This window comes from Cololabis saira, chromosome 13 (genome assembly GCF_033807715.1).
Source record: "Cololabis saira isolate AMF1-May2022 chromosome 13, fColSai1.1, whole genome shotgun sequence".
NCBI classification, from domain to species: domain Eukaryota; kingdom Metazoa; phylum Chordata; class Actinopteri; order Beloniformes; family Belonidae; genus Cololabis; species Cololabis saira.
In genome coordinates this window covers 45,281,333-45,353,421 of record NC_084599.1, presented here as the reverse complement: position 1 = coordinate 45,353,421, position 72,089 = coordinate 45,281,333, and the positions used below count along the sequence as shown (strand labels likewise).

At 42.4% G+C, this 72,089-nt stretch overlaps 2 protein-coding genes across 2 annotated transcripts; one reads left to right on the top strand and one right to left on the bottom strand.

The window, feature by feature from the left end:
• Window positions 1-1,737: 1,737 nt before the first annotated feature.
• LOC133458832 (interferon regulatory factor 4-like) lies at window positions 1,738-14,644 on the top strand. Its single transcript, XM_061739032.1, has 10 exons — window positions 1,738-1,930; window positions 4,239-4,425; window positions 4,508-4,593; window positions 7,634-7,781; window positions 7,857-7,958; window positions 9,270-9,632; window positions 10,663-10,775; window positions 12,787-12,947; window positions 13,088-13,110; window positions 14,289-14,644. The coding sequence occupies exons 1-10, from the start codon at window positions 1,748-1,750 to the stop codon at window positions 14,642-14,644; spliced, it is 1,722 nt and encodes a 573-aa protein (XP_061595016.1). The 5' UTR covers window positions 1,738-1,747.
• A 12,511-nt stretch (window positions 14,645-27,155) lies between these two features.
• Window positions 27,156-66,964, bottom strand: exoc2 (exocyst complex component 2). Its single transcript, XM_061739031.1, has 20 exons — window positions 66,942-66,964; window positions 64,234-64,284; window positions 64,063-64,181; window positions 59,643-59,753; window positions 58,095-58,219; window positions 57,238-57,306; window positions 55,824-55,981; window positions 54,756-54,877; window positions 54,020-54,081; window positions 50,749-50,829; window positions 44,709-44,768; window positions 42,373-42,434; window positions 41,916-41,982; window positions 39,559-39,675; window positions 36,587-36,728; window positions 33,400-33,455; window positions 28,344-28,466; window positions 27,980-28,041; window positions 27,658-27,717; window positions 27,156-27,544 (listed from the first exon to the last, which is right to left on the bottom strand). The coding sequence occupies exons 1-20, from the start codon at window positions 66,962-66,964 to the stop codon at window positions 27,451-27,453; spliced, it is 1,764 nt and encodes a 587-aa protein (XP_061595015.1). The 3' UTR covers window positions 27,156-27,450.
• Between the last annotated feature and the right edge of the window lie 5,125 nt (window positions 66,965-72,089).

Sequence of the window (72,089 nt, the reverse complement as noted above, 5' to 3'; positions counted from 1 at the left end):
CTTCTACCAACAAATAATAGCCACACCTATGAAACCAGAATGGCCTTAGCTAATCACTTTTCTCTGCCTATGCCCAGAACCAATGCTTTGAAAAAAACAGTAATGTATAGAGCAGTCACACACTGGAACCATCTCCCCCCATGCATAGTTGCAATAATCAATAATCAATAAACAAGATGTCAGGTTTTAAAGCTGTGGTTCAGAAGGAAGTTATGATCTCTCCGAGGTTTATATTGTGATTATTGTGCAAATTGTATGTATATTATAAATTGAATAGTAAATATATTCTAAATCTCTGTAGGCTATGAGTGTATATATAGTTTAGAAGTATGAGTATATTATAATGTATGAGTATATTATGATATGTAATATATATTTATACTTCTATAAATAGAGGGATGAGTATATTATAAAGTCGTTGTAAAGTATCTTGATACATAAGCGGAACACATCTGGTGATAGTAGCAGATAATGCAACTTAGGATGTGGATGGTTGGTTACTTAAACTTTTATTTTTGGTTAAATTTATTATTTCAGGAATTGTGGTGAAGATTTTTCACCCTTTTTGAGTTGGATTATTGTCATCTTTATTGTCATGTTATTATATTATTATTATATTATAATCTTTTATATTATCTTTTGTATGTCTATGTGTGGACCCCAGGAAGAATAGTCTTCCCATGGTGGAGACTAATGGGGATCCTTTTTAAATAAACAAATAAACAAATACCCAGTCGTGTGGCGACACTTTTTTATACTTTGGTCTTGATGGTATGTTTTATTCTTGTTTTATTCTGCAACGCTTTTTGTCTTGATTGTACAGGACTGTCTCAGAAAATTTGAATATTGTGATAAAGTTCTTTATTTTCTGTAATGCAATTAAAAAAACTAAAATGTCATACATTCTGGATTCATTACAAATCAACTGCAATATTACAAGCCTTTTATTATTTTAATATTGCTGATTATGGTTTACAGTTTAAGATTAAGATTCCCAGAATATTCTAATTTTTTGAAATAGGATATTTGAGTTTTCTTAAATTGTAATCCATGATCAGCAATATTAAAATAATAAAAGGCTTGCAATATTTCAGTTGATTTGTAATGAATCCAGAATGTATGACATTTTTGCATTACAGAAAATAAAGAACTTTATCACAATATTCTAATTTTCTGAGACAGTCCTGTATATTTATTCTGTAAAGCACTTTGGTTCACCTATAGGTTGATGTAAGGTGCTAGAAATAAAGTACATTTACATTTATTTTACATGTGGGAGGGCGCGTCAGGCGCGGCAGACGCGGCAGACGCGGCAGGTGCGTCTTCCTCCTCAGCATCCTCCTCCTCTCCTCCTCCTCTCCTCCTTCTCTCCGCCCTCTCGCGTCTCGCTACGAGCTGAGAGGATTTAAACTGAGCCCGCCGGATGATGAAGGGCTTTCTGACACTTTCTGACTGATTTCAAAACTTGACGGGGTTTCGAGTTTCACAGGTAAGAAAACTCCGCTCCGCTCCCATGCAGGACGCACGTTTTAACCCCGCATGTGTCTGCGTGGGAGAGCATTTAGAGAGTTTTTCACTTTCAAACTTTCACCACCCCAGCCTGAGCATTTAGAGAGTTTTTCACTTTCAAACTTTCAAAACACCAGCGTGAGCTTTTAGAGAGTTTTTCACTTTCAAACTTTCACCACACCAGCCTGATCCACCAGAGAGCCCCGAGCTTGTGCGTCTCTCCGCCTCGAACCCCGGCATGGATTACTGCGGCGGCGGCGGCGGGAACGGGAAGCTGCGCCAGTGGCTCATCGAGCAGGTGGACTGCGGGAAATATCCCGGCCTGGTGTGGGAGAACGACGAGAAAAGCATCTTCAGGATCCCGTGGAAACACGCAGGGAAGCAGGACTACAACCGGGACGAGGACGCTGCGCTTTTCAAGGTAGGAACCATGCGCGCCCCCGCGGGAGAGAAACACCTCGAGAAGTTTAAAACAACTCCAAAAGAACCAGAATAGTCACATCCTTTATGTATTCTTGGGTTTCTCCTCTATTAAACACAACTTTTATATATTGCTTAACTTAAAGCCCACGTTCTGAGTTAAGAACCATGTTGCGTCGCCTGTTTGCGCGTGTTTCCTCATTTAACTGTTAATTGTTTTGGACCAGAAACCCACAAAAGTGTCAGAAAGTAGTCCAGAATTATGAAAATACATTTAAAAGAGTTAAAATCGTTTCTCCACCACGTTGGATGGAGAGATGAGGAGACGCGCCGCGCGTCCCCGCGGGAGAGAAACACCTTCACAAGTTCAAAACAGCCTCAAAAGAACCAGAATATTCACATCCTTCATGTATTTCGTGGGTTTCTCCTCCATAAAGCAATATTTAAAGTTCTGTTTTACTTAAAGCCCACGTTCTGAGTTAAGATGTAAACCAAGTCACGTCGCCTGTTTGCGCGTGTTTCCTCGTTTAAACTGGGATCAATAGTTATTTTCAGCCGATCAGCAGAAAATCTCCTCATTATTGTTTTGGACCAGAAAAATCCAGAAGTTACAAAAGTGTCAGAAAGTAGTCCAGGATTATGAAAATACCTTTAAAAGAGTTAAAATCGTTTCTCCACCACGTTGGATGGAGAGATGAGGAGAACGCGCGCGTCCCCGCGGGAGAGAAACACCTTCGCAAGTTCAAAAACAACTCCAAAAGAACCAGAGTATTCACATCCTTCATGTATTTAGTGGGTTTCTCTTCCATTAAACACAACTTTTATATATTGCTTAACTTAAAGCCCACGTTGTGAGTTAAGAAACATGTTGCGTCGCCTGTTTGCGCGTGTTTCCTCATTTAAACTGGGATCAATAGTTATTTTCAGCTGATCAGCAGAAAATATCCTCATTATTGGTCCAGAAGCTACAAAGGTGTCAGAAAGTAGTCCAAATTTATGAAAAGGCCTTTAAAAGAGCTGAAATCGTTTCTTCACCACGTTGGATGCAGATGCGTCCCCGCCCATGTGCTCTGGATATGCCGCCACCTTTCAGAAATAGAAATAAGGGACGCCCCGATTTCTGCAGAGCAGGAGCCAAAAAAAAGGGACATCCCCAAAACTTCTAAACTATGGAGGATTTTTTGTGCCAAAATTAAATAAATAAAAACATCATTAATGAATTAAAATGGGAATGAAATATATCATTAATTAATTAAATGTGTCATTAATTAATTAAAATTAGAATGAAATATGTCATTAATTAATTAAAATACAATTCATTTTAAGTAAAAATATATATTTATTATTTCAGCATTTAATTAATTAATGACACATTTAATTAATTAATGATATATTTAATTCCCATTTTAATTAATGAATGATGTATTTATTTATTTAATTTTGGCACAAAAAATCCTCCATACTAAACTGCATAAAAATGTGTTTATTTTATTTGAAAAAACAAAATGCTTTGATTTAAAGTTTAAAGTGCTTTAATAGCATTGAACTTGCAACAGAGGCGGTCCTGGCTACTTTTGCACCCTGGGCGAAAAAAAAAACCACCCCCCATAAATGCACAGCCATGTATCTTTCATAAATAAATGAATAAGAAAAATTAATGAAATACAGTGTGTATAAAAAAAAACAGTCTAAATTACACTAATCCTTCACACATTCAAATGTATAAATAATGAATAAAATAAAATGAATAAATAAAAAAATACACTTAGGCTTATTCACATAATCTGAATTGAGAGCTCAGACTAGCAGATTTTTTAACCTGGCTCTTTCACCCTTTCACAACAGGTGTAAAGTGGTAAAGTGCAATCTAGAACTTTACTTTTCTAATCTTTTTGCAGCAAAATCATCAATTACATCATCATAATAAATCTGTTGTGCAACTGTATGACTGATGCTGATGATGACGAGTCCAGAGAGACGCCCCTGGGACATAGTGGACCTAGAGTATGTTTTAATTATAGTAATAATAATAGTTTCAATAAGCTTCAGTTTGTAAAAACTCCTTTCTGCTTCCGCTGCTGTCACTGGAAGATCTGACCAGTTCTGAGTGCAGTCTTGTTTCCCACACAGATGTAGAATTTAGCTACAAGTGAAGGTCTCATCACATGCAAAGCAGGATGTGTTAAACCTTTATTTCTTATGATTTGGATGATTGAATTGTTTATTGATTTCATAATATAGAGATATTTTATTGGCTGCATGGAAACGCAGTCACTGAGGTGTCTGTCCGTCTGTCTGCGTGTCTGCAGGCCTGGGCGCTGTTCAAGGGCAAGTTCCGGGAGGGCATCGACAAGCCGGACCCCCCCACGTGGAAGACGCGGCTGCGCTGCGCGCTCAACAAGAGCAACGACTTCGAGGAGCTGGTGGAGCGAAGCCAGCTGGACATCTCCGACCCCTACAAGGTGTACCGCATCATCCCGGAGGGAGCCAAGAAACGTCAGTCCCAACACGCACCTGCGCAGTAGCTCCATGAGTGTGTGTTGTAGCAGGCTAACCGCTAACGGTGTGTGTCCCGCAGGGCCCCGGCAGGACGACGGGCCCCTGAGTCCCGGAGGGTTCCAGATGCACAACCCCTACAACACCGGACCCACCGGACCCACGCAGGTAACTTCCTGTCCTTTACCTGGGGGAATGACCGGGGGGCGGGGCTTGAGAGAGGAGCACACACACACTACATGAAACACACACACTCTTAGGCCCAATCCCCATTCCCCTTCACTCGCCCTTCTTTTCTCCACTCGCCCTTCTTTTCTTCCCTACCCCCTAAAAAAGAAGGGGGAGATTTTAGGGCACTTGAAATCTAGGACACTTGGCCCAGGTGCTGTCCCAATTCTCCTACTCCCCCTTGTTTTCATCCCTAACCTGAACAGGAAGCTGAGAGCCAAAAGCTGTTTTAATTTCAGCTGTAGCGCTGTTAATATGCCACTTTATTAAGTTTATTAAAAATTAAAAAATTAAAAATATTAAAAATTAATATTTTTTCAGGCTCAAAAGTAACCGTTAAGATCCGCAACCGGGGCTCAGTTTATCCAAATAACGCCTGTTAAGAAATGACCCGATGTTTTCGGAGATGAGAAGAGCCGCCGGCCCCGGGGAGCAGCAGCAGCTGTTACCATGGTAACAGCAGCAGCAGCTGTTACCATGGTAACAGCAGCAGCAGCTGTTACCATGGTAACAGCAGCAGCAGCTGTTACCATGGTAACAGCAGCAGCTCACGGCCCGAGAACAGACGTGATCGCTGGATCAAGCTGCTGCGTCATCCCGGGGGAGAAACCTGCAGCTCTGTTGAGAATTACGCTGGCTGAAATAAATCATTTAAATCATTTACGCCTGTTAAGAAATTTGCTCAGAAATTTCGAGATTTCTGTCTGCCGGCTCCGGAGCTGATTTAATGGTCCGCGTTAAATCGACGCAGACCGTACGGCGTAGGGTACGGCGCGCGTCGCCGCGTAACCTACGCCGTAGGCTCTGCGTTGGTAAAACGTGGAACCATAAATCCCTTTATTCTGGCGTGATCTTCAGCAACTTTATCTGAAAGTGTGTAAATTACCCAGATAACAGCTGGATTACTTGGTGGTTTCTGAAAACTATTATATCAGAAACATCCAAAACAAATCTGACAAGTCACAGGATTATTTCTCTCTATTTCTCACAAAAAATGCTTGCTCCCTCGGTCACAGTCTGAGACGACTCTGCCTGTTTCTCGGTCGGAGAGTCAAATGGACGCAGAGCCTACGGTGTAGTTTACGTAGCATTCTGGGAAATTTTCATAGCCCCTCGCTCGCAAAGTCAGCATGTGAAAACCCTCGATTTGAAGGGGCTATTCTCAGCCCCTCGCCCTCGTAATGCCCCCGACCCCTAGGTGAAAAGAGGATTTGGGACACCACTACCCTCACGGGAACGCGCAAAAGTTAGGGGAAGTGAAGAAAACGAGGGCGAGGGGTTCAATTGGGATGCAGCCTTAGCTGTCCATCGTGTACGATGACGACGCTTGCTCCAGGGGAGGGAAGGGGGCGGGGGGTCAGTGCTGTTGTTGCTGGTGCCACTTGATGTGGCCGTGGAGGCCGATGCGTGAGCCGCACATCCTTCCACAGGTGGGGCAGGACGTTGGGGGAATGCCGGTTGTCCTCCGATGTCGTTGGGCACGTCTCTCAGACCATCTCTGATGTCATCTATTTGTGTGATTGCCCTGACGCAAGTATCTCTCCAAACTGAGCGATCATACGCCAGAGTTTCCAGCTGAGTGGGGCTGATGGCAGTGGCTTCAGAAGGTCCTTGGTGTCGTCCTTGTAGCGTCTCTTTAGTCCTTGTAGCGTCTCTTTAGTCCTTGTAGCGTCTCTTTTGTCCACCAGCAGCAGCTTTGCGTCTTGTAGTTGTCCGTAGAGGACTTGGTGGGGCAGGCGGTGTTCAGGCAGTCGGATTGTATGACCTATCCACCGTAAGTGTCTTTTGGCCACAGCTGCTTCTATACAGCTGGAATTAGTGCTCTTCAGGATCTCCGAGTGAGGAACTTTATCTTCCCAGGACAGACGAGGGTTTTTTGAAGGCAACGGATGTGGAAGGCCTCCAGGTTTGTTATGTGCCTTCTGTATGGCGTCCATGTTTCTGCCCCGTAGAGCAAGGTGGACATGAACACTGCGTTATAAACTGCAACCTTTGTGCCGACCTTGAGGTTACTGTTTTCAAAAACCCTCCTGCGAAGCCGGCCAAAGGCTGATGAAGCTTTATTGATGCAGGTGTGAATGTCTGTGTCGAGGGAGCAGTGGGAGGATATGGTAGAGCCGAGGTAGGTGAAGTGTTCGACTGTTTTGAGTGGGATACCGTTCTTATGGAAGCTGTGGGGTGAGGGAGGTTGGGTAATGAGTTGGGACATGATTTTTGTTTTTTGTGTGTTGACCTGAAGACCGAAGGACTGGTACAGAGAGGAAATTGTGTTGAGGGCATGCTGCATAGACTCTGGGCTGTGGGCTAGGACTGCGCAGTCATCTGCAAACTGTAGCTCACAGATATGGCAGATCTTTGTCTTAGTATGGGCTTGGAGACGGGGGATGTTGAAAAGATTGCCGTCAAGGCGGTAATCAAGATGAACACCGTCTTTGTGATCCAAGGCACGATGGAAGAGACAGGTGATGGCAGAAAGGAGGTTAAAAAGCACTGGTGCCAAGACACAGCCTTGCTTCACCCCGATAATAACTTGGAAGGCTCTGACTGGAGTTCTCCGGTGATTCCTCTGACTGGAATCTCCGGCGATTCCTCTGGCTGGTGTCTCCGGTGATTCCTCTGACTGGAGTTCTCTCTGGTGATTCCTCTGACTGGAGTTCTCCGGTGATTCCTCTGACTGGAGTCTCCGGTGATTCCTCTGACTGGAGTCTCCGGTGATTCCTCTGACTGGAGTTCTCCGGTGATTCCTCTGACTGGAGTCTCCGGTGATTCCTCTGACTGGAGTCTCCGGTGATTCCTCTGACTGGAGTCTCCGGTGATTCCTCTGGCTTGCATCCCAGTATGCAGTTGCTGCATTACGGACAGAAACTTGGGTGGTACCCCAAGTTTGTCCAGTTGTTTCCAGAGCATCTCTCACACACACTACATGAAACACTCACACACCCTCCCCCCCTTCTATCCTAAACCCTCCGTCCCGTTCCAGGTGAGCCCGTACCTGCCGGCCCTGCCGGGCCCGGAGCTCAGCTACTACTGCCAGGACCCCGGGGGCCCGCTGGCCGAGCTGCCCTTCCCCCCCCAGTGCCCCTGCCCCCCCCGCAGCCTGCCCTGGCAGTCTCCGGCCCTGGAGAACGGTTAGCCGCCGCCGCCGCATTAGCAGCTAATCCGGGTGTTAGTGTGCCGGTGCTGAGGTCCGGTTCTGTTTCCAGGGTACCAGCTCCGCGCCTCCATCTACTCGTACGGCCCCGCCGACACCCAGCCCTCGCCCTTCTTGCTGGACACTAGCATCAGGTCCGCCGAGGCGCTAACAGGTACGTCGGACTCGCTCACTGGTCTCAACCAGGGGTCTTCAACCGGGGGTCTGCGACCCCTAGGGGAACTGCAGGGGGTCCTCCAACTTAAAAAGAAATAAAGGCAATTTTAACCAAAATAATTTGTGAGTTAAAAAATAAATAGTGGATGGGAGGAGGTAAAAAAAAAACTAAAATTCACCTTTTTTCTGAGTCACCTACCTTTCTCATACCTGCATGTAGAAATGTGATTCAAACTTCAAAACAGAGGAAAACTTATTTTCTCTCCAAAACACCAAACAGTTTTTTCCTAAGATGTACACTTTTCAAAATATGAGCACACAAGCGAGAACTGGAAATCACTTTTTCGTCAAACCTAGAGTGCGGAATGTCGGTTGGTAGAGTGTGAGAAACAGCAAAAAATAACCCACATTTTTATTTGTAACTTGAGCTCACCGCCAAACCGTAAAAAGGAGACAAATAATTTTTGGTCAGAATGTAGACATAGGTGTTGGGATTCATAAAATGTGACTTTGACAGGCGGGGTATGCACAAAATTTAAACGGGGGCTAGAGCAGCGCCAATACCTGTCTCAGTCCCCATTGACTGTAATGTAATCAAACGTTTTCTCCAAAATAATCTCACTCTGTCTTCGCACTGAGCTTACTCACTAATTTTAAGGAATATCTGAATAAAATTAAGATTTTCAGAATCTGCCGGCTTCTGTGTCTCTCACGATGTTTTTATTTTTTAGCTACGACCTACGGTTTTATCACAAATCGGAGTGATTTGAGACCTTGTCAGAAGCCAAAATCTGGGTTTTTCTCACAGCGAAACCGGAAAGTTCTTAAGTGAGGTTCTTGTTTCCGTGGCAACCAGAAGTCAGCTGCTGACTCATTCCTTCAGTCAGAAATGGTCACCTGACTCAAATCTGACCCCTGACCTTTGACCTTAGCCGACCCCCAGTCCTGCAGCCACACGGCCGGGAAGCTGGAACCGGTTCATGTTGGCGGCCATTAAATACCCCCCACACACACAGGTTTGACACAGAGAGTCTTGTGTGGTCTCATCGGACTTAGTTTTGAGTCCTTCACCTTTATTGCTGAAAAATGCAGCAGTGTACACAAATGGGCAGCAGCCCCCCGTGGCACTCTCGAAATTTCTGCAAGGAAATGTTCTAGTTTTATTTGTTATTTACTGTCTAATTATGTCTTGCCGCTTTTAATGTTGATGTAAAGCACTTTGAATTAGCTTGTGTTGAATTGTGCTCTATAAATAAACTTACCTAGTCCTGAACCTGGCTCTCCGTGTGTCCCCTGTTCCCCCGTCCAGACTTCCGGCTCCACGTCCTGGTGTACGTGGGGGACACACTGGTGCGGGAGGTGACCACGTCCAGCCCCGAGGGCTGCCAGGTGGCGCCCTGCCCCCCCGAGAAGCCGTTCCTGCCCCCCGGCAGCCCCGAGCTGGTGCCGCTGCCGCTGGACGAGTGTCCCCCGAGTCCCCCGAGTCCCTCCAGTCCCCCGGGTCCCCCGTCCCCGCTGGACCGGGGCGTGCTGCTGTGGATGGGCGCCGACGGCCTGTACGCCCGCCGCCTCTGCCAGGGCCGGGTGTACTGGCAGGGGGGGCCGGGGGGGCCCGGCAAGCTGGAGAGGGAGGTGACCTGCAAGCTGCTGCACACGCAGGACTACCTGGCAGGTGAGCGCCCACTATCTATTTATTATAATTATAATATATTAAAATATCTATAATTTATTTATTCAGTTTGGAGCAGGAAATGAAACAAAGTACTCACATAAATCTGTTTAAAAAGAGATACAAAAAATGATTTAGAAACAGGTAAATGGAAGAGGAAATGGGTTAACGAGGAGTGTGAGAATCAAATAAAAGGGAAAAAGGGTATATTATACTTGCTTAAAGGTATTCTCCCTGATTTGGGAGAGCTAGCAAGAATTTTGAAATTTTGAAAGTGGCGCCTCCTCTAAGCCCCGCCCCCTCCGCCCCCTCCCGTCAACGCTCCGTCCAAAGCCACGCCCCCACAAACTTTGGGGAACGCGCATTTGCAGGAGTCGAGGTTTCCAGGACATTTTGGACAAAACTACCCCATGTCTCATTCACCTGTAAGCGAGGCTGGTTTTAGGGGGGGGGCAGGGGTGGGCTGTGCCCACTCAAACGTGCATCCTGCCCACCGGCGTCTGCATCCCGGCGAGAGCGGAGAGTGCCGGTGCGGCTGGCGGAGCGCTGCGGTGCGCTGCAGGCTCTAGAGCCACGGCTACGCCGTACCCTACGTTCTAGAAAAGATACACATACATTTGTTTTTCTTAGCGTTAAGAACCAACTTTAGACCATATAATGAGGCCTCTAGCTGTGCAGAGAAGAGGCAACAGAGTAGATTATTGTATCGTCTGCATAAAGATGAACTTTAGCTGTAAGTCCTTCCCAATGTTATTCATAAAAATAGAAAATAAGACAGGGGCTAGAATAGAACCTTGCGGGACGCCCTTTGAGATCTCCCTGAAGCTTCACTTATGACCTTCTGTTCCCACAATCCTCAGCGGCGGGCTGTTTAAAGTTCAGGGTGAGCTGGCAGTCACATGACTTCCAGCTCAGCCCGCCCACACGCTGTGACATCATCACCAGCTCGTGGGCCAGGACTTTCCCAGATGTCACTTCAGCAGAAATGAATGATGTGATTGAGAGTCTGAACCTTGAACCGTGTTCCCCCCAGAGATCCAGAGCTACGGGATCCACGGACGGCCGCCGCCGCGGTTCCAGGTGCAGCTGAGCTTCGGGGACGAGAGTCTGGACCCGCAGAGGACGAGGAGGACGCTGACCGTCCAGGTGACTATACTACTATACTATATTATACTTTACTATACTATACTATACTATACTACTGTCATTTAGCAAATGCTTTTACCCAAAGCGACTTACATCTGCGAGGACAAACACACAGGGAGACATCAGGGTTAAGACCTTGCTCTCTTCCAAGATGCTCCACAGACACTGAACGCAGTTTCCACAAATATCTGACTGGCCTTGCTTTGTCTTTGTTTAGTAAAGACCTTGATGGAGCTTCTTTTCTTTTTTCTTCAGAGATTTTTTTTTAATTGCCTTTTCTGACACTTAAACTTATGCTGTTTTTTTTTGGCTTTTAAAAAAAAATTAACATAAAGTACAAACAACAACAAAAGACAACATTGAGTTACAATGATATGTATCCAGGTGTGTGTGTGTGTGTAAATAATATAATGAATCAATAAATTAAGAATATTAATTTGACAAAAATAAATAAATAAATAAATAAATAAATAAATAAATAAATAAATAAATAGATAATTATATAAAATCAGAATCAGAATCAGAAAAAGCTCTATTGCCAGGTCAGAAATAAATCAGACAAGAGAACTTGACTCCGGTTTACACAGATGGCTCCATTTATACGGACGCCATTTTTAGAGGAAGGATGACACTGGGATGGAGGAGGAGGGAGAAAAAGAGGATCTTCACACTGTGTATTAATACCTAGTGTCAAGGTGCAAAAAAACACCTCAGCACAGAAAAGCAACATACACACAACAAAACAACATCATAAGCTTATGGGTATACGATATGGGCAGGTGGGGGGGGGGGGGGACCCTGCACAGGTCATCCAGGTGAGGGCCGCGGCCATTGCAGCTGGTGCTCCAACCCGGAGACTGTGAGGGAGGGGCTGCTGATAAGAGGGGGTGCCAGGAAGGCGTTGGATATGGGGAGAGGGGGGGGTGTGTCAGTGTGTGAGAGTCTGTGACGCGATAAGTCCGAGAACCTTCGTCCAGAGTGCAGACAGTTCTGGGAGGGGGATCCTCAGGTGTTTGTGAGAGAGGGGGAGGGTTAGGTCGGGTGCAGAGCGTCATGTTTACATTCCTCCAGGGAGATTGTGACGAAGAGGCCTGCCAAGCCGCTCCATCAAGGCCAAATCAAATCAACAATTTGCAGGCAGCTCAGTAATTTTCCGTCTGCCTTTCAGTCTTCTGGTTCCTCAATAAACTCCGATCAGACGAATTTGTGATCAATCAATTCCGGCAAAAAGCTGAGCTCCCAGCTTCTCCATGTTGTTATCCATCTTGTTAATGAGCTCAAAGACCCCCGCCAGCCTGCAGTTCTGCTCGAGGATCGCATCCAGCTTACGGGCCTGCTCCCCCAGCGTAAAAGTCAGAGCGCTGATCGCTTTGCTTGATCCATCCGCCACGTCCGGCAGCCTGGAAAAGTGGCTGAAGGAGGCCGCCGACGACTTACGCATATGTCGATACATCAGGAAACCCCCACCTCCGATCAAGGAGATAATCAGGAGAAACCCTGCGATCATAAATCCAAATATGTAGGCATCTTCTGCATCCTCGATTGACAATATTGCCATACACAACGGCTTCCACGCAAAAATTTGGTCAATGGTGCTGAGAGACCAGTTAATCAATTCCATGATTGTAGAGTTTGGGAGGAGTGAAAAGGAGAGACTCTGAAGACGAGACAGGACAAAAGCAGCAGCAGGGCAGATAGGGAGGGAGAGGAGTAGAAAAAGCGTCCGCCTTCACTGAGAGCGAATAGAGTGATATAATATAGCACGATATAATATAAAGTAATATATGTAATATTATAATAGCATATGATAATATCCTAATATAATATAATAATTTTTATAATATTATAACATATGTTTGAGGTTCTTTTCTACGTAATTGATTTCCATCTTGTCGCTAGGCTACATCCCGATCCTGCAGTGTTTTTATTTAAGTTCAAACCGCCCGCAGATCTGCGTTGCGTTGCGTCTTCTCTGCAGCCCCGCCGTGTCTAAGTCTGGTCTCTGTTGCAGGTGGAGCCGCTGGTCGCCCGGCAGCTGCTGTTCTACGCCCAGCAGACGGGCGGGCACTTCTACCGCGGCTACGAGCACCCGGGGGTGGCCGAGCACATGGGCTCCTCCGAGGATTACCAGAGGGCCCTCGCACACCACCACGCCACCGGGGGCCTGCCGGAGTGAGGGGGGCCTGGGAGTGGGGGCCTGGGAGTGGTGGCCTCGGGGCGCCCCAACGACGCCAAAGCTTCCAAACACGGACACAGTTACACAGAAAAAAACAATGGACACGGAAACGTGACGGCTGTTTGTCCGGCTGCAGGACGGCGGCCCGCCTGGACGTTAGTTTGTTTGTTAGTTTGTTAGTTTAATGCTTCCTGTACCTCGTTGACTCTGTAACTGGATGAAACTGACAGCTCAGGTGATTGTACTTAAAAAAATCTCATAAACAAGATTTTTGTGCCTTAAATGAAAAAATATTTTATCCCTAAAAAAGTTCAGCGTAGCCGCCGTGGCTAACAGTCCCAAGCTAACTGCCCCGAGCTAACAGTCCTGAGCTAATAGTCCCAAGCTAACGGCCCTGAGCTAACAGTCCTGAGCTAACAGTCCTGCGCTAACAGTCCCAAGCTAACGGCCCTGAGCTAACAGCCCCGAGCTAAGCTGGAGGTAGCTTAGCAACACAATGAGCTGTTAGTTTGTTAGTTATTTTAATGCTTCCTGTACCTCGTTGACTCTGTAACTGGATGAAACTGACAGCTCAGGTGATTGTACTTAAAAAAAACTCTTAAACAAGATTTTTGTTTTTTTTAAATGAAAAAAATATTTAACGTCGACTCCCTCGTGTCGACGCTTGTTGCCTAGCAACTGCAGTTGGGTCAAAACTGTGAAAACCATTTAGCAGGGTTCCTACGGGGCTGGAAATCCTTGAATTTCAATGTTGTGTTTTCAAGGCCTGAAAAGTGCTTGAATTTTAGTTTAAGTGCTTGAAATTATAACTCAGAAATAAAATCAGTCAGATGAAACATGACTAGATGTTTACAGCACGATACAATGTACATAACTGTGATAAAAAGCAGAAAAAATAATTATGAGTTTATATATTCCTGTAGATATTTTACCCCAGCGATTAAAGTGCTGGAAGATTTTGAAAATGACCCTTGAAAGTGCTGGAATTTGACCTTGAAAAATGTGTAGGAACAGTCTTCAGGTTCAAGTCATCACAGCGCAGCTTCGTGTTTACTGTACAGATATGCAAATGTGTGTGTGTGTGTGTGTGTGTGTGTGTGTGTGTGTGTGTGTGTGTGTGTGTGTGAGAGGGGGGGGTTTACCTGTTTTTGTTTGTATTCTTTACTCTTGTGTACATAATTCTCTGTTGCTAGGAGACACTATCACATGTATTTCTTACCAAACCTTCAACTTTTCCTACAAGCTTTGAGAAACAAATGTATTTTTCTGTAATTTCTGTAATAAAAATGAAAATAATGATAAACGATGCAGAAGTGAGTGTGTTCCTGCCGCGCTAGCAGCGGCAGCGGCGGCGGCGCTGCTAGCGCGGCCTCGGCAGGAAGTGGTGGTTGGGAGCAGGAAGTGGCCGGTTAATCAAACACTCGCTGAGCTCAGACGTGATGACATCAGCACAGGCGGAGAGAGGAAGAGAAAACCACGTTTTCCGCGCCGCGCCGGGGAGAGAGTCGTCCTCGTCCTCTCGAGTGTCACGTTCTGTTTCCACTTCCATGGAAAACAGACGCCGAGACGCCACAACAACAACTCTGTTGTTCAGAAACAGGAGAACTCGTCATCGCTGCCGACGTCACTGAAAAACAACTCGGAGTCGACTCTGAAGTCCACGTTTGAAATGGTAGATGATGCTGAGGCCTGAAGACAGAAACCCCTGCAGGTCGTCCAGGTCCAAGGTTGTGCAAGTTCGTACTTCTCATGAACTAGTTCAAAGTTCAGTTCACACAGTTTAAAAATGAACAGTTCACGTTCATAGTTCACTATTTTCACTTTGAACCAGTTCAAATTCAGTTCATTTCAATATTTTTAGGTGAGAAGTACGAATGAAACTCCACCCTATCCTAAAACTGTTGTAGTGGTCTCCAACCATGGTCCTCGGTACAGCCTGTCCTGCATGTTTTAGATATTTCCCCTCAGAACCCTGATAAAAATGTCATTAACAGACTTGTGCAGACCTGGATGACAAGCTGATGACGACCATTAATTAGAATCAGGTGTGATGATGCAGGAAACATCTAGAGCAGGGGTTCTTAACCCTTCTGACCATTTTTTTTCAGTACAGAGTGGCCCAGGGCCCATTAAATATTAAAACTTCATAGCAGGGGTATTCAACTAAAACTTTAAGACGTCAATTTAGAGAAAATGTACTCAAGCGAAGGTCCAGAACATCATAATATATATATATATATATATATATATATATATATATATATATATATATATATATATATATATATATATATATATATAGGGCTGCAACTAACAACTATTTTAATAGTCGACTAGTCACCGACTATTGAAATGATTAGTCGACTAATAGGATAATTAGTAATTTTACTTAAAAATTGGGAAGTTGCTGTAATTATGTGGCAAATGATAATAAACACAATAAAGATGGGTACTTCAATGAAAAATACAGGACTGTCTCAGAAAATTAGAATATTGTGTTAAAGTTCTTTATTTTCTGTAATGCAAAAATGTCATACATTCTGGATTCATTACAAATCAACTGAAATATTGCAAGCCTTTTATTATTTTAATATTGCTGATCATGGTTTACAGCTTAAGAAAACTCAAATATCCTATCTCAAAAAATTTGAATATTCTGGGAATCTTAATCTTAAACTGTAAACCATGATCAGCAATATTAAAATAATAAAAGGCTTGCAATATTTCAGTTGATTTGTAATGAATCCAGAATGTATGACATTTTAGTTTTTTTAATTGCATTACAGAAAATAAAGAACTTTATCACAATATTCTAATTTTCTGAGACAGTCCTGTAGATATTTTATTCAACTTTGCCGCTGTTCATACAAAAAGTTAATAAAATGTCCTATTTAAAACCAAGGACAGGCACAGTGATCAGTCAGACATAAATCCATGAATAAATAAACCTCTGTCCATTATTTTTCATTTTTTAAGGACAAGCAAATGTGTTATATAAAACATAAAATAAAACAGCTCATATTTTTTCTCTATCAAGTGGGTGAAATCGGTTCTGGATGGCAGGACGTGCTCTGGGTTGAACTGTATCATTTGTTGAAACCCGTCACCATCAACCATGGAGAGCCTCATATCACTGATCAGCTACAGTATTGATCAGTGAGGGCAGTCGCCTGGTGCAGGAACACGTCTGCTTCTTTTGCATAAAGGGATCCATGGTGGCTCTTCTCTGGACTGCATGCATTTAATTTAAAATAATTTTGTATGTTGTCAGTATGAATGGGAGGATGTTGGACCGTTTCCCCCTCCGCCTGGGGGCTCCGGCGGCACCGGGGGCGCCCGTGGAGGTACGGTGGGGCCCTGGCCCGGCTCGGAGGACCGGCCCCCGTCTATTGGATGGCCGGTGGGGGAGCGTGGGTGTCTTATCAGGGCCGGCTTTGCTGGTCCTGCTTCCTGGCTTCAGCCTCCGCTCCTCCTCCTTCCCCACCTACACGATTCATACGCACATAGGCGAAGGGCGGGGGGTCCGGGTCATGGGGGGCATTGTCCCGCGTGGCCCGGCACTCCCCGCCTCACGGTTTTAACAGCAAAGTAGACACTGCACATTCAACACTTAATAAATACATTTGACAAGGACGCGTAGTTCGGGAGGGGGGGGTCGGTGTCAAATCGATACTTGGCCCTCCCCCTCCCTGTTTTTATGGCATTAATCACATGCACTCAACACCAGGGTCGGGAGGGGGTCCCACATCACCCGCGTTCCCTCGCCGGCCTGCGATTGGTGGGTCGGGATACCCGTGCCTGGCGAGGCTCGCCGTGCAGCCTGGGGTGCCGGGGGGGGGGGCTCGCTGGCGGTGGGATGCCTCCCTCCTGCTTCGCCCCTCTGTGGGGCTGCCGGTGGCCTGGGTTCCGGGCTCTTCCGTGTCGGCCTCTGGTCTCGCGGGTGGCGGGGTTGCTCCCCCCCTCCCCCACTATACATACACTTCAGGTGGAGCTTTGTTTGGTTTATCACACACACACACACACACACACACACACACACACACACACACACACACACACACACACACACACACACACACACACACACACACACACACACACACACACACACATGATCATATACATACACACACACACACACACACACACATAGACACACACACACACACACACACACACACACACACACACACACACACACACACACACACACACACACACACACACACACACACACACACACACACACACGGACATACACACTGGCTCGTTCACCCGCATGCTGTTTTAACACAGCTGCAGCTGTGTTAAAACATGTGAACACATTCACAAACTCCACTCATAACAGGTCATCACGCAAAATAAAAAAAAAAATATGATGGCTCTCAACAGGTGGGTTCACGCAGCTGTTGGACCACCGTCCATATGGTTATGAATTCATGACATTTGTGATTGGGTGAACATTTATTTTGGACCAGTAAAGGGCCGAAGCCAAGCTAAAGTCTCATGATCCCTGCCTCATGGTGAGTTTACGACACCTCCAGCGTGGTCTGGAGAACGGATAAACCCCATGGACACCAGGATTTGCATATGTGACCCTCTTGGTGATAAGGCACCACACTTTGATTGGACAAGGACCCCAAGCTGCAGGAAGGGGTATCAACTTCCTGTGTGCAGCTATAAAAGAGAAGACCCCCCTCTCTCCGCCCTCTTCTCTCTTTTTCTGCTTCTTCCTTCTCACCCACAGGTCTGCTGTAACACCAGGGAGCCAGCCAAGGGCCGGCTTTCTCCTTCGTGAACGAAGGAGTGTCCGTTTTGCAGCGCTGCACGAGCGACCCACGCAGTTCCGAGCCCAGAAAGCCGAACTAGGGACCCTGCATTGCCTCGACGTGAACGCGACGCCGATCCGAAGTTGAAGGAAGCCAAGTGCTGTGCCCAGCTGCTATCCCCTCATCTGCAGCAAGGACACAGGAGGGAGTGATAGCCGCTTTATCAGGATCCCCTGCTGAGCGTGAACACCCAGCTGTTCCCCGAGGAACGCTGACCGACCACCCTTTTTTCCTTCAACTGCAAAGATTCACGTGAGAGGCTGTTTTTGGTGTCTGGGCAGAGAAAACTTAGTGATACACTTTAAAAGTTAGTTTACGCTGTGAGCTGGACTGCTGATCCCGTCATAGTTGTGTTTATTAACTTAAGTGTTTTTGTTTATCTTCTTATTTGTCTACTGCTGCATCGACATTGCTGGATCGTTATGACATGCTTCTCGACAACCGAAAACAAGGCCCTTCTAAATTTCCCGGTTGAATGACCAGAGCGCACGTGTGAAGTTTAGTTTCACCGTGGGGCATTTCTGTGTGGGAAAGATCAGAAGGTCTTGGGTTTCTGGTAATGAGAAATTATTTAAGAGTGTCTATTATTTTACTTTTCTTCTGCATCTCTCTCTCTCTTCCTCTCGTACTAACCCCCCCCCCCACACACACACACACACACACACCCAGACGCTCCCCTCGGTCATAAATTCCCGAGCCATTCTGAGATCCGACACACACACACACACACACACACACACACACACACACACACACACACACACACACACACACACACACACACACACACACACACGCAGACACGCACACACGCAGACACGCACACACACACACACACACGCACACACTAGTCACACCCCACACAGATGACTGGAACTTTTGCATTGTATAATTTCTGTCCCTGTTTACGTAGTGTGCCATCAGAATTATTTGGGGCGTTGCATTTATCATCTTTTGACACCTGTATGTAAATAAATTCTGATTGATTTTTAATGAGTGGTTTCTGTTGTTTCATGCAGTTTGGTCACAATTGATTTGTTTGACAGAGCCTAGTGCTCGAATCTCACCCTTCAATTACTGTATTAGGCATAAACCTTAATTTCTGAGACTGATATTCTGCTGTAAAAGTTATCATTTCCCTGCTTAAGGAACAGGGTGGTGCCCCGAGGATTTTATTTATCATATTGGTCATTCAATTTGATAAATAGTCGACTTCATTAATTATTAGTAATTCTTGAATAAAATTATTAATAACCCTTCGATAACTGACAGCCAAGCTACCTGAGTTGCACAACACAGCTTACACATAAATCACACTCATAACAGGCCATAACGCAAAGTAATAATAACATTAATTAAAAAAAAAAATAGGTGGGTTCAGGCCATATTAAGCAGGCTGGCCTCTTACCTTGGGCTTGGGGCGGCAGTAGCTCAGGTGGTAGAGCGGGTCGTCCAATGATCCGAAGGTCGGCGGTTCGAATCCCGCTCTGTCGTAGTGTCCTTGGGCAAGACACCTTACCCACCTTGCCTCGTGTGAATGTGTGTGAATGTTGGTGGTGGTCGGAGGGGCCGTTAGGCGCGATATGTCAGCCACGCTTCTGTCAGTCTGCCCCAGGGCAGCTGTGGCTACAAATGTAGCTACCACCACCAGAGAGAATGTGTATGGATGAATAATGATTTCTGTAAAGTGCTCTGGGTGCCTAGAAGGGTTCTATATAAATCCAAGTCATTATTATTATTATTATTATTACTACCTTAAGTTAAAGCAAGTCACTGCTGCAGCGGGGGCGCAGTAGCATCTGCCCCGGAGCACTCGGCCTCGACTTCACTTCCTTCACCAGAGGGGGGAGAGGAACGGGACCCTCTGTTGTGACATCGTCTCTCTCCTCATCTCTGGCTGCCACTCACACCTTTTTTGATATGAACCCAAAGTGTGCAAGTGACACACTCTGAGTTAGCTTCCGCTTAGCCATGTTATTGTGGCATCTCAACTAGCCGGTCATTGCGCTGTGCTGGCGCACATGGCTAATTTGCATACATAAAGGTGCAGGACTTGTGTTAAACCAATAAAAGTTTTGAATTGTGAATACTTGATATGGCGATCTCTTAAACATATTTAATTGACCATTAGTGACAATCAAATTATCATATTATATTATATAGCCTAATTTATTTATTTTTTTGACAACATTGAGACCCTCCCTAAATTTGGCTTTTGAGTCCTTCAGGGGGGGTCAAGGGTTAATCGGGGGGGTCCGACCCCTCCGCACATGGCTATTTCTCTTCTACAATTCTTTTTGCGGCCCTCTAGGTGGCGCTTGCGGCCCAAACTTGGGCTGCGGCCCTATGGTTAAGAATCACTGATCTAGAACATGCAGGACAGGGACCAGGACCAGGGTTGGAGACCCTGCTGTAAACAATCATGTTTTGTCCTAGTGGCTTTTCAACTTTACTCAGAGGCTGTAAATCTCCAACAATGTAGTCCATTATCAGTGTTTCTACCTGTTGCAGGTAAATCCTCCCCCTGAAGGTGCAGCAGTGGGACTGGGGTCGTTTGGGGCTGTTGGGTCTTCTTGGTTTTTCCTGGTGACTTTGTTTGATTATCAAGGATATAGATATTTCCTCCCACTGGACGGATGCTTTAACTCCACATGACGTTTCAGATGTGAAGTTGACGAGGCAGAAGTTCAGACTTGTTTTCTCAGCGCAGGTGGACATCATTTGCACAGAAAGGTTAGATTTTTACCGTCGGACTCTTTGGGAGACGATCTGTAAAATTCCTGCAGATAATGATAAGGATCTTCATCTGCGTCTGCAACGTCTCTCTCTTCACTGGTCATGTAAAGATGCACTGGGCTTGGACCACCGTTGCCATGGAGCTGGTGCCCCGTGGTAGGATAGTGTGCACTGCATTGTGGGTAATATAGTGTGAAGTCGTCTTGTCCAGTATTTAAAATTTGGTGAAATGTGTTCAGTAATAATTGGAACTAAACAGTGCAGCTGAAACTCACATAATCTGAACAGTTCAAGTTCCAGTTCATGATCTGCAGAATGAACAAGTTCAAGTTCTTTATTTGCAAATATGTTCCGTTCAGTTCAACGTTCATGCACAACGCTGGCTAGGTCATCCAGGGTCATCCAAGGTCATCCAAGGTCATCCAAGGTCATCCAGGTCCCAGGAATCCTGGGAATCTGGAGCGACGGCATCAGGACTCCTGCTGCTGGTTTCTGGAGACATTTCACTAGAATTGTCAACAAGTGATTGAAAACACACGAGTGGAAACAGGTTGTGTATTATGAACAAATAAAGAATCTTGAATCTTCTTGAATTCGCCGACGGCCGCTTTATTCACGGCAGATAGACGACTTATTCTTTAAACATTCTTGATAACTTGATAACTATCAAGTTAAATTGATAACACTCACAAAAGAAACTTATGATGAATGACATAGAAATAGAGAGTAAATGGAATACAATTTCTCGGAGTCATAATAGACAACAAACTATCCTGGAAGACACATATACAGAACATTAAAGCTAAAATATCCATATCAACTGCAATATTACACAAAGTCAAACACCTTCTTAATCAATCATCACTTTACACCTTGTACTGCTCCTTCACACTTCCATACATGAGCTGCTGTGTGGAAGTGTGGGGGAACACATAGAAAACAAACACGGATACAATATTCAAACTTACGACTTACGAGTATTAGGGCCAAACTAACACAAAATAAAATGGGAAATTACGAGAATAAAGTCATAATAATATGAGAATAAAGTAGTAAAATTACGAGAATAAAGTCGTAATTTATGAGAATAAAGACGACTTTATTCTCGTAACATTATGACTTTTTTTCTCATGTTATTATGACAATTTTTTTTTTTGGTCTTTGTTTGGCCCTAATACTCCGTTGTACAAACATTAAAAAAGAGCAATAAGAATTGCGGCGGCGGGGTGGCACCATTCCCAGGTGTGTATGTCTTATGTTGTCAGTATGAATGGGGGGATGTTGGGCCGTTTCCCCCTCCGTCTGGGGGCTCCGGCGGCGCCCGTGGAGGTACGGTGGGGCCCTGGCCCGGCTCGGAGGGCCGCCCCCCGTCTACTGGATGGCCGGTGGGGGAGCGTGGGCGTCTTTTCAGGGCCGGCTCTGCTGGTCCAGCCTCCTGGCTTTGGCCTCTGCTCCCCCTCCTTCCCCCCCTACACGATTCATACGCACATAGGTGAAGGGGCGGGGGGTCCGGGTCGTGGGGGGCATTGTCCCGCGTGGCCCGGCACTCCCCGCCTCACGGTTTTAACAGCAAAGTAGACACTGAACATTCAACACTTAATACATTTGACAAGGACACGTAGTTCGGGAGGGGGGGGGGGGTCGGTGTCAAATTGATACCTTGTCCTCCCCCTCCCTGTTTTTATGGCATTAATCACATGCACTCAACACCAGGGGCGGGAGGGTGTGCCACATCACCCGCGCTCCCTCGCCGGCCTGGGATGGGTGGGGCGTGATGCCCGGGCCTGGCGGGGCTCGCCGTGCAGCCTGGGGTGCCTTCTGGCGGTGCTGGACCCCCCCGGGGGAGGGGGAAACGGTGCTGGACCCCCCGGGGAGGAGGAAACGGTGCTGGACCCCCCCGGGGAGGAGGAAACGGTGCGTGAATGTGCGTCTGTGTCGGTGAGAATGCGGTGTGGAAGTGTCCTGCCATGGAGGATTTGAGCCTCCATTGGCAGGACAACAAAATGTAATAATTTATTAATATTATGTCATACAAAGATGGTTATTCATATTATTATTACTATTATTATTATTATTATTATTATTATTATTATTGTGTATAGTATATCATATTATTATTATTAGTATAGGTATCGGATAGGTGAATGGATGAATGAATGGGATGCCTGGGTCTGGGGCCCTCCGTTGTCGGGCCTGCACGGGTATCGCCCTGTTGGGGGGTTCCCTCTCTCCGGGCCCGTCTCCGTTCCCCCCCGCTGCCTCCGCGGCGGAGCGCCCCTCTGGTCTTGGAGGGCCACTTTCGTGGGGGCGGGTCGGGTGCACCTGCCCGCGTTGGCGGCCGGGGCGGCTCTGTCTCTCCGGGCAGGCTGGCCCCCTGCCGGGTGGGGGTCGTTGGCCTGGAGGGTGAGGGCCTCCTGGCCGCGTGTCCGGCCCGGACCGGGTGGCCGGGGATTGCCTGGGTTGCGGTCCGCCGCCGCGGGATCCCTGGCTGCTTCTTCCCGCGCGGTGTGGGCCCCCTCGGCCGCCGCCGGGGGGCCTCGCAGGCGGTGGGTTGCCTCCCTCCTACTTCTCCCCTCTGTGGGGTTGCCGGTGGCCTGGGTTCCGGGCTCTTCCGTGTCGGCCTCTGGTCTCGTGGGTGGCAGGGTTGCTCCCCCCCCTCCCCCACTATAGATACACTTCAGGTGGAGCTTTGTTTGGATTATTACACACACACACACCTAGCATAGCCTAGCTTAGCTCAGACTGTGATTTGGGTCGATTGCTGCTTGTGTTTTGGTCGGCTCCGTGTTGGTTTTGTTTGTGGTTTTTGTTGCAGATTTCCAGTGCTTGACGTGAGGCCTCCATGTGTTCCTGCTTCCTGGATTGGCAGTGGATGTCACCCCCCCCCCAGTATACGTACAAATAGACGTACGAGTATACGTACGAATAGATGTACGAATAGACGTACGAGTATACGTACGAGTATACGTACGAGTACGTACGAATAGATGTACGAATAGACGTACGAGTATACGTACGAGTATACGTACGAGTACGTACGAGTAGACGTACGAATAGACGTATACGGCATATAAATTAGATGTATATTCTGATTATATTTTGTTTTAACCTGTTTGAATAAATAAATTAAAAAAATAAATAAACATAAATTCTCCTGTAATTTGGTTTTATAGGCAAGCTGATCAAAACGATCGCATCACAATCCGACCCTCCCTCAACCAATATTTTTGGTATGATGGGAAATATACGTTATTTTTGTCTTGTCTTAATCTTTGCTCTTTTGTATTTGCTATAACCTGTAAGGTTCCAGTAAAAGGGGTCGGTTTATATAAGCCTTGTTTCTACCTTGTTTCTTCGGTTACAAAAATGTACCGTGATAAATAAAGGTTCATTCATTCAAACTTTGTCACTCAGGTCCTGAATGGAACAGAAACCCCATCTCTTACTGTAAACAGAGCAGGGGAAGGTTCTGGTCCTTGAACCCGTTGTTGTGAATGAAACCGTGGGCGGACGGGGAGCTAAGTTTAGATCACGATCAAAACAAGCAGCCGCCGCGGCGCGGCTTTCCCCTGCTGCAGATACCAGAAACCCAGTCAGAAGAAGAGCGAGTGGTGAACAATAACAGAAAACAGACGTACAGTTGTGGCGAGTAAAGTCATACTAAAGTACCGGGTCACCCCCCTCCCGTCACACCACAACGGCTCGTCAACCCCGTCACACCACAACGGCTCGTCAACCCCGTCACACCACAACGGCTCGTCAACCTCGTCAACCTGCCCTCAGAGAACAACCTGCCCTCAGGTAACCCCTCGCCTGGCTGGGGAGGGCCTGGCCGACTCCCCAGCACACGCACCAGCACCGCCCTGCCCCCCCAACGGTCCTCATCCTGGGTCCGACGGTTAGTGGCCCACATCACCTCCACCCTGCCCCGCCCTGAACCGCCTCTTCCTCCTGACGCTGACGTGCCAGAAAAGCAGAGACTCCCCAGATGAATAAACTGCTGGTCTGAACGGAGCTGGAGAAAAACCAACTGCCAACAGCCCCCACCCCGTCCTCCCCGTCCTCCCCGTCCCCACCCGTCCTCCCCGTCCCCACCCATCTCCTCATTCACCTTAGTTTATCCCTGGTCTTAGAAAGCAGTGCGGTCAATTCAGTCAAAGCTAAGGTTACGAGTCACAGAACTTAAAGGGGACCTCTTATGAAAAACAGGTTTTCTTTTGCTTTACCGTATATAAAGTGGTCTCCCCTCAGTGAGCTTTCACACCTGCGTTTGTTTTGTTCCAATTCAGGGGCTAAATCCATACAGTTGTTTCGTTTCTCGTTTGTGGGGTTTGTGTTCACAACCGTCTGTAGCGGTTCAAAGCTGTTAACAAATGCCATGAACCAACTGTTCTTTGATTGGTCAGAAATGAACGTGGGAGGAGTTTCCTCTTCCGTACCCCGGGAAAAACAACAAGCCTCTTTCACAGAGAGGGTGCAAAGTGCAGGCCGACGCCGGCTTTCCCGTTCATGTTTGTGCTACCGGCGCAGAGCGGACCGCCCTGCGGGCGAGAGGCGCCTGCCGCGGCGTTGCTGCTGCACAAACCCTGCCCGAATTGAACATTTTTTAATTTCACCGTGCCGCGCTGGGACGACATCTCGGGAAGTCCAATAGGAGAGAAGGTGGTGGAGGGTGAGCCGACTCCTCTCCTTTAACCGCGGTCGCACAAACACATGAATGGAGTTGTGTTGGTTGCTGTGTGGATTATGTTCTCACTACAAATAAAAAAAACGCACCGCTCCAGGTCTGGAATGGAGCCGAGCCGAGATCCTAACCCTAACCTCTCCTAGGAGATCCTAACCCTAACCTCTCCTAGGAGATCCTAACCCTAACCTCTCCTAGGAGAACCTAACCCTAACCTCTCCTAGGATCTCAGCTCGCTTGTTTTGTACCATTTCAGAGCGTAATTGCTGTGTTCACATAAACCAAACGATCAGATCTTTAGGGGAAAACGCTCCCTGTTCTGGAACAACTGCTCCAAACGGGACAGAGGGGAAAGCACCCTTAGAGAAGGAGGAAACAACCAGATTCTGCAGTGTCTGTACAGCCGCCCGGATGATCGTCCAGTGTGATGTGGATCTACGAGCCAATAAGATTCTGCTCCCCAAAGTTATGGAACCAAAATGTGATTTACATCAGTTGGCCTCCGATGCGTGAAACCACGCTCACAATTAACTCCGCCGGCCGGAGCTTCCTCCATTTTTCCGTAGTGGTGTATCGTGTCATTCAGGCAGCCAATCAGCACAGAGCCTCATTATCATAGCCCCGCCCACTCAGAATCCTGCATAGATAATGAGGTTAGACAATGGGAAGATAAAGACATGGATCAGAGTCTGAATTTCTAATTTATTTAGCTAAAACAATCAAAAGCTTGTTTTTAAGACATTCAAGGCCCGTTTAAAATAGGGATTAGATCCATGATAGGTCTCCTTTAACTACAGTATCAATAAACAGGCCAAGCAAACACTCATCACAGAAGTCTATGTAGCTTATCTGAGTGGTCAAGAACTTTTTCAAATGCAGTCTCACGTTTTGATTGATTCATTTTGATCATTACTTTTGATAAGTCATCTTAGAAATTCATTATTACTTGCGTATAAAGCCCAAAACGGCTTAGCTCCGCATTATTTACAAGACCTGATAGTGCCTTATGTTCCTGGCAGAGCTCTCCGTTCTCAGAGTGCAGGTTTACTCGTAGTTCCTAGAGTATCTAAATGTAGATTTGGAGGGCGGGCGTTCTGCTATCAGGCACCATTACTATGGAACCAACTTCCAATCTGGGTTAAGGAGGCTGACACCACCTCCACCTTTAAAACTAAACTTAAAACCTTTCTGTTTAGTAAAGCCTATAGTTAGTGTTTAGTAAACCTCTAGCTGGTGTTGGTAAATCTCTAGGTAGTGTAAACTTTAGTGTGTCAGAGTCGCTCCTGTAGTTTCTTGTGCTGGCCCCCCCCTTCTCCTCCCTTTTCTCTCTTTTGTCCATGTTGCAGCATCCTTTGCCGGACACCGGAACCTGCAGGTGGTCGTGGGTGGCTTGTAGCTTGCATTACGGAGCACAAGTCTTTTCCTGACCCTGCACCCCAACCTGGGACTTGATGATTGGGCCGGAGCTTCGGGAGCTGCGTGCTGGCCTGTGGTCCCCACCCCTGGTCATCCCGTTGCTGCTTCCACCTGCCTGCTGTGCTGTTGACGTCCCTGACCCACCAGTCTGGCCCTCGGCAGGAGGGTCCCCCCTTATGAGCCTGGTCCAGGTCCAGGTTTCTTCCTCCTAAAGGGGAGATTTTCTTGCCACTGTTTGGTTTAAGGCTTTTCTCCCACTAGGGGAGTTTTTACCTGCCATTGTTTATGTAATAATTGCTCGGGGTTTATGTTCTGGATCTCTGGAAAGATCCTGGAGACACATCTGTTGTATTAGACGCGATATAAATAAATAAAATAAATACCTATCGTTAGACAATTATAACTCATAACTCTCTAATAACTGATCCCGGACCCCACGTGGCACAACACCAGTGGGGGAAAAGGCTTCATGCTGTCGTACCGGGTTGGTTGTTTTTTAACAAAAGTAATAACAGAGACAAAAGAAGGAAAAAGAGCAATTTCAAAGCAAATGGTTTTATTGTTTTAAACTGCACCAAGTATTTACAGCAACAGTGATTAGCATAACTACCATACGGTACCGTCCTGCACAGTAACAGCGAGACTCGTCTGGCGTCTCATTCAGAGAGCAGATATTCATCTGGAGACGGCAGTAAAGCAGAAATTGAAAGTTACACGGAAAGAAGAAAGATGAGTAAACAATGAAGTGATAAAACGATGAAGTGATGACTGATGAAGTGATGACTGATAGATAGAAGTGTTAACTTCAGAGATAGAGGTGATGAAGTTGCTGGTTCATCTCTTGAGCGGCTGCACGCAGGCCGGCTGGAAGCAGGTGAGCTGCAGCTGCATGCTGCTGCGGAAGCTGTTGAGCAGCTCCTCCAGAGACCTGCAGAACCGGGGAGAACAGGAACACGGGTCAGAAACCGGGTCAGAACAGAAACACGGGTCAGAAACCGGGGCAGAACAGAGACACGGGTCAGAAACCGGGTCAGAACTCACTTCCTGTCGGCGGTGCTCTGCAGGGCCGGCAGGGCGTCCAGGGCGAGCTGGAAGGCGGCGCTGAGACGAGACGTTATTATTAACGTTTATTAACACATGTAGAGTCTATGAAGCATCCTGACACACACACACCCTAGAAACAGATTACTCTCACTTCCTGTCCCCCCACTAACCCCCCCACTAACCCCCCACTAACAGTAGGACTGTGTTAGTGGGCGAGGGCTAGCGGTCGCTAAGATTTATGACTCTGACATGTCATAAATCACAGAAATGTGCACTAGCTGCTGCTACTGTTACCATGGTAACTGCTGCTGCTACTCACTTGCTCTGGGAGTTGAGGAAGGTGGAGACGGCGTCTCTGAGGGAGCAGAGCTCCAGCCGGGCCTGGGGGGGGATGAGGGGTCGGGGGGGGGGTTAGGGTTAGAGTGTGTGTGTGTGTGTGTGTGTGTGTGTGTGGGTGTGTGTGTATATAAGTGTGTGTGTGTGTGTGTGTATATAAGTGTGTGTGGTGTGTGTGTGTGTGTGTATATGTGTGTGTGTGTGTGTGTGTATATAAGTGTGTGTGGTGTGTGTGTGTGTGTGTATATGTGTGTGTGTGTGTGTGTGTATATAAGTGTGTGTGGTGTGTGTGTGTGTGTGTATATGTGTGTGTGTGTGTGTGTGTGTGTGTGTGTGTGTGTGTGTACCTGCAGGGCCCCGTTCTTGCTAAACGACGACACACACTGCATGAGGCGACACATCTCTTCGGCCACCGACTCCACGATCCTGGACACGACTCGGGGAACCAGTTCCCTGGAGACGGTGAACACCTGGAGGAGGTGAAGACAGGGTTCCTACACATTTCTCAAGGTCAAATTCAAGCACTTTCAAGGGTAATTTTCAAAATCTTAAAAATATCTAAAGGAATACCGTATTGGCCTGAATATAAGACGGTGTTTTTTGCATTGAAATAAGACTGAAAAAGTGGGGGTCGTCTTACATTCGGGGTCTAAACGTTATACCCATTCACAACACTAGCTGGCGCCAGATATCTTTAAAGCAACCTGATCTCACAAAAATCTGTGAAATGCCCACGACCTCTCACCACTATTTTCCGTGGTACCAACACGGAAAATGGTATAATTCCGTGTGGGCACCACGGATATTGTACCATGCAAAGTCAATGGGATCCGTGGTCGTGATATATACACAGATTATGACATTATTATTATTTATATATTATTCTTTGTTATAGTAGCTAAATTATGAGTTTTTGTCGCGCAAGGTACTGTTTGTTACTGTCAGTTTGTAAAAGCATGTTTTTAACGCTGTTTTAGCAGTGTTTTATTGAGGTTTTAATGGGAGCACCACAGATATAGTACTATGCAAAGTCAAAGGGATCCGTGGTCGTGATATATACACGGATTATGACATTATTATTATTTACATATTATTCTTTGTTATAGTGGCTAAATTATTATTAATTAAATTACCAAACTAATGTCTGTCTGTTCAGGGGATGCCCCCAAACAACATATAAAAAATTCAGACTCCTAACTAAAAGTGTTAGAGAACTATGCAAAAAAAGACACAAAATAGGCCCTGTTCCATTAGCCAGGAGGCTCTCAGACCTATACGTTTCTACAACCTCCTAACCAGCCAGGACGTTTTGGAGGAAACACTGTTGCAGAAGTCATAGAAGTCTGATTCTAGAAGTCAGTTGTTTGGGGGCATCCCCTGAACAGACAGACGTTAGTTTGGTGCGGATCGGATCTGTACTTTTCAATGGACGGGGCTTTGAAACTTCACCTTTTCCAACATTCGAACGGGCGCCGTTGCCAAAATTTGACCAAACCAAGTAAAACTTGACCTGTGGCCTCCATATGGGGCCTAGATTGGGCTTGCCAAGTCTCAACTCTGCGAACCCTCTCTGCAATGCCAACTAGCTCTGTGGAAGTCGTACAGCCACCGGACCAAAAGATCCTAGCAAAGGGCCTTCTGCATTGCAGCATAGTCAAAAATCAGTCTCCCAGCTCAAAGCGTTAGTGAATTATTCAAAAAACACACAAAAAAGGCCTGAAAAAGTCACCACACACGGTGACCTTTGGCACTTCCGAAGGTCGCACGGGTCTGGACCTCGGCACAGTGGATGAGAGTCGCCTCCTGATACAGAGTCTAGAATTTCAGCCTCCTAGCTCAAAGCGTTAGTGAACTGTGCAAAAATAGACACGAAATAGGCCTCATAGGCAAACCTATAACAATACATAACAAACCTCCTGTGCCTACTGAGCATTAATAACATGTCATAAATGAAGGAGAACTAATTAAAACGGATGTCCTTAACATGAAACTATTGTATTATTGAATTATCAAGGACACTTTCATGTTTAGAAATGTTAAAGATATTAAAAGAAAACCATAACACAATGAGGAAAATACTGTGGCGAACAAGTCGTGCCCAGAGCGTGTCTCGAACCACAGTCTCCCAGACCACAGTCAACTGCACTAACCAGTCTCCCAGACCACAGTCAACTGCACTAACCAGTCTCCCAGACCACAGTCAACTGCACTAACCAGTCTCCCAGACCACAGTCAACTGCACTAACCAGTCTCCCAGACCACAGTCAACTGCACTAACCAGTCTCCCAGACCACAGTCAACTACACTAACCAGTCTCCCAGACCACAGTCAACTGCACTAACCAGTCTCCCAGACCACAGTCAACTGCACTAACCAGTCTCCCAGACCACAGTCAACTGCACTAACCAGTCTCCCCGACCACAGTCAACTGCACTAACCAGTCTCCCAGACCACAGTCAACTGCACTAACCAGTCTCCCAGACCACAGTCAACTGCACTAACCAGTCTCCCAGACCACAGTCAACTGCACTAACCAGTCGGCCAAATGCTGATGTGTTGCCCCAGACGGGCAAGGCCTTATCTTATCTGTGGTCGTTACACTATGTTCCAAAAAGTATTGTTTTTAAATGGACAAGATCCGGCATTTTACGCTGAATTCTATTGTTCAGGTTTTAAAATTCTAGCTAAATAATAAAGGGAGGTGAGGTGTGAGCTTCATAACAAAACTTCTGGGCCTACTGAGCATTAATAACATGGGGTTAGCCATAGAAAGGGGCGATAACAGCCTCCTGCGCCTACTAGTAGGTAGAGTAGGGCCCTACTGGCCCATATCTATGGGATGATTGTTATCGTTTTGTCCTTCATGGTATGACAGCAGTCAAATCGGGTGACGGATCCCATTGACTTCGCATAATACTATATCTCATAATTCGCATAATACTATATATTTATATGTTGTTTGGGGGCATCCCCTGAACAGACAGACATTAGTTTGGTAATTTAATTAATAATTTAGCCACTATAACAAAGAATAATATGTAAATAATAATAATGTCATAATCCGTGTATATATCACGACCACGGATCCCTTTGACTTCCCATAGTACTATATCTGTGGTGCTCCCATTAAAACCTCAATAAAACACTGCTAAAACAGCGTTAAAAACATGCTTTTACAAACTGACAGTAACAAACAGTACCTTGCATGACAAAAACTCATAATTTAGCCACTATAACAAAGAATAATATATAAATAATAATAATAATGTCATAATCCGTGTATATATCACGACAACGGATCCCATTGACTTTGCGTGGTACAATATCCGTGGTGCTCACACGGAATTATACCATTTTCCGTGTATATACCACGGAAAATAGTGGTGAGAGGTCGTGGGCATTTCACGGATTTTTGTGAGATCAGGTTGCTTTAAAGCCAATGCTGAACTTAACTCCCCAGGGGCCTGTACTACGAAGCAAGTTCAACATATCCAGGATATCTTTTCCTTATCCAGATTCACTAAGCGGGACAATTGCAATCACGCTAAGCGGTCACACGACGGCGGTTATCAACTCGGTATATCAACCCAGCTTTCTCCAATCTGGATATGAGCGCGTGCACATAAAAGGGGCGGTGTTTTCAGCGCATGACCAATCGCAAGCATGGAGAAGTCCGCTGTCAGAGCCGCTTATTTCAGTAGCGAAGAGCAAACAATAATTTTACGGAAATATGATGAGTATAGGCATATAATACAGGCAAAAAGCAACACAGTTGCAGCTGCAAAATGCAGGAAAGACAGCTGGCAAAAGATCGCTGACTGTATAAATGCGTAAATTCATAGGGATATAAACATATATTTGAATATTCTGGGAATCTTAATCTTAAACTGTAAACCATGATCAGCAATATTAAAATAATAAAAGGCTTGCAATATTTCAGTTGATTTGTAATGAATCCAGAATGTATGACATTTTTTTTGTTTTTGTGTTTGCATTACAGAAAATCACAATATTCTAATTTTCTGAGACAGTCTGTATATATTGGTTCTATAACTATTGTTGTTGACCGATAACTTGTGCTGATGCTGTACCAAAGAATTGGGTTTTTTTATTTATTTTATTTAATTTTTTATTTTTTCAGGAGGGGGGTATTTAGTATTTTAAAGTGACTTCTCAGAATGTTCGAGGGACGAAATTGAAAATCCCTTTTTTGCTATCCCCTTACAAATGCATCTTCTTTTTCATTTCTTCTTGATTTATTTATTTAATTGGTATTAGTTTTGGATTGACTGTACATCGGATTTTGGGTGATGATTTGTTTTATTTATTCATTGATTGATTTATTTTTTATTTTCTCCTCCACCTCTTTTTTCTTTTTTTCCTTTTTTTTTGGATCGTTCATACAGGTACTCATCAGGGAAAGCAAAGGGGTTTTGGTGGTCCCTGAATACGCGTTCTCTTCGGAGGGATCCTCTCACGATCCGCGCACCAAGCTCCACTGGATTCTTTTCGAAAGGGCATGCCATTTTCCAAGAGAGCTGATTGGTCAGTGGGCGGTGCTTTTATACCCGGCGATCTGTATCTGGAACATAACCTGCTCCGGAGCAGGTTAGCGGTTCAGCATAAGTTACCATGGCGATGTGCCCCGCTAAGAAGTGAACCACCGTCGTAGTCCTGAAAACCCAGGGTTAAACCTGAAGTTACCTCGCTAACCCCAAATCCCGCTTCGTAGTACAGGCCCCAGGCCAAAGAGAACCCCTGTCACGAAGAAGAAAAATAAAAAATAGTATAAGAAAGAAAAGAAAAGAAAATAAGAGGAGAGATAACAGAAAGTGCAGAAACGTAGCGACAATCTGGAGAAAAGAGGGTGGAAGTTCGGCAGGTGAACCGGCAGCTGAGGAGAAGTTATGATGCAAACTTCAAGATAATGATTTCAAATAGTCAAAATAACAGGCTTTTTCTCTCAATATATTGTTATAATCATTTGTTTCAGATGTACTGTAATTATTTTCTGTATGAAAATTGAATTTGGTGTTCAAAAAGCATTTCTTCAAACTTGAGTCTTGAAAAAGAGGTGGTCGTCTTATAATCGGGACATTACGGTATATATACTCATAATTATTTTTTCCACTTTTTATCACAATTATGTACATTGTATCGTGCTGTAAACATCTAGTTATGTTTCATCTTACTGGTTTTATTTCTCCTTGTAATAACTAAAATATACAGCCTGATCCCAATTTTGTGAAAGACACAGAGTTATAATTTCAAGCACTTAAACTAAAATTCAAGCATTTTTCAGGCCTTAAAAACACAACATTGAATTCAAGCACTTTTAAGGATTTCCAGCCCCCGTAAGAACCTGAAGAGGAGGAGGAGAGAGAGACGGTGGTGCGTTCGTACCTCAGCGTGAACCGTGATGATGCTCACCAGCGCCTCCTTCAGGTAGTTCCTCACACCTGGAGGTGGAGACGGAACAGAGGTCAGAGGTCAGACGTGGCCACCGCTACGTCCCCGGTGGGCTCAAAAACAAAAAACACTCCTTAATCCTCCAGTTCAGCAGATCCGGTGGGGGCAGTAACACACATGACTAGGGACAGGAATTGAGAACCGCTTCTTGTTGAGAACCGGTTCCCAGTGTTTCAATTCTTTGGAATCGTTTGCCTTTTTTGCAAACGATTCCCTTATCGATTCCAGCAGGAAAACATGGCGACAAAGCGGCATAAATGCTCGAAAGTTTGGTTACATTTTACCAAAAAGGACGACAACAGGGCGACTTGCAATACTTGCAATGAGGACATTTCATTCCCCCTTGAAATCCGTCACTCCCCCACTCTCCACAGTTTCAAACCTCCTAACACACTGTTCTCCTTGGCCTTGCCTGAATAGGCTAAGTTTGTTAAGCGACCTTGAAATGATGGTAACAGACATGATGGTAACTGTTAGGTTAATCAAGGTTTTTGAATTAGTTTTGTGCTTATGAAACCATTAGAAACAGAATCAAGTCAGAGAGCTGACTGTGTTTGTTCACAATGCTTATCACATGTTGACAGAAGTCACAACAGGCCACTTCCTGATCTACTCAGGGGTTTTGGACTGTCCTGGGACAACTGTCCCATTGTATTTTTAAGGTTAGCCTGCACGCATCTGTTCAAGATCTCAGAGTTCTCGTTTGTCCAGAAGGGGCCCCATTTGACCCCTTTGACGTTTTGTGTATTTTAAAGACTTTACGCTAAAGATGTCTGTTTGTTTCTTCATACCAAGCCTTATACTGTCCTCCTTTTAAGTGTGATGACTAAAAGTAGACAGCAAGCCAAACTCCATTCACAAAAGACATGAGAGTCAGGATATAGCCTTCAGCTCCGGAATTTAATGCAGACTCAAGAAGCATGCAGATGCAAAATTGGAGTGAAACTGTAACATAAGAAAAAAGTAAAATCACTGTTTGCCATACATTGTTCAAATCAGTAAAGAAAAACAAAAGTAAACAGGTATTTTCAGCTTTACATTACAGTAAACAAAAGATAATGAATAAATGGTCATCCAAATTAGCTTACAAACTGGCTGAAAGCTACACTGACCGAATAAAATAACATTTCAGAGTCCCAGACTAAAATGGAAATAAAACACTTTTCTTTCACAAAGTCATAAAAATACTCTTCAATATTCCTGAACAAAATGCATGTCAACTTAGATAACTCACAGACAATGCTTTCAACAGCACCACGCAGCTGGATGGCGACGGAAGAACTTTCCTGATCTGCTTTGCTCAACATGTGCTTTTCTCTGGCTACTTCCTGGTTTTCCTACATCCCATAGACAGGTGGTTGTCAAAATAAAAGCATGCAACAAATAAAAGGCATTAAAGGGTGCTACCTGCCAATATAAACAGCCTCTTTAACTGAAAAGTCACACGTGTGACCATCTGTTTTCTTCCAATTGTCCATTGTCTACCAAATATGGTCATGTTCCTGTCAGTTTTACCAATAAATACCTGATGCAAAGAAGGAGCCAGCAAGCATTTCGTCGAGAGCCACAGAGAGGGCCATGTTGCTCTGCAAGCTCCGACTTTGCTTCCCTTCTGCGCAGAAGGCCTGAAAAATCATTTCTAACAGTCTCTGTGTCTTTCCTAAGTTATTCATTTATGTATGTTGATTTAGGAACCTAACAGTAACACACATGATGGTAACAGACATGATGGTCTGTAAAATGGTCCTGGACAATTGTGACTAAAACTAAACTAAAATGCTCAGACTTTTAGTCGACTGAAACTCGACACGACTAAAAGGAGAATGAACGAGACTAAAACGAATAAAAACTAAAATGATAGTTTGACCCAGAGACTAGACTGAAACTAAAACTGAAACAGGCTGATGAAAACATTACTAGTTCAGACAAGGAGCTCGTAACAACAACCGCCTCCACAGAAACATCAAACTCTATTTAAAAACACTGAAACTCTCAGAAACTTCAGTTTCCATCACAAAGAACAGAGAAAGATCTTTGTTACAAATGACGCCGTTATATTTACTTCATCACATGTTTTACTCCACCAGGCCAACGGTGAGGATTTGACCTTCATTTCTCAGGCCAAGGTCACTGTCCTGCTGGAAGTTTAAAATATCTCAGCGAGTGAACTCTGGAAGCAAAACAAATGAAACTGCAGAGAGAAAGTAGTGAAACCAGGTCTGCTGCAGCAGCTCGTTCTCCCGCCCCACGCTGATGGAGCAGCAGCTCGTTCCCCCCCCCACGCTGCTAAAGCCCCACAAACACCAGCTAGTGAAAGTATGGGATCCTAGAGCTGCGGTCGGGGTCCCAAATGTTCCTGTTTCACATTACAGCCCAGCCCTGAGAGGCTTCAGATCTGCAGCTCCAACGCCCCCCCCCCCCCCCGATCAGCTAAACCACAGATTCACATTTAGGTTTCACCGTATCTGCTGGAGGGAAATGTCAGCTCAGGCACAAACACTCGCCCACAGGAACACACTAAAGGCCACGGAGCTTCAGGAAGCTGGATGATCTCAGCGTTTACAGTAAAACATCACACACACGTTTAAACCACGACTGAGCCGACGCACCAGAGCAGCGAGCGCTGGCTCTGCCGGACTCACGGCTGTTCTCGTCAACAATGGACAAATTATTTAATTGACGCACCTTTTTTTCATGACGATAACGAGACGGGGACGAGCTTGACTTTGCTCTTTGAGGACTAAGGCCACGTTTCTACAGAGCCGGGTATTTACAAAAACGGATATTTCCCCCTCTACGTTTTGAGGGGACGAACCCGTAATACCTGCAGGGGATTCTGGGTAATACCTGCAGGGGATTCTGGGTAATACCTGCAGGGGTTTCTGGGTAATACCTGCAGGGGATTCTGGGTAATACCTGTGGGGTTTCTGGGTAATACCTGCAGGGGTTTCTGGGTAATACCTGCAGGGGTTTCTGGGTAATACCTGCAGGGGATTCTGGGTAATACCTGCAGGGGATTCTGGGTAATACCTGCAGGGGATTCTGGGTAATACCTGTGGGGTTTCTGGGTAATACCTGCAGGGGTTTCTGGGTAATACCTGCAGGGGATTCTGGGTAATACCTGTGGGCGTCTGGCAGTCCCTCCAGTCGAAGTATCCTGCGTAGATTCCCGGCTCCAGCGAGCCGGCGATGGGGTCGGCTCGTCTCTCGATGTACGACTCAAACAACTTCCTGTCCAGCTCCCGCACGGCGTCCACGCTCACCTGGAGGTCAAGGACACACGGCAAGCCCGGTTAACGACTCAGACAGGTGCATGAACACCTGGAGGTCAGGGACACAGGTTAGTAAGTAACAAGTTAGTAAGTAAGTAATAAGCAATAAGCAAGTACCGTATTTTCGCGAGCCGGGGCGACGGGCACGAGCCGGGCACGAGCACGAGCCGGGGCGACGGGCACGAGCCGGGCGACGAGCACGAGCCGGGCACGAGCCGGGCGCCGGGCACGAGCCGGGCGACGGGCACGAGCCGGGGCGACGGGCACGAGCCGGGGGCGACGAGCACGAGCCGGGGCGACGGGCACGAGCCGGGGCGACGAGCACGAGCCGGGGGCGACGAGCACGAGCCGGGGCGACGGGCACGAGCCGGGGCGACGGGCACGAGCCGGGGGCGACGGGCACGAGCCGGGGCGACGAGCACGAGCCGGGGCGACGGGCACGAGCCGGGGCGACGGGTACGAGCCGGGTGACGGGCACGAGCCGGGTGACGAGCACGAGCCGGGGCGACGGGCACGAGCCGGGGCGACGGGCACGAGCCGGGGCGACGAGCACGAGCCGGGGCGACGGGCACGAGCCGGGGCGACGGGCACGAGCCGGGCACGAGCACGAGCCGGGGCGACGGGCACGAGCCGGGCGACGAGCACGAGCCGGGCACGAGCCGGGCGCCGGGCACGAGCCGGGCGACGGGCACGAGCCGGGCACGAGCCGGGCGACGGGCACGAGCCGGGGCGACGGGCACGAGCCGGGGGCGACGAGCACGAGCCGGGGCGACGGGCACGAGCCGGGGCGACGAGCACGAGCCGGGGGCGACGAGCACGAGCCGGGGCGACGGGCACGAGCCGGGGCGACGGGCACGAGCCGGGGGCGACGGGCACGAGCCGGGGCGACGAGCACGAGCCGGGGCGACGGGTACGAGCCGGGTGACGGGCACGAGCCGGGGCGACGAGCACGAGCCGGGGCGACGGGCACGAGCCGGGTGACGGGCACGAGCCGGGTGACGGGCACGAGCCGGGTGACGAGCACGAGCCGGGGCGACGGGCACGAGCCGGGGCGACGAGCACGAGCCGGGGTGACGGGCACGAGCCGGGTGACGGGCACGAGCCGGGTGACGAGCACGAGCCGGGTGACGAGCACGAGCCGGGTGACGGGCATGAGTCGGGGCGACGGGCACGAGCCGGGTGACGGGCACGAGCCGGGTGACGAGCACGAGCCGGGTGACGAGCACGAGCCGGACGACGAGCACGAGCCGGGGGCGACGGGCACGAGCCGGGTGACGGGCACGAGCCGGGTGACGAGCACGAGCCGGGGCGACGGGCACGAGCCGGGGCGACGAGCACGAGCCGGGTGACGAGCACGAGCCGGGTGACGAGCACGAGCCGGGTGACGGGCATGAGTCGGGGCGACGGGCACGAGCCGGGTGACGGGCACGAGCCGGGTGACGAGCACGAGCCGGGTGACGAGCACGAGCCGGGGCGACGGGCACGAGCCGGACGACGAGCACGAGCCGGGGGCGACGGGCACGAGCCGGGGCGACGGGTCCTGTTTATCAGGAAACTGAGTCACCTTGTGAGAAATAGGTGTATCATATATTTTCAACGGTAAACTGCCCCAGATATCAGCGTGTCTACACAGAGTACGAGTCACATCAGCTTTTCTGTCTCTTAAAAGAACTAACTAACGTTTCAAAGAAAACTCTCTTCAGCTGATTTTACTGGAAAACCAACGCGCTGCTTGTTTGTGATTCAGCCGTTAGTCAGCAGGGTGAGAGTGTTAACGTGTGAAGAGCAGAACACGGTGGAGCTGAGCTCCAACACCAACACATTTACTTCTCTAGGGGGTAGAGTACAGAGACCATGACATTTACTTCTTCTGGGGGGAGAACAGAGTCATCTCTGATCAGAGATGATCAGCTCAGCGGTGGGTGATGTTCCCCCTCCTGGTTTCTGAGCAGCACTACGAGCCAGCGTTCTGCACCGTCGGTACTGACCTGTGTGATCTGCACCCGTACTATTATTCATTACTAAATGGGGTTACTGAAATGAGATGAAACTTAATATTTCTAAAACCAAATGTCTTGTTATTGGCTCAAAATGGCACAAGTTGAGTGTTTCTTTGTATGGAGTTAATACTGAGCGAGTTAAGGAGGTCAGATTTCTGGGGGTTAAAATAGATTAAACGCTTCCTTGGGCTACTCATATTAATAATATAGTGACAAAAATGAGCAGGAGTATTTCAATCATAAGGAGTGCTTATTTTCTAACCAGCACAACCAAAAAAGCGAGTTATACAATCCCTCGTCTTGTCACATCTTCAGGGTTCCTACACATTTTTCAAGGTCAAATTCCAGCACTTTCAAGGGTAATTTTCTAAAATCTTAAAGCACCTTATCTCTGGGGTAAAATATCTACAGGAATATATAAACTCATCAGTATTTTTTCCACTTTTTATCACAATTATGTTCATTGCATCGTGCTGTAAACATCTAGTCATGTTTCATCTTACTGGTTTTATTTCTCCTTGTAATAATTAAACTATACAGTCTGATCCCAATTTGGTGAAAGATACAGTTATAATTTCAAGCATTTAAACTAAAATTCAAGGCCTGGCTTGGTGCTAAATTTGGTGACTTTTGGGGCATGTTTAGGGGGAAAAAAGACCCTAATTTCGTCTGAAGAATAAAAACAACGAGAACGAGAACAATTCCTACAGATACAATAGGGCCTTCGCACTGTCAGTGCTCGGGCCCTAATAAATAAATAAATAACTAAATAAATAAATAAATAAATAAATAGATAAATAAATAGATAACTAAGTCCTGACCCGTGTGATCTTCTCGGTCCCGGTGAAGCCGTGCTTCTCCAGGTGGTCGGCCAGGTTCAGGAAGGTCCGGCGCTCCAGGTACTGGCAGGTGCTGAGGATGATCAGCAGACGCTGCTCCTGCAGACGATAATCAAACCTTTATGGTCCAAATCAAACCTTTACTGTCCCCTCTGGGGAAAATCAGTTACCGACCAGCAACAATGAAATAATACATACAAACACACTGCTGGTCCAACAAACTTAACAAACTCAAACTTAGGAACTCTAGTGGGAGAGACGAGCAGAAATCCTGGGAATCCTGGGAATCCTGTGAATCCTGGGAGCCAAACTCCTCTAACCCAGCGGTTCCCAACCTTTTTTCCTTGTTCCTACTTGTGTCTAAGACCAGCCGCCCCCCGACCCGTACGTACTGGCACCAAAAGAGTAAAGTGATTCGTTACAAATCTTTAATTGAAAAAATGAACATTAATTATGTTTTTTTTATACATTTCTCTTTGGTTTATCCTGTACTTTGTCTTTCTCACCTTCATTTTGTGTCACCAATGTATAAAATACGCACAGAAAATAATTGCAAGGACATAAAAATATTTCTGAAAATTGTCTCTTTTGAGAGCAAACATTTTTCCTTTAACAACCTGTTGGAGTAGTAGTATGATTAAATATTGAATAACGATATAATAATACGTTTTTAAGTTTTTATCCAGAAAAATAACTTAGTATTTTAAAATGACCAACATTTATTTCTAAGTGGGTTTATACAGACTTGGATTACTGTATTCCATCAGGTGTGTTATTATGATTTTTTATTTATTTAACATGTGCAACTATAATTTTTACAACTGCATATCCTCAAAGCAGACAAAGTTTCGCGCCCCCAGAGATCTCTGCTCGGACCCCAGGGGGGGAGACACTGGTCTAAACTGACCCGGCTGAAGCAGCAGAACAATCAACTACAATAATTAAACAGGTTCACGAAAAAACACATCTGTAAATGAAGCGTCGTGTCATTTCTTGTAGACGTTACTGCATTCTGAATTCATAAGCTGCCTCATACTGTGCAATATTCTTTCATTTTCATAGTGTATATATATATATATATATATATATAGATAGATAGATATATATTTATACCACGGTATGTGTGAATACTCAATTCTGATTTCAGTTGGGTCAAGTTGGGTCAAATTGCCTGATAACTTTAATATCATTACTGGATCAACCAGGTGGTGACGTTGGAACCTTGTCGGGCATAAAGGCTTTCTATTCCATTCTATTTACAGAAGTACATCAAATATGAGGATAAACTTTTGATGGAACTATATGAAACGTGTATATTAATGAATTTACTTTGCAGATTGGTGCTTGGAATTTGACTTACTAGTTTTTATTTGTCTGAAATCTCCTGCGATCCTCACGTTGTTGTCGTCGAAGCTGGACGACTCAAACACAACGAAGCAAAGCACTACTACTACTCTGTTTAATTATGTATATGTATGTATATGTATATATATATATATATATATATATATATATATATATATATATATATATATATATATATATATATATATATATATATATATATTATGGTCAGCAATTTTGTAAATTGCTTTTCTTCAAGTAACGGCTCTCGTCACTCCACCAGTTCAGTTTAAAGTGCAATAACCTTCTCTCTCTAAATGCATCACTGCTATTTTTGTCTCTTTGCACATGCATATATTATTGGTTTTTCGGGTTTAGAACTTCTTTTGTACATTGCTCTCTTTTTTAAATATTGCTCTTTTTAATTACTTAGCTATTAGTTGGTTGTTGTTTTTTTAGGATATACTTTTTTATACCTTTGAAGTGAATTTCTCCTCTGGGGGATCAATAAAGTTTATTCTATTCTACTTAGAGAATCTCACAGATGTTTCTCTGACACTTTCTCTGCCCAGCATGTGCTGGTTTCTCTGTCCTGCTCGTCTCTCGTCCTCTCGTCCTCTCTCGTCCTCTCGTCCTCTCGTCCTCTCTCTGCTCTCTCGTCCTCTCATCTCTCGTCCTCTCTCTGCTCTCTCGTTCTGGGCGGGGAACCCCCGGCTGCTGCAGCTTTGCTTCATTTCCTTCAGCAGCGCTGATACCCTGGTCTTCCTCGTCTTCCTCCTCCACCCTGAACCTTCAGCCTGCAGCAGCGTGTCGGCCGGTTACAGGAAACTCTCTGTCTCTGCTCCTCCACCAGGAAACAGCAGTTCTGCTGTGACACATGTTTGTCTTGTCGTGCGACGCCAACGCGCCGATGGCAGAAACCGCTGAGGGATTTCTGAGGTATCGACCGCAAATACTCACACTCTACTCAGTGGAAATGATTCACCAACACTCACAGAGGTCGGCGTTGGGGAGTCCTGCACGGAGAAACGGTCCGGGGACGACAGGTCAGCAGAAACGCTGCTGAAAACACACAAACAGTTAGAAATAAAGAATATTTATGGATTTAAAGGGTCAAGTCAAGAATTAAACGATATTACAGAAATATGCAGCCTCTTTCAAACACCACCCAAAACATGGAACACACTCTCCACACAGAGAAACCAAAGTAGAAAAGTAACAAAAAAAAGCAAAAAAAATAAAATAAAATAAAAAATAAATATATAAAATAAAATAAAAAAAATATATAAAAAATAAATAAATATATAATTTAAAATAAATAAATAAATAAATAAAGATACAGAGAAGAATGAAAAAATTAATGAAATGAGAAGGAGAAAAATAAGAAAAAACAAAAAAAACACAGGACCAGTTCAGAGAAACGAGATCAAACCGATGAGATTAAAAACTCACCGAGACGCATCGATGTCTTCGTCCGTCTTCGTGCTCAGCTGGTCCAGACACTTCACAAACACCTGAGTGGGACACGTGTGGGAGAGTTCTGATAAATACTGATTAATGACTTTATGTCTATACAAAAATGACTGAACTTTAGATGACTTTCATTTACTGGAAAAGACTCTTAGATAAAAAAGCTGCAACACTTCAACACAGGGTTCCTTCACATTTTTCAAGGTCAAATTCAAGCACTTTCAAGGGTCATTTTCTAAATCTTCAAGCACCTTATCACTAGGGGAAAATATCTACAGGATATCTATACTTATAATTATTTTTTCCACTTTTTATCACAGCTATGTACATTGTATCGTGCTGTAAACATCTAGTTATGTTTCATCTTACTGATTTTATTTCTCCTTGTAATAATTAAACTATACAGTCTGATCCCAATTTGGTGAAAGACACAGTTATAATTTCAAGCACTTAAACTAAAATTCAAGCACTTTTCAGGCAGAGATACATGGGAGGAAACTTTACTCTCACCTTTAAAAACATCCACATGTAACAGACTCAGAGAAATACGATATAATATTCTACAGAATGTAGATACATATATCTATACATATATATCTATATCATATATATCTATAGATATATCTCTATGTATGTAGTAAATAAACAGCAGGGGCCGATCCAAACTGTCAAACATGTCAAACTAGTTTAGGAACAAGATTGTCTTTGGGAATGTGAGAAGATTTCTTAGCAATTTAACAATATTCAGGATTTACGATGTAAATGTAGATAAAAACAAGATCAGCTTCTGATTCCTGGACAAACATCTGAACATCTGTATATAAACAGGACAATAACAATAGTTATTTAAAATCTATTTATTCCATATTTTATGTCATCATGAAAATACTATTTTATTTAATCTGTATTATTATTATTATTATTATTATTATTATTATTATTATTATTATTATTATCAGAGAAGATTGTAATTTCATCTGTACGTCTCTGTAGCAGATCTGACAGTAAAACATGAAACTTAAACATGAAACCAGGAGGAAAGAGTGAATGTTCACCTAAATTCATGCGTTCAGGCTGAACTTTGACCCCACCAGGAAGAATCAGTCAGGAAACTGGATGTGATTGTACTAACGTCTGAATAAAAACACCAATGATCTACGAACACTAACTCTCTCTTTAATGGGCAGGTGAGTGGAATCAAAATCTTGCCTAAATTGTCTAAATCTTTTTCAATCACTTCCACTGTCACCACCAGCTGTATCTTCCCCAAAATCAGAAAGCTATTTTTGAATGTTATTTGTAATAATAGAAAACTCAGAGTCAGTCCATCCCTCTTGTATTTACCTCCGATAGCTGGACTACGACTAACATTCAACTCTTATTGGGATCCACGTGTTTTGGTTTTCTGAGGAAATGGATCTTCCTTGGTACAAAGTGAACTGATTTCTGCAAATGTCTCGACGCTAAATAAAATACCTTTCTGTGCCCGGCCCCAGTTAAAATACTATTAAAATCAACAAACAATCCTTTAGTGAGAAACACTATCGTGGTCTGGTGTGAGTTACAGAAATATGTGGAGGATCTTCCTGAGCTGTCGTTATGTCACTGTCTGTGGGAATGTAAAGAAATACAGACGTTATGGATGAAGGTGATGCAATTTATCTCACTAATTATTACCGTCCTGCTTCCTCTAACCCTAAACTGTGTGTGTTTGATACCCGGACAATTGTGCTTCGTCCAATAAGGACCTCTTCTAGCTACAAGCTGGACGATCAATAACGTTAAGGTCCAACCTGAGGCCTCAGGCTGAGATTAACGTCACGTCTGGTTCTAGAAAACTCACCTACTGTGTCAAGAAAAAAACCTTTGAGTTTGATAATTTATGGGGAAAGTTCTTAGCTTTTCTTACAAACTGTGATATTGATGAGGCCTTGTGAGCATGAATATACCTGAAGAAGCATCGTGGAGGTAATTTATACTTTATATACATACTTACATTTTAATTATGCCTCTTATTTTAATTTTATTTATTTTAATATTCTATTTAGTTTGTCGTTGGTATTATGATTCCTGTTAATGTGTTTCTTTTCTCTTTAATGTCCTTGTGTGTTTTTGTGCTGCCAAATGAGGTTTCTGTATTGTTTTGTATTATGAGGAAAATCTAATAAAGACACGTTTAAAAAGACCAGACCAATGATTGTTGGGAGGAACCGGCTCAGACCAGCGGGTTTCAGCAGAAACTCTGATGTGAACATAATTAGATGAAATCCTCCACCTGCAGCAGGAGAAGTGAGACACGTACGAGGTCCCGGTCTCACCTTCATGATGCTGACGCTGAGCTCTGAGACCTGGTCCTGGACCTGGTCCAGCTGCAGGACCTGCAGACCAGAGGGGGTTAGGGTTAGAGACCAGAGGGGGGTCAGGTTAAAAAACATACGAAAAAACGTACGAAAAAACGTACGAAAAAACATATGAAAAAACGTACGAAAAAACGTACGAAAAAACGTACGAAAAAACGCACGAAAAAAAGTACAAAAAATCGTACGAAAAAACGCACGAAAAATCGTACGAAAAAACGCACAAAAAATCGTACGAAAAAACGCACGAAAAAACGTACAAAAAACGCAAGAAAAAGCGCACCAACGCACGCAAAAACGCACGCAAAAACGCACGCAAAAACACACGAATGCACGAAAAAACGCGCAAACGCACGCAAAAACGCACGCAAAAGGCACGAATGCACGCAAAAGGCACGAAAAAACGCACGCAAAACGCACGAACGCACGAAAAAACGCGCAAACGCACGCAAAAACGCACGCAAAATGCACGAACGCACGAAAAAACGCGCAAACGCGCGCACAAACGCACGAAAAAACGCACAAAAACGTCCGAAAAAACGTCCGAAAAACTTACTTTCGTACGTTTTTTCGGAAAAAACATACGAAAAAACACACGAAAAAACGCATGAAAAAACGTACGAAAAAACGTACGAAAAAACGCACAAAAAACGTACGAAAAAACGTACGAAAAAACATACGAAAAAACGTACGAAAAAACGTACGAAAAACATACGAAAAAACGTACGAAAAAACGTACGAAAAAATGTACGAAAAAACGTACGAAAAAACGTACGAAAAAACATACGGAAAAACGTACGAAAAAACGCACGAAAAAAAGTACAAAAAATCGTACGAAAAAACGAACGAAAAACGCACGAAAAACGCACGAAAAAGCGCACCAACGCACGCAAAAACACACGAATGCAGGCAAAAGGCACGAAAAAACGCACGCAAAAAAACGCACGCAAAAAAACGCACGCAAAACGCACGAACGCACGAAAAAAAGCGCAAACGCACGCAAAAACGCACGCAAAACGCATGCCAAACGCACGCAAAAACGCACGCAAAACGCACGCAAAACGCACGCAAAACGCACGCAAAACGCACGCAAAACGCACGCAAAACGCACGCAAAACGCACGCAAAACGCACGCAAAACGCACGCAAAACGCACGCAAAACGCACAAACGCACGAAAAAACGCAAAAATGCACGCAAAAACGCACGCAAAACGCACAAAAACGTCCGAAAAAACATACGAAAAAACACACGAAAAAACGCATGAAAAAACGTACGAAAAAACGCACGAAAAAACGTATGAAAAAACGCACGAAAAAACGCACAAAAAACGCACGAAAAAACGTACGAAAAAACGCATGAAAAAACGGGGGGTCAGGTTAGAGTTAGAGTCCAGAGGTTTGGGGGTTAGGGCTGAAGCTACACACAATACAGATAAACAAACAGACGCAACGACAACCCTGGATTCACACTGAAAGCATCACCGGCGTCACAGGCGTCCGGCTGACATTCATTGTCTATGAGAGCTCGCTAAGAGAGGCGTCGGAGTCGTAGGAGTTGTCGGAGTCGTCCAGAGCGTCAATTTGAAGTTGAGAGAATCTGAACTGTATTTAAATGAGCAGCGTTGACGCCGAGGCAGCGTCCAATCACAGACCGGGATTCCTGAAGCCTCAATGCAGATTGTACTTTCATGTTCACACAAACGTTCACTTATTCACATGCGTACATGAGCAGAGCTGTCACTAACAAACTTATTTATCAGGAATTAATATATTTCATCCAGTAAAATGACATTTTTGCTGATTTGACTGCCGTTTTTACCTGAACTGAATGTTTTTACCTGAACTAAATGTTTTTACCTGAACTAAATGTTTTTACCTGAACTAAATGTTTTTACCTGAACTAAATGTTTCTACCTGAACTAAACGTTTTTACCTGAACTAAATGTTTTTACCTGAACTAAATGTTTCTACCTGAACTAAACGTTTTTACCTGAACTAAATGTTTTTACCTGAACTAAATGTTTTTACCTGAACTAAATGTTTTTACCTGAACTAAATGTTTTTACCTGAACTGAATGTTTTTAACTGAACTAAATGTTTTTACCTGAACTAAATGTTTCTACCTGAACTAAACGTTTTTACCTGAACTAAATGTTTTTACCTGAACTAAATGTTTTTACCTGAACTAAATGTTTTTAACTGAACTAAATGTTTTTACCTGAACTAAATGTTTTTACCTGAACTGCTCACGTGAAACAGTATCTGATGGTTGAGGAGCTGGATGGTCCCAACCATTTTATTTGCTTTTATTTCCAACGCAAAATAATTAAAAACCGTGTTTATTAATCACAAAACAGTTTAAACATCATGACCAAATCCGCTCTGACCCGGTGTGTCAGTGTTCCCCCAGACAGACTGCAGCTTCACCGATGGTTGTTGATCCAGGACCAACCTGGTTAAGGAGCATCAAACTAACTCTTATCTACCAGAAATAACGTTAAGGAGCATCAAACTCACTCTTATCTACCAGAAATAACGTTAAGGAGCATCAAACTAACTCTTATCTACCAGAAATAACGTTAAGGAGCATCAAACTCACTCTTATCTACCAGAAATAACGTTAAGGAGCATCAAACTCACTCTTATCTACCAGAAATAACGTTAAGGAGCATTAAACTAACTCTTATCTACCAGAAATAACGTTAAGGAGCATCAAACTCTCTTATCTACCAGAAATAACGTTAAGGAGCATCAAACTCACTCTTATCTACCAGAAATAACGTTAAGGAGCATCAAACTAACTCTTATCTACCAGAAATAACGTTAAGGAGCATCAAACTCACTCTTATCTACGCAGAAATAACGTTAAGGAGCATCAAACTCTCTTATCTACCAGAAATAACGTTAAGGAGCATCAAACTCACTCTTATATACCAGAAATAACGTTAAGGAGCATCAAACTAACTCTTATCTACCAGAAATAACGTTAAGGAGCATCAAACTCTCTCTTATCTACCAGAAATAACGTTAAGGAGCATTAAACTAACTCTTATCTACCAGAAATAACGTTAAGGAGCATCAAACTCACTCTTATCTACCAGAAATAACGTTAAGGAGCATCAAACTCTCTCTTATCTACCAGAAATAACGTTAAGGAGCATCAAACTCTCTTATCTACCAGAAATAACGTTAAGGAGCATCAAACTCTCTCTTATCTACCAGAAATAACGTTAAGGAGCATCAAACTCTCTTATCTACCAGAAATAACGTTAAGGAGCATCAAACTCTCTTATCTACCAGAAATAACGTTAAGGAGCATCAAACTCTCTCTTATCTACCAGAAATAACGTTAAGGAGCATCAAACTCACTCTTATCTACCAGAAATAACGTTAAGGAGCATCAAACTCACTCTTATCTACCAGAAATAACGTTAAGGAGCATCAAACTCTCTCTTATCTACGTAGAAATAACGTTAAGGAGCATCAAACTCACTCTTATCTACCAGAAATAACGTTAAGGAGCATCAAACTCACTCTTATCTACCAGAAATAACGTTAAGGAGCATCAAACTCTCTCTTATCTACCAGAAATAACGTTAAGGAGCATCAAACTCTCTCTTATCTACCAGAAATAACGTTAAGGAGCATCAAACTCACTCTTATCTACCAGAAATAACGTTAAGGAGCATCAAACTCACTCTTATCTACCAGAAATAACGTTAAGGAGCATCAAACTCACTCTTATCTACCAGAAATAACGTTAAGGAGCATTAAACTAACTCTTATCTACCAGAAATAACGTTAAGGAGCATCAAACTCTCTTATCTACCAGAAATAACGTTAAGGAGCATCAAACTCACTCTTATCTACCAGAAATAACGTTAAGGAGCATCAAACTAACTCTTATCTACCAGAAATAACGTTAAGGAGCATCAAACTCTCTCTTATATACCAGAAATAACGTTAAGGAGCATCAAACTCACTCTTATCTACCAGAAATAACGTTAAGGAGCATCAAACTCTCTCTTATCTACCAGAAATAATGTTAAGGAGCATCAAACTCTCTCTTATCTACCAGAAATAACGTTAAGGAGCATCAAACTCACTCTTATCTACGCAGAAATAACGTTAAGGAGCATCAAACTCTCTCTGATCTACCAGAAATAACGTTAAGGAGCATCAAACTCACTCTTATCTACGCAGAAATAACGTTAAGGAGCATCAAACTCACTCTTATCTACCAGAAATAACGTTAAGGAGCATCAAACTCTCTCTTATCTACCAGAAATAACGTTAAGGAGCATCAAACTCACTCATCTACCAGAAATAAGGTTAAGGAGCATCAAACTCACTCTTATCTACCAGAAATAACGTTAAGGAGCATCAAACTCACTCTGATCTACCAGAAATAACGTTAAGGAGCATCAAACTCACTCTTATCTACGCAGAAATAACGTTAAGGAGCATCAAACTCTCTCTTATCTACCAGAAATAACGTTAAGGAGCATCAAACTCACTCTTATCTACCAGAAATAACGTTAAGGAGCATCAAACTCTCTCTGATCTACCAGAAATAACGTTAAGGAGCATCAAACTCACTCTTATCTACCAGAAATAACGTTAAGGAGCATCAAACTCTCTCTTATCTACCAGAAATAATGTTAAGGAGCATCAAACTCTCTCTTATCTACCAGAAATAACGTTAAGGAGCATCAAACTCACTCTTATCTACGCAGAAATAACGTTAAGGAGCATCAAACTCTCTCTTATCTACCAGAAATAACGTTAAGGAGCATCAAACTCACTCTTATCTACCAGAAATAACGTTAAGGAGCATCAAACTCTCTCTTATCTACCAGAAATAACGTTAAGGAGCATCAAACTCTCTCTTATCTACCAGAAATAACGTTAAGGAGCATCAAACTCACTCTTATCTACCAGAAATAACGTTAAGGAGCATCAAACTCTCTCTTATCTACGCAGAAATAACGTTAAGGAGCATCAAACTCACTCTTATCTACCAGAAATAACGTTAAGGAGCATCAAACTCTCTCTTATCTACCAGAAATAACGTTAAGGAGCATCAAACTCTCTCTTATCTACGCAGAAATAACGTTAAGGAGCATCAAACTCTCTCTTATCTACCAGAAATAACGTTAAGGAGCATCAAACTCTCTCTTATCTACCAGAAATAACGTTAAGGAGCATCAAACTCTCTCTTATCTACCAGAAATAACGTTAAGGAGCATCAAACTCTCTCTTATCTACCAGAAATAACGTTAAGGAGCATCAAACTCTCTCTTATCTACCAGAAATAACGTTAAGGAGCATCAAACTCTCTCTTATCTACCAGAAATAACGTTAAGGAGCATCAAACTCTCTCTTATCTACCAGAAATAACGTTAAGGAGCATCAAACTCTCTCTTATCTACCAGAAATAACAATAAGGAGCATCAAACTCTCTCTTATCTACGTAGAAATAACGCTGAAATATAAAGAAGGTTCCCAAAGTGTGATCTATGGTGAAATAAGAAACTGAAGATTTGCAGCTATATATATATACATATATGTAGACTATATACACTTTGTTCCTGCAGTTCTGCAGCGCAGCTTTAGCCCCGCCCACTGCAGCTTTAGCCCCGCCCACTGCAGCTTTAGCCCCGCCCACTGCAGGCGTCGACAGTGCAGCAGTTTTCAGTGTGAATCCACCAAGCAGCGCGATGCTGGCGTCTTTCAGTGTGAATGCAGGCTGACACCGTGCACTGGAGCATCTCTGCACCAGGACCTGCACTGGAGCATCTCTGCACCAGGACCTGCACTGGAGCATCTCTGCACCAGGACCTGCACTGGAGCATCTCTGCACCAGGACCTGCACTGGAGCATCGCTGCACCAGGACCTGCACTGGAGCATCGCTGCACCAGGACCTGCACTGGAGCATCTCTGCACCAGGACCTGCACTGGAGCATCGCTGCACCAGGACCTGAACGACTGGTTTCTTACGTTGATTTCCCCCGGTTTGATCTCCAGCGGCTCCTCCAGGGACTGCAGCATCTGCACCATGCACTGCTCAAAGTGGGACGGCTGTAGAAACACAGGACAATAATCACAACCATGCACTGCTCAAAGTGGGACGGCTGTAGAAACAGAGACACAGGACAATAATCACAACCGTGCACTGCTCAAAGTGGGACGGCTGTAGAAACAGAGACACAGGACAATAATCACAACCATGCACTGCTCAAAGTGGGACGGCTGGAGACAGAGACACAGGACAATAATCACAACCATGCACTGCTCAAAGTGGGACGGCTGGAGACAGAGACACAGGACAATAATCACTACCATGCACTGCTCAAAGTGGGACGGCTGTAGAAACACAGGACAATAATCACAACCATGCACTGCTCAAAGTGGGACGGCTGTAGAAACAGAGACACAGGACAATAATCACAACCATGCACTGCTCAAAGTGGGACGGCTGTAGAAACAGAGACACAGGACAATAATCACAACCATGCACTGCTCAAAGTGGGACGGCTGGAGACAGAGACACAGGACAATAATCACAACCATGCACTGCTCAAAGTGGGACGGCTGGAGACAGAGACACAGGACAATAATCACTACCATGCACTGCTCAAAGTGGGACGGCTGTAGAAACAGAGACACAGGACAATAATCACAACAACAACGACGTGATTACAGCCTGGAAGAATCAGGACCAACTTTACTGCTCAGGTTTATTATAAAACTGAGGGGTTCGGCTGCTTTAGATAGAAACATTCTATTCAAAATACAGATGCGAATAAACATGTAGATATGAACATTTATTAATATATGTAGATATATAGATGTATATTATGCATAGATATGTTATATGTAAGTATGTAAATGGATATATTGAGTTATATTATACGTAGAATATTTATATATCTATATCTCTATTAATATATATTGATTTATAGTTATATGTAGATATGTCGATATATAGATTTATAGTAATTTTTATGTATATAATTGGAGGTAAATATATGAACCAGTATATATAGAATATCTACTCTTATATATTTATTCAAGTATATTGTTATACCATTGCTGTCTATTGTTCTCTATTATATTGTAGTATTATAGTAAAGTAATGATAATGTAATACTATACATTATAATTACTTCTATTGTTACAAACATGCAGAGTAAAAACTAAATGCTGGCCTTTGTTTTGTTTTCTTTTGTTTGCTTTGATTAGTTTGTTTTTGACTATATTTAAATATACATATAATTGAGTATTATATCACTGTATAAAACAGTTATTAAAGTAGGTATGTGTGTTTTATAAGTTAGTTTATTGAAACTCTTGTTCTATGTAAGAATGTATGTAGATTCAGGGCTAGGACTGGATAAGTGTTTACTTCAATCTTACTCCGTTTGGAGCATGTTCTTCCATTCTTCCGGCTCTGGGCGAAGATGGACGCTTCTCTGCTCCTCTCCCTTATCTGCTTGTCCTGCTACTGCTTTTTGTTTGTCTCGTCTTCAGAGTCTCTTCTTTTTCACTCATCCGAAACTCGACAATCATGGAATTGATTAACTGGTCTCTCAGCACAATTGACCAAATTTTTGCAACAAGAAGTCAGGGGGTAAGGGAGCCCTCCTGCCCCGATGGGAAATTTTTTGCTGGATACACAATGGATTCCTGGAAACATTGGAAACCGTTGTGTTTGGCGATTCTGTCTGTCGAGGAGGTTGAAGATGCTTCATAATTGGATTTATGATAGCAGGATTTCTCCTGATCATCCTCCTGATAGGAGGAGGGGGATTCCTAGTGTATCGACAAACGCGTAAGTCGTCGACAGCTGTTCTGGCTCTTTCAGAGCTGCCGGACGTGGCTGAAGGATCAAGTAAGGTGATCAACACTCAGACTTTAACGTTGGGGGAGCAAAGCCGTAAGCTGGATGTAATTCTTGAACAGAATCTCAGGCTGGCGGCGTCTTTGAGCTCATTGGCAAGATGGAGAACACCTTGGAGAAGTTGGAAGCTCGGCTTGGCGGGAATTGATCACAAATTCGTCTGATTGGAGTCGCCATTGATGAACCAGAGACTAAAAGGCAGACGGAAAATTACTGAGTCTGTCTGTTTTGCAATATAATTGTTGATTCTATAATCTGACCTTGACAGAGCAGCCTGGCAGGCCGCTCCAGTCACAATCTCCCTGGTGGAATGTAAACTAGGGGCTCTGCCCCCACTAACCCTCCCCTCTCAGGAACATCTGTGGATCTGTTTCAGAACTGTATCGAGCCGCCTGATAACATCAAGGACACTGGCTGAGGAGCAGCTCTGAGCGAAGTTCACAGACTTACCGCTACACATACACTTACTGATAACCACCTCCCTCAACTCAACGCCTTCCTCACCCCCCCCTCTTATCAGCTCCCCCAACGCAGTCTCCAGGTTTTGAGCGCCACAAAGACGCGGCGATCACTTGGATGTGCTGTGCCGGGATCCCCCCCAGTAACCCTCCCCCAAACACCCACATGCAAGTCTTGTGATGATGTTGTTGCTCTGTGTGCCGAGGTGTTTTTTGCACCTTGACACTGCGTATTATACTCAGTGTGAAGATGTGTTCCCCCCCCCCCCAATCCCAGTGTTACCCTTGGAAAAACAGGCGCATAAAACCATCGTGTCGCCGCCGGTGTATCCAAAGTCAAATACATGTTTTTCTAAACTGCCAATAATAAACCTGATTCTGATGTTGGTGGATCCGTGAGGTCTGACCAAGAGCTGTACATATACATATATGTATGTATGTATGTATGTATGTATGTATGTATGTATGTATGTATGTATGTATGTATGTATGTATGTATGTATGTATGTATATGTATGTGTATATGTATGTATGTATGTGTATATGTATGTATGTATGTATGTATGTATGTATGTATGTATGTATGTATGTATGTGTATATGTATGTGTATATGTATGTATGTATGTATGTATGTATGTATGTATGTATGTATGTATGTATGTATGTATGTATGTATATGTATGTGTATATGTATGTATGTATGTATGTATGTATGTGTCTCAAATCAAATCAAACTTAGGAACTTAAACCGATATTAACCACAGAGGACACATCCAACACACCAGTCCTGGTGAACAAACATGTCATGGACCAGAGCAGCACATTATTATTAATTTAATTCCAGATCCAGACGGATGATGACAGCGGCTCAGTAACTTTATAACTGGTGTAATATCAGCCCATCCTCACCAGACTGGTGATGCCCTCGTTGTCCACGACCCAGTCCTCCTTCTCCGCCAGAGTCTTCACATCTACAGGGTCACAAACAGATGCTTAGAGTCAAACTGGAGACGAACGACTTTCACACCCATGAAAACACTCACAATTCAACATTTCTGTCCCTTTTATCTGTGTCTATTGGTGCTTTTACACTAGTACCTACTCAGCCCGACTCGACCCGGTTTTGCGCTTCTCCACCAGGGGTCTAAATACAGAGTAGATACTTTTCTGTAGCTCCTCTGTCGAGGTTCTAAGCGTCTGAGTCGGGCTGTGATGTCATCACACTCCAGGCCACCGATTGGTCGGGGGGTTGGAGTCAGACGTCTGAGTCAGGAAGTGACATGAGAGAAAGAGACTCTGACGGAGATTCTTGTTCATTTGATTCCAGCAGCAACGGCAGCAGAAGTTGGTGATCCAACTCTGAGGGTCAGATGTTCATAAACCTGGTGGCTACTCGGTAGTTAGACCCCTGGTGGGAAAGAACCAGACCGGGTGGAGGAGAGACGAGTAGGAGCTGGTGGCAAAGAGCCATTATTAATGAGCTGCGAAGATCCTCCGTTCAACTTCCACCCTGTGTTGGGAACTTCCTTACATTAACGGCACAAACAAATACAAATAAAGGAAGGGTTATTTTAAAGCCCACAAATAGCCCTAACCCCCTCACCTTCAGCCGTGTGCAGCATCACACCCCCCCCCCCCCCTTCACCTTCAGCCGTGTGCAGCAGCGTCACCATCAAGCAGTGAACCCTCAGCTCCAGCAGCAGGTCCTGGATCACCTGCAGCAGGTCGTTGGGGATCTCCAGGGTGGACAACGCCTCGTGGCAGGACCTGGGGGGACAGGTGAGTATGAGGACCAGACCTGGACCTGGATAGACATGAGACCCAGACCCCGGTACAGTCCTGGATGTAGCTGAGGGAGCTTTCTCACCTGTGGTCCGTTTGTTTTGTTCCGATTCAGGGGATAAATCGATACAATTGTTTTGTTTCTCGTTCGTGGGCTTTGTGTTCACAAGGCAACCGTCTGTAGCGGTTCAAAGCTGATAACAAACGCCATGAACTAACTGCTCTCTGATTGGTCAGAAATGAATCTGGGAGGAGTTTCCTCTTCCGCACCTCGGGAAAAACAACAAGCCTCTTTCACAGAGAGGGTGCAAAGTGCAAACCGCCGCCGGCGCCTTTTGGCTGATTTATGGTTCCGCGTTACACCAACCATAAGCTCTGCGTCTTAACGCGGAACCATAATTCAGGCTTTACCCTTTCATTTATGTGCGCAGAGCGGCGTCTGCGCTGCACAAACCCTGCCCGAGTTGAACATTTTTAAATTTCACCGTGCCGCACTGGGACGACATCTCGCCACGTCCAATAGGAGAGAAGGTGGTGGAGACTCTGCGGTCACACGTACACAATGAATGGAGTTGTGTCGGTGTCTGGAATGGAATCGGGCCGAGATCCTAACCCTAACCTCTCCTAGGATCTCGGCTCACTTGTTTTGTGCTGTTTCCTAGCGTGATTGCTGTGTTCACATGTACCAAACGATCCGACTGTTAGGGGGAAATGCTCCCTGTTCTGGAACAACTGCTCCAAACGGGACAGAGGGGAAAACACCCTGAGAGGAAAGGGAGGCTGAACCTGACGGTGTGGATGATCTGGGTCAGCCAGAACCAGACCTGGCCCTGGACCTGGACCTGGACCAGACCCAGACCCAGGACCAGACCCAGACCCAGGTCCAGGTCCAGTCCTGGGGGATACATGGGAGTAAACGGAGCGTAGGAACCTGACGGTGTGGATGATCTGGGTCAGCCAGAACCCGCTCAGCTCCTCCTGGTTCTCCCAGCCGGCGTAGGGACTGTGGTTTCCCTGGGGGAGGGTGGAGGGGAGCAGGGCCCCCCGGACCAGCTTCACCAGCTGGGTGGTGAGTTCCTCAATCATCCTCTGAAAACACAACAATAGATTTATACTTTTATTAACGTCAGCTCCTCGATCATCCTCTGGAAAACACAAGATTTATACATTTATTAACGTCAGCTCTGTGAGATTAATTAAACTTTTGAATTAATTTGTCCTTATGAAACTATCAGAATCAAGTCAGCTTGGAGAGCTGACTGTTTGTTCACATGCCGATCACATGTTAACAGACACAGGGCAGCCCGTCCTGAGTTCTGTCAGGGGGGGTCGGCTGTCCACAACTGTCCCATTGTCAGTTGAACCATCTGTTCAAAACCCCCAACAGAGGTCCTGTTTTTAGTTGACCCCTTGACCCTTTGTGTTTTTTAAGGATGTCTGTTTGTTTCTGCATACCACAGATCAGTTGCTCTTTAACTGAAAAGTCACATGTGTGTCTTTTACCCCCAAAACGTCGTTCATTGTCCATTATCTATACACTGACAGTCCGTATATGGTCATTTCCTGTTTCCCATTCTCAATAAAAGCGTCATGCAGAGCAGGAGCAAGCAAGCATTTGTCGAGAGCATCCGAGAGGGCCATGTTGCTCTGCAAGCTCCGACTTTGCTTCCCTTCTGCAGAAGGCCTGAAAAATCATTCCAACAGTCTCTTGTGTTTTCCTCATTATGAAATTATGTAAAGTTGATTTGAGGACCTCAACAAGCTCCTCAATCATCCTCTGGAAGGCAAGGCAAGTTTATCTGTACAGCACAATTTAACACATGGTAATTCAAAGTGCTTTACATCAACATTAAAAGCGGCAAGAAACAATTAAACAGTAAATAACAAATAAAATTAAATAAAATGATAAAAAAAGAGGTAAATTAATAAAAAGCAGCAGTTGTTAGTCAGTAAGGGCAGTAGATCCAGCAGGTTCATCTCATTCTTACAATGGCAAGAATTACGTTTCTATACGGTGAAAACGTACAAAGACCGGGTCAAATACAGGATTACTAAAGTAATCTGTAACAATTCCTACGGTGAATTAAACCAATTCGACAATTCTATGCCACAATACCTGCATTTAGGGCTTATCCATCACTTTGGGCGGTTTTCAAAAAGTATTTAATTTAAGAGTACGCTTAAATAACAAAATGAAATAAAATGATTAGAAAAGAGATAAAATAATAAAAAGCACAAGTTTTTAAAAATAAGGGCATTCAGAACACTAGAATGTACTTTACAAACGACTGAGTTCTGGGACAGAAATCCAGGATATGATGATATAAAAGAGACTTGTGTCGTACCTTGAAGTCGTTCTGTCTCTGTCTGGCGTTCTTCTTGGACTTCTCCACCTGGCCCGATCTCTCCCCGGTCTAACAAACACAGAAGCTTTATTTAAGGAACTGAGTTAAAGAAAACAACTAAAAAGTCATCCTCCACGTAAATAAAACAGGAAGTTTTAACCCGATAAATCATGAAATATGGAATAAACCACAGAAATCCTATAAGTCTTTATTATATTTTGGAATTAAAAAATTTTTTGTTTATAAAACCTTTTTTTATCCTCACACAGAGTTCATGCATCACACATCAGCACCAAAGATAATTAATTATATATAGATATATTTGGTTTTTTATATACAAATTCATTAATTTGATTATAATGAAATAGAGTTTAGGGAGTAGAATTTAATACGTTTTCATTTCTTCCTACTCCTTTTCGAGCATGTTAATTATGATGGATGCATGTTTTTATTTCTATTTTTGTCTTTTTTTTCTTATTTACATGTATTTATTATTGATTATTATTGTTTGGTTTTGTTTTTACTACTGTATCATGGTCGAAAATACATTTCAATTCAATTCAAGTCCTACTTTGACTGTCATTGTCTCCGTTTGTGTTAAACGGCTGAACAGACTTATTTATTACATTTAGAGACTTTAACATGTTTCCTGTTTCCTCACCTCGCTGAAGAGACTTATTTATTACGTTTAGAGTATTTAAACGTGACTCCGTTTCCGTTTCCTCACCTCGCTGAACAGATTTATTTATGACATTTAGAGTATTTAAACGTGACTCCGTTTCCTCACCTCGCTGAACAGACTTATTCATGACGTTTAGAGACTTTAAAGAGACTTTAACATGTTTCCCGTTTCTCACCTCACTGAACAGACTTCCGTTCACGTAGGAGATCCAGAGTTTCCAGAAGTTTGGCAGCTGACCGATCACCACGTCAGAGAGTTTCTCCACGAACTGGACCCGCTGGGGAGTTTCAGACCTCCACGCTAAAGGAACACAGTAATACTTTATTAGAGAGGAGAATCTAGTACTATCTACTACTATCTACTACTATCTAGTACTATCTAGTACTACAACTGGACCCGCTGGGGGGTTTCAGACCTCCACGCTGCAGGAACACAATCAATAATACTTCATTAAACAGGAGAATCTAGTACTATCTAGTACTATCTAGTACTACAACTGGACCCGCTGGGGAGTTTCAGACCTCCACGCTAAAGATAACAATCAATAATACTTCATTAGAGAGGGGGATCTAGTACTATCTAGTACTATCTAGTACTACAACTGGACCTGCTGGGGAGTTTCAGACCGCCAGGCTAAAGGAACACATTAATACTTCATTAGAGAGGAGAATCTACTACTATCTACTACTATCTAGTACTATCTACTACTATCTAGTACTATCTAGTACTATCTAGTACTATCTAGTACTACAACTGGACCCGCTGGGGGGTTTCAGACCTCCACGCTAAAGGAACACAATAATAAAACTTAATTTCATTTTTCCCACATTCTGTTTTTATTTTTTCCATTTTCGGTCTTTTTAATTTAATTTTTGAGAATTTGTTTTTTAGCATTTTATGCAAATGTAATCCCAAGAAAATATATATAGTAAGGAAATATAGACAATTCATGCAATTATAACTGAAAACTTTCATGTTTTCATACCTTTAAACATATTTAAAGGCAAAAACATGGCACCAGTTATTCTGGTGTCAAACAAAACATTCCTTTTTTGGGTAAAAACAAAAAAATACAAAAGTTGTAATGATGGAAAAATAAAAAAGATCTTTAGACATACAAATCGATTTTTAGGAATTAATATGAGAATCAATTTAGAATCGGAAAATCGATTTTGAGGTTCAGGCCTAACGTCCAGACCAGTGAAAACTGCTGAAAGTTAAACTGATGTAATGAAAACAGGAAAAGGGTCTGAAAGACGTCGCAACTTAGAGCGTTGTCGTTCTACGATACCAAGGGAGATGCAGGCTGGTCCTTTCTCGTGTTCTGGGATCATTTAAGAAACATTAAACCATATTTATCCTCCGGTCAGAAAGTACGGTGAGTTTCAGACTTGATCATCTTTAATGTCCTGATTCTGGTGAGACGCGGGTCAGAACCAGGTCCAGGACCTGGACCTGGAGCAGCAATAAAAAAAAAAAAACAAGTACTACAACTGGACCTAAAAAAATACTATAACTGAACCTAAAATTCTGGAAAATGCTGGTTTCAACAATTTAAGGGTTGAATTCCATCACATCTCAGGTCATTTTAGTTTAGTTTGTATTGTATTGTTTTCTGTGTAAATGTTGGATCCCAGGAAGAATAGTCTCCACTGCAGTGAGGTCTGATGGGGATCCGTGATAAATCTGTAATAAATGAATAAATAACCCCCCCCCCACTCACCGCTGGGCCGGGGTGAGTGCAGACTTCCCCCTCTCTTCAGAGACGAGGCGTGGCCTAGCCGGGTCAGCGCCGAGGCCCGGGCGTCCCCCTCCAGGTCCGGACCCCCCCCCACTGGCCCAGAGAGAAACACAAACTTCACTTATCAAACAATCACATCCTCCATTTTCAGGATCCACATTCCTCCCAGAGCCGGAGCTTTCACACCAAACAACCGTCTTTATTTGTTCTGGTCCGGTTCTGACCCAGAACGGCCCCCAGACCGGCCCCAGAACGGCCCGTTGGTCCAGCAGGAAGAGGCTTGCAGGTTCTGGGGCAGCGGGTTTAAACCAGCAACCTGAGCTGCTCCAGTCCTACTCTCTCTCACACACGCGCCTTAAATGCAGGACAGAAATCTGTTCCTAACTCTTTGTTTTTGGTCGTGTTGTAAACTGCAAATGTATTGGTCTAATTAATATCTGAAATAGAAAAGATATTACCAGAATGAATTAAGAGGAAAGATACTCACTTGTTTTTAGTTTTAATTAAACCAATTGCAAGAAATTGGATAAAGGATGATAATTTAATTAATTCTAAATGGAAGGATCTTGTAAATGACATTTATGGAATGGAAAAAATAACAATAAGACTTAGAAATCAAGTTTATATTTTTGAATAAAGATGGAAAAATGGGTGAGTTAATAACAAACAACAGCCTAATGAACAATAACATGATTTAGTGTTTGTTTTGTCTCTGAATACGTCTGTACTTCTGTCCATGTAGTGAATATAAGGATCCTCTGGAAGAAATCTGATATGTATCCACAAAGTGATGTATATGTATAATGTTTTTAATTTAGTTTGATTTCTTTTTATGTGTGAGTGTTTTGTTGTTTATTTTATTCTGTTGTTGTCCTTTTATTTTCTAAAAAATGCAAAGAAAAAAAAAAAAGATATTGGAAGATGGACCCGTATCTCTGGTATTGGACGTCCCAAGAAAATACTTAACATCAAAACATAATATTGTATTCTTACTTATGCAGCGAGGAAGAATATTCTATTGCAGTTTATCAATGAAAAAGTAGCAACAGTTAAAGGCTGGTGTTTGATCTGGTACCGTTAGACCTTACATGGATATTACATTCAAAAACAGAGCAATTCTATAAAGTTTGGGAGTTTTAATTGAACTATGTAGAGCCGGGTGTCTCTAATATCACGTTACAGGGATTTTCTTGACTGGTCTTACTGTACATTTTTATTGTAACCACGGTATTATTTATATGGATCTGAGCTGGTGTTTTTTTGTTTTTTTGTTCTGTTTATTTGTTTGCCTGTTCTGCTTGTTATTTCTGTGGATCATACTACGTATACATCCTTTACTTGTAAAAGTGAAAAATTAATAAAAATATTGTTTAAAAAAGCCCCAGCAACCTGAGCTGTTTCAGCCACTGGAGGGCAGCAGAGAGCCGCGCAGCAGCCACTAGTGTCTGCAGTGATGGTTAAACCTGAACATAGACTGGAGGATCAGGTAAAGGGGGGGTTCTGGTTCTGGGGAGGTCCAGGAGGGGAAGTGGAACCCCAAGCAGCAGCAGCAGCAGGAGACCAGAGACGAGACGGTGATGTTTAAACCTGCAGACGCTTCATGGGCCCGTGTAGAACCAGGGAGACGGACGGACAACACACTCACACACTTATATACACAAACACACACACACACACACACACACACACACACACACACACACACACACACACACACATTGTTGAGGCCAAAATTAATCTTGGTTAGTCTAAATATACTTGATTTACTTAATCTGCTCCACCTGTCAGCTCCTTTAAATCAGGGTTAAAAACATTACTGTTTACTCAAGTGTACTCCTAAATTAAACTTACCTGCTGGATCTACTGCCCTTATTTTTAACAGCTTGTGCTTTTTATTATTTTACTTCTTTTCTTATTCTTACGTATTTGTTATTTACTGTCTAATTATGTCTTGCTGCTTTTAATGTCAATGTAAAGCACTTTGTGTTGAATTGTGCTGTATAGATAAACTTGCCTTGCCTGGTTTGTGGTGTTTGTATTGTTATTATGGACAGATAAGTTCAGAAGGAATCATTTTTTGTTTGTTGCCTTGTCTTCGCGCCTCCTTTCTTGTGTCAGAGCATCTGCAGTGAGTGATTAATGATTTAATTAGTGATTAATGAACCTGCAGCTGCAGGGAAGAGAGTGAGACGTAAAGGGCAGATCGCAGACATTATACTAAAATGCCTTTTGTCTTTTTATGGATACTTTTTGTAACAGTATAATCTGCTGAATTATTATTAAATGGCATCAACTTGGAGGTGACGCTGGATCCGCGTCTGTCTTTTGTTTTTGACTGAGTTGACCCGCTCAGTAGCGGCTCACAGAAGTTTGGAAAGAGAAGCCGCACACACACACTTATATACGCGCGCGCACACACACACACACACACACACACACACACACACACACACACACACACACACACACACACACGCACGCACGCACACGCACTTATATACGCGCACGCACACACAAGTGCGCACGCGCACACGCACACTGAGAGAACGGGGATGACGCGCAGCAAAGGGGCAGGCCAGGATTCAAACCTGCGACCGCTGCAGGACTGTAGCCTCAGTATATGAACCGCAGCAGTTAATTACTGGTTAATTACTGTAGTTAATTACTGTAGTTTATTACTGAATAATTACTGGTTACTTACTGGTTAATTACTGGTTAATTACTGGTTAATTACTGTAGTTAATTACTGTAGTTTATTACTGAATAATTACTGGTTAATTACTGGTTACTTACTGGTTAATTACTGGTTAATTACTGGTTAATTACCTGTGGTTCCACTGATGAACTGGTCTCTACAGCTCTGCATCAGCTCAGTGTAGTTAATTACTAGTTAATTACTGGTTAATTACTGGTTAATTACTGGTTAAGTACTAGTTAATTACTGGTTAATTACTGGTTAATTACTAGTTAATTACTGGTTAATTACTGGTTAATTACTAGTTAATTACTAGTTCATTACTGTAGTTAATTACTGGTTAATTACTAGTTAATTACTGGTTAATTACTAGTTAATTACCTGTGGTTCCTCTGATGAACTGGTCTCTACAGCTCTGCATCAGCTCAGTGGAGTTAATTACTAGTTAATTACTAGTTAATTACTGGTTAATTACTGGTTAATTACCTCTGGTTCCACTGATGAACTGGTCTCTACAGCTCTGCATCAGCTCAGAGTTAATTACTGTAGTTAATTACTGGTTAATTATTACTGTAGTTAATTACTGTAGTTAATTACTGGTTAATTATTACTGTAGTTAATTACTGTAGTTAATTACTGGTTAATTATTACTGTAGTTAATTACTGTAGTTAATTACTGGTTAATTATTACTGTAGTTAATTACTGTAGTTAATTACTGGTTAATTATTACTGTAGTTAATTACTGTAGTTAATTACTGGTTAATTATTACTGTAGTTAATTACTGGTTAATAGTTACTGGTTAATAGTTACTGGTTAATTACTAGTTAATTACTGGTTAATTACTGGTTAATTACCTGTGGTTCCACTGATGAACTGGTCTCTGCAGCTCTGCATCAGCTCAGTGTAGTTAATTACCGGTTAATTACTGGTTAATTACTAGTTAATTACTAGTTAATTACTGGTTAATTACTGGTTAATTACCTGTGGTTCCACTGATGAACTGGTCTCTGCAGCTCTGCATCAGCTCGGTGGAGTTAATTACTGGTTATTAATTGGTTAATTAGTGGTTAATTACCTGTGGTTCCGTTGATGAACTGGTCCCTACAGCTCTGCATCAGCTTGTGTAGTTAATTACTAGTTAATTACTAGTTAATTACCTGTGGTTCCACTGATGAACTGGTCTCTGCAGCTCTGCATCAGCTCGGAGTTAATTACTGAATAATTACTATAGTTATGTACTAGTTAATTACTGGTTAATTACTGGTTAATTACTAGTTAATTACTGGTTAATTACTAGTTAATTACTAGTTAATTACCTGTGGTTCCGTTGATGAACTGGTCTCTGCAGCTCTGCATCAGCTTGTGTAGTTAATTACTAGTTAATTACTAGTTAATTACTAGTTAATTACTAGTTAATTACCTGTGGTTCCACTGATGAACTGGTCTCTGCAGCTCTGCATCAGCTCGGAGTTAATTACTGAATAATTACTATAGTTATGTACTAGTTAATTACTGGTTTATTACTGGTTAATTACTGGTTAATTACTAGTTAATTACTAGTTAATTACTAGTTAATTACCTGTGGTTCCACTGATGAACTGGTCTCTGCAGCTCTGCATCAGCTCGGAGTTAATTACTGAATAATTACTATAGTTATGTACTAGTTAATTACTGGTTAATTACTGGTTAATTACTAGTTAATTACCTGTGGTTCCACTGATGAACTGGTCTCTGCAGCTCTGCATCAGCTGCAGGATCCACTGGTGTTGGGCGTCGATGCAGCGCCAGGCCGGGTCTCCGGGGGCGTGCAGGTCTGACAGGTACCTGGAACAGAACCAGAACCAGGACACGTTAACAGGTCTGCTCTAGTCTAGACCAGAACCAGAACCAGAACGGGTCTCCGGGGGCGTGCAGGTCCGACAGGTACCTGGAACAGAACCAGAACCAGAACACGTTAACAGGACTGGCCTAGACCAGAACCAGAACCAGTTAACAGGTCTGGTCTAGACCAGAACCAGAACCAGAACCAGTTAACAGGTCTGCTCTAGACCAGAACCAGAATCCGGTACAGGGTAACTGATATCTGGAGGTGGCCATGGTTCCACCACTGCAGGTGACTCTGTCCTGCAGGAGCTTCCGTCAGCTCTCCCTCAGAAACTGTGTTTATATAAGTATATAGATATATATTATATAAGTGTTTCCAGAATATGTCTAGGAGTATTCTGTCTTGTATTTTGTTCACAGCTTACGTGGCTGATGAAACACACGAACATTCTAAATGGTAAAACATCACAGCTTCATGGTTTTTCTCCTGAAATTTAAATCAATAAGATGGAACTAAACTAAACTAACAAAAAAAGCAGGGGTAACACTTTACAATAAGGGTCCCTTAATTAACGTTAGTTAATGCATTATTAAGCATTAATTAACAGTTTAATAATAGTTAAATAACCATTATTATGTATTACTTAACATTAATTAGCATATTAGTTAATGCATTAATAAACAGTTAGTTAATGCATTATTAAGCATTAATTAGCAGTGTAATAATAGTTAAATAACCATTATTATGTATTACTTAACATTAATTAGCATATTAGTTAATGCATTAATAAACAGTTAATGAATGCCTACTGCTCAGAGTTAATTAATACATTAGTAAGCATTAATAAACGTTACATGATGTAATTATTTATCCTTATGTATGCATTACTTAGTATTAAGTAATACATTAGTTAATACATAAGTAAAACGTTAATAATGGTTAAGTAATGCTTATGAGGCATTTAAGCATTAATAATGTGTTACCTAAGGGATAAATGTGTTACACTTTACAATAAGGGTCCAGAATAGTATTTACTAATGGTTAATTATGGTTAAGTAATGCTTATGAGCCAGTTAAGCATTAATAATGTGTTACCTAAGGGATAAATGTGTTACACTTTACAATAAGGGTCCAGCAAGCCTTTACTAATGGTTAAGTAATGGTTATGAGCCACTCCTATACATTTATTAAGGTTTATGTCAGGTTACCGTTCATAAGGTCAGGTAAGCTACCTGATAACATACACAGCACCATTAGGAAATGATTACTTAAGACTCTAAATAGTTGTTTAATAATGCCCATCCAGTAAACATGTACACCATTAGCGAATGATTAGTAGATGTATTAGGTAGCTGTTACTTAATGCATATTCACTCCAAATAAACACCATTAGTAAATGATTACTAGGGACATTATTAACGTTTTACTTATGTATTAACTAATGTATTACTTAATACTAAGTAATGCATACATAAGGATAAATAATTACATCATGTAACGTTTATTAATGCTTACTAATGTATTAATTAACTCTGAGCAGTAGGCATTAATTAACTGTTTACTAATGCATTAACTAATATGCTAATTAATGTTAAGTAATACATAATAATCAGGGCTGCACATAATTATTTTGGTCTGGTGCTCAGAGGAGCCCCTGGATATGTGACTTGGGGCTCCAAAAACGCGGTGACCCGTCTCACCGGATCGATAAAAGAGGGATGCAGGAATAAGTTATAGGCAAAATGATATTTATTCACTTATAAAGATGAATTAACAAATTATGGTGCGTGTTAGTCTGTAGAGTCAGTATAAAAGCATACAACGCCCTGATTTCAGCAGCGCAGGAGCCAAAAAAAAGCCCCAAAACTTCTAAACTGCAAAAAAATGTGTTTATTTTATATGAAAAAACTTGTTCTTTAATAGCATTGAACTTGCATGACTGTACAGACAGCCAACCATATAGCAGCTGAAATAGCCGCCTATGCTCTGTATGTCCACATCAGCCAAGGTGTAGAATATTGCTTCAGGTGAAGAATATGGTGTAAAAGTTAACTTATTTCAATAATTCAACTAGAATATGGTGTAAAAGTTAACTTATTTCAATAATTCAACTAGAATTTGGTGTAAAAATTAACTTATTTCAATAATTCAACTAGAATATGGTGTAAAAGTTAATTTATTTCAATAATTCAACTAGAATATGGTGTAAAAGTTAATCTATTTCAATAATTCAACTAGAATATGGTGTAAAAGTTAATCTATTTCAATAATTCAACTTAAAAGGTGACACTAATATATTACCTAGTCTTATTACATGCAAAGCAAGATATGTTGAACCTTTATTTGTTATAATTTTGATGATGGAATTGTTTATTGATTTCATAAAATATTCTCTAATTTATTTTTTATTTGGGGTTTTCATAAACTTTGAGCCATAATCAGAGCAGCGTCTTGCTGGTGCAGGTAACTGCTGCACGCAGTGACGGACACTGGCTGATTTATGGTTCTGCGTTGCACCAACGCAGAGCTTACGGGGTAGGATACGCGGGACCGCGAACGTACGGTGCGCGTCGCTGTGTAACATCATGCAGCCACTTCTCGGCGAACACACGTTTTCTGTTCGATTCGGGTAGTGGTTCAGTTTGGCGTCTCTTTGTAGTTGGTGGTGGTGGAACGCCAAAATAATTACTTAATGGCGCTTGCTTCTTGGACATTTTGACGAGACGTGTCAGGGTTTGTTCAGTAAAGCGGATCCTTACCTCTCTTCCTGCCCAACGATCATTGAGGGGGAGTAAGGACGCGCTGATTGGCCAGTACCAACTTTGAGTGGCAGTTCTGGGGAAAAGCTCTCCCACTAGATTTTTTAATATTAGTATTCTGGTCTGGCCACAACCAATAATATGAGCCCCAGCTGTTGGTACGCAAAAGCGCTTCGCGGCACAAGATTGACAGCGCACTGTGGATTTTGATGGCGCATGCGCTCTGGCGGCCCACTTATGTGCAGCCCTGATAATAATGGTTATTTAACTATTATTAAACTGTTAATTAATGCTTAATAATGCATTAACTAACTTTTTATTAATGCATTAACTAATATGCTAATTAACGTTAAGTAATACATAATAATGGTTATTTAACTATTATTAAACTGTTAATTAATGCTTAATAATGCATTAACTAACGTTAATTAAGGGACCCTTATTGTAAAGTGTTACCTAATAATGTTTTACCTAAGGGATAAATGTGTTACACTTTACAATAAGGGTCCAGAATAGTATTTACTAATGGTTAATTATGGTTAAGTAATGCTTATGAGCCAGTTAAGCATTAATAATGTGTTACCTAAGGGATAAATGTGTTACACTTTACAATAAGGGTCCAGCAAGCCTTTACTAATGGTTAAGTAATGGTTATGAGCCACTCCTATACATTTATTAAGGTTTATGTCAGGTTACCGTTCATAAGGTCAGGTAAGCTACCTGATAACATACACAGCACCATTAGGAAATGATTACTTAAGACTCTAAATAGTTGTTTAATAATGCCCATCCAGTAAACATGTACACCATTAGCGAATGATTAGTAGATGTATTAGGTAGCTGTTACTTAATGCATATTCACTCCAAATAAACACCATTAGTAAATGATTACTAGGGACATTATTAACGTTTTACTTATGTATTAACTAATATATTACTTAATACTAAGTAATGCATACATAAGGATTAATAATTACATCATGTAACGTTTATTAATGCTTACTAATGTATTAATTAACTCTGAGCAGTAGGCATAAGTAACTGTTTATTAATGCATTAACTAATATGCTAATTAATGTTAAGTAATACATAATAATGGTTATTTAACTATTATTACACTGTTAATTAATGCTTAATAATGCATTAACTAACTGTTTATTAATGCATTAACTAATATGCTAATTAATGTTAAGTAATACATAATAATGGTTATTTAACTATTATTAAACTGTTAATTAATGCTTAATAATGCATTAACTAACGTTAATTAAGGGACTCTTATTGTAAAGTGTTACCTAATAATGTTTTACCTAAGGGATAAATGTGTTACACTTTACAATAAGGGTCCAGCAAGCCTTTACTAATGGTTAAGTAATGGTTATGAGCCACTCCTATACATTTATTAAGGTTTATGTCAGGTTACCGTTCATAAGGTCAGGTAAGCTACCTGATAACATACACAGCACCATTAGGAAATTATTATTTAAGACTCTAAATAGTTGTTTAATAATGCCCATCCTGGTAACATGTACACCATTAGTGAATGATTAGTAGATGTATTAGGTAGCTGTTACTTAATGCATATTCACTCCAAATAAACACCATTAGTAAATGATTACTAGGGACATTATTAACGTTTTACTTATGTATTAACTAATGTATTACTTAATACTAAGTAATGCATACATAAGGATAAATGATTACATCATGTGACGTTTATTAATGCTTACTAATGTATTAATTAACTCTGAGCAGTAGGCATTAAGTAACTGTTTATTAATGCATTAACTAATATGCTAATTAATGTTAAGTAATACATAATAATGGTTATTTAACTATTATTACACTGTTAATTAATGCTTAATAATGCATTAACTAACTGTTAATTAATGCATTAACTAATATGCTAATTAATGTTAAGTAATACATAATAATGGTTATTTAACTATTATTAAACTGTTAATTAATGCTTAATAATGCATTAACTAACTGTTTATTAATGCATTAACTAATATGCTAATTAATGTTAAGTAATACATAATAATGGTTATTTAACTATTATTAAACTGTTAATTAATGCTTAATAATGCATTAACTAACGTTAATTAAGGGACCCTTATTGTAAAGTGTTACCTAATAATGTTTTACCTAAGGGATAAATGTGTTACACTTTACAATAAGGGTCCAGAATAGTATTTACTAATGCTTAATTATGGTTAAGTAATGCTTATGAGCCAGTTAAGCATTAATAATGTGTTACCTAAGGGATAAATGTGTTACACTTTACAATAAGGGTCCAGCAAGCCTTTACTAATGGTTAAGTAATGGTTATGAGCCACTCCTATACATTTATTAAGGTTTATGTCAGGTTACCGTTCATAAGGTCAGGTAAGCTACCTGATAACATACACAGCACCATTAGGAAATGATTACTTAAGACTCTAAATAGTTGTTTAATAATGCCCATCCAGTAAACATGTACACCATTAGCGAATGATTAGTAGATGTATTAGGTAGCTGTTACTTAATGCTTATTCACTCCAAATAAACACCATTAGTAAATGATTACTAGGGACATTATTAACGTTTTACTTATGTATTAACTAATGTATTACTTAATACTAAGTAATGCATACATAAGGATTAATAATTACATCATGTAACGTTTATTAATGCTTACTAATGTATTAATTAACTCTGAGCAGTAGGCATTAAGTAACTGTTTATTAATGCATTAACTAATATGCTAATTAATGTTAAGTAATACATAATAATGGTTATTTAACTATTATTAAACTGTTAATTAATGCTTAATAATGCATTAACTAACTGTTAATTAATGCATTAACTAATATGCTAATTACTGTTAAGTAATACATAATAATGGTTATTTAACTATTATTAAACTGTTAATTAATGCTTAATAATGCATTAACTAACTGTTTATTAATGCATTAACTAATATGCTAATTAATGTTAAGTAATACATAATAATGGTTATTTAACTATTATTAAACTGTTAATTAATGCTTAATAATGCATTAACTAACTGTTAATTAATGCATTAACTAATATGCTAATTAATGTTAAGTAATATATAATAATGGTTATTTAACTATTATTAAACTGTTAATTAATGCTTAATAATGCATTAACTAACTGTTTATTAATGCATTAACTAATATGCTAATTAATGTTAAGTAATACATAATAATGGTTATTTAACTATTATTAAACTGTTAATTAATGCTTAATAATGCATTAACTAACGTTAATTAAGGGACCCTTATTGTAAAGTGTTACCTAATAATGTTTTACCTAAGGGATAAATGTGTTACACTTTACAATAAGGGTCCAGAATAGTATTTACTAATGGTTAATTATGGTTAAGTAATGCTTGTGAGCCAGTTAAGCATTAATAATGTGTTACCTAAGGGATAAATGTGTTACACTTTACAATAAGGGTCCAGCAAGCCTTTACTAATGGTTAAGTAATGGTTATGAGCCACTCCTATACATTTATTAAGGTTTATGTCAGGTTACCGTTCATAAGGTCAGGTAAGCTACCTGATAACATACACAGCACCATTAGGAAATGATTACTTAAGACTCTAAATAGTTGTTTAATAATGCCCATCCAGTAAACATGTACACCATTAGCGAATGATTAGTAGATGTATTAGGTAGCTGTTACTTAATGCATATTCACTCCAAATAAACACCATTAGTAAATGATTACTAGGGACATTATTAACGTTTTACTTATGTATTAACTAATATATTACTTAATACTAAGTAATGCATACATAAGGATTAATAATTACATCATGTAACATTTATTAATGCTTACTAATGTATTAATTAACTCTGAGCAGTAGGCATAAGTAACTGTTTATTAATGCATTAACTAATATGCTAATTAATGTTAAGTAATACATAATAATGGTTATTTAACTATTATTACACTGTTAATTAATGCTTAATAATGCATTAACTAACTGTTTATTAATGCATTAACTAATATGCTAATTAATGTTAAGTAATACATAATAATGGTTATTTAACTATTATTAAACTGTTAATTAATGCTTAATAATGCATTAACTAACTGTTAATTAATGCATTAACTAATATGCTAATTAATGTTAAGTAATACATAATAATGGTTATTTAACTATTATTAAACTGTTAATTAATGCTTAATAATGCATTAACTAACTGTTTATTAATGCATTAACTAATATGCTAATTAATGTTAAGTAATACATAATAATGGTTATTTAACTATTATTAAACTGTTAATTAATGCTTAATAATGCATTAACTAACGTTAATTAAGGGACCCTTATTGTAAAGTGTTACCTAATAATGTTTTACCTAAGGGATAAATGTGTTACACTTTACAATAAGGGTCCAGAATAGTATTTACTAATGCTTAATTATGGTTAAGTAATGCTTATGAGCCAGTTAAGCATTAATAATGTGTTACCTAAGGGATAAATGTGTTACACTTTACAATAAGGGTCCAGAATAGTATTTACTAATGGTTAATTATGGTTAAGTAATGCTTATGAGGCAGTTAAGCATTAATAATGTGTTACCTAAGGGATAAATGTGTTACACTTTACAATAAGGGTCCAGCAAGCCTTTACTAATGGTTAAGTAATGCTTATGAGCCACTCCTATACATTTATTAAGGTTTATGTCAGGTTACCGTTCATAAGGTCAGGTAAGCTACCTGATAACATACACAGCACCATTAGGAAATGATTACTTAAGACTCTAAATAGTTGTTTAATAATGCCCATCCAGTAAACATGTACACCATTAGCGAATGATTAGTAGATGTATTAGGTAGCTGTTACTTAATGCATATTCACTCCAAATAAACACCATTAGTAAATGATTACTAGGGACATTATTAACGTTTTACTTATGTATTAACTAATGTATTACTTAATACTAAGTAATGCATACATAAGGATTAATAATTACATCATGTAACGTTTATTAATGCTTACTAATGTATTAATTAACTCTGAGCAGTAGGCATTAAGTAACTGTTTATTAATGCATTAACTAATATGCTAATTAATGTTAAGTAATACATAATAATGGTTATTTAACTATTATTAAACTGTTAATTAA

Coding starts and splice junctions, on each gene's coding strand:
- exoc2 (XM_061739031.1), bottom strand. CDS start 66,964: ATGATCGTTGGGCAGGAAGAGAG. Junction 59,754..64,062: donor GTTCATCAGTGGAACCACAG/GTAATTAACTAG, acceptor TCTCTGGGCCAG/TGGGGGGGGGTCCGGACCTG. Junction 27,545..27,657: donor CAGAGCACCGCCGACAGGAA/GTGAGTTCTGAC, acceptor CCGGTTCTGCAG/GTCTCTGGAGGAGCTGCTCA.
- LOC133458832 (XM_061739032.1), top strand. CDS start 1,748: ATGGATTACTGCGGCGGCGGCGGCGGGAACGGGAAGCTGCGCCAGTGG. Junction 4,426..4,507: donor CCCGGAGGGAGCCAAGAAAC/GTCAGTCCCAAC, acceptor TGTGTCCCGCAG/GGCCCCGGCAGGACGACGGG. Junction 10,776..12,786: donor GGAGGACGCTGACCGTCCAG/GTGACTATACTA, acceptor TCTCTGTTGCAG/GTGGAGCCGCTGGTCGCCCG.